This window comes from Oncorhynchus tshawytscha, linkage group LG25 (genome assembly GCF_018296145.1).
Source record: "Oncorhynchus tshawytscha isolate Ot180627B linkage group LG25, Otsh_v2.0, whole genome shotgun sequence".
Classification (NCBI taxonomy): domain Eukaryota; kingdom Metazoa; phylum Chordata; class Actinopteri; order Salmoniformes; family Salmonidae; genus Oncorhynchus; species Oncorhynchus tshawytscha.
This window is the reverse complement of record NC_056453.1, coordinates 28,461,645-28,533,733: the sequence shown is the minus strand read 5'-3', so window position 1 is coordinate 28,533,733 and position 72,089 is coordinate 28,461,645. Positions and strand designations below refer to the sequence as shown.

Below are 72,089 nucleotides of genomic sequence, written 5' to 3'. Positions count from 1 at the left end.
AAATATTCAGACCCTTTGCCAAAAGACTCGAAATTGAGTTCAGGTGCATCCTGTTTCCATTGATCATACTTGAAATGTTTCTACAACTTGATTGGAGTCCGCCTGTGGTACATTTAATTGATTGGACATGATTTGGAAAGGCACACACCTGTCTATATAAGGTCCCACAGTTGACAGTGCATGTCAGAGCAAAAACCAAGCCATGAGTGAGAAGGAATTGTCCGTAGAGCTCCGAGACAGGATTGTATCAAGGCACAGGTCTAGGGAAGGGTACCCAAACATTTCTGTAGCATTGAAGGTCCCCAAGAACACAATTTCCTTCATCATTCTTAAATGGAAAAAGTTTGGAACCACCAAGACTCGGCCAAACTGAGCAATTTGGGGAGAAGGGCCTTGATCGGGGAGGTGACCAAGAACCCGATGGTCACTCTGACAGAGCTCCAGAGTTCCTCTGTGGAGATGGGGGAACCTTCCAGAAGGACAACCATCTCTGCAGCACTCCACCAATCAGGCCTTTATGGTAGAGTGGCCAGACGGAAGCCACTACTCAGTAAAAGGCACATGACACCAAAAGGGACCTAAAGAACTCTCAGACCATGAGAAACAAGATTCTCTGATCTAATGAAACCAAGATTGAACCTGAATGCCAGGTTCAGTCTGGAGGAAACCTGGTACCATCCCCACAGTGAAGAATGGTGGTGGCAGCATCATGCTGTTGGGATGTTTTTCTGCAGCGGGGACTGGGAGACTAGTCAGGATCGAGGGAAATATTAACTGAGCAAAGTACAGAGATATCCTTGATGAAAATCTGCTCTAGAGCGCTCAGGACAACAACCCTAAGCGCACAGTCAAGACAACGCAAGAGTGGCTTCAGGACAAGTCTCTGAATGTCCTTGAGCCCAGCCAGAGCCCGGACCTGAACACGATCAAACATCTCTGGAGACCTAAAAATAGCTGTGCAGCGATGCTCCCGGTCCAACCTGAAGAAGCTTGAGAGGATCAGCAAAGAAGAATGGAAGAAACTCCCAATATAGCCACACTCCATGGCCGTCAACGGATTAAAGGCAACCTATTACCTGTAAACTCATTTAGAACATAGAGATTTTTACAATCATCACTGAAATCTTCACCAAAAGTTATTTGAAGGTGTTGCCTTTCATTTTTTTCTCTGACATATAGGAATTTGAGGATGTTACATGACCTATAGCTAGGCCTACCTATTTCTATAGTACAATTGAGACAGTGTTCTGATACTAAACTCACAAATGTTTGTTTATATGCATGTTGACAGACTCCAGTCACCAGAGTATACTAGCTAGATAACGTTAGGCACAAGACGGATGGAATTTCAACTGTTCAGTTTATTTTCAGTCGTTGTTCCTATAGTTATTGGACTATAAAGTCACACAGATGGGACTTCTGTTGATAAAGGAGAACATCCAATTATATTCAAGACAACTAAGGAATATTCTAATCCCCCAAAACTTCCAGGCTATATAAATATGTCCTTTTACATTGACTAAGAAACGCCAAAAGAATGATGATGATTATTATTATTAGAATGATTATTTTTTTTATTATTATTATTCATTATTATTATTATTATTGTTGTTATTATTGTTATTATTATTATTAGTAGTAGTAGTAGTTGTAGTAGAAGTAGTGGTAGTAGTAGTGATAATAGTAGTGGTAGTAGTAATAGAAGTAGTGGTGATAACAGTAGTTATAGTAGTAGGCGCAGTGATAGTAGAAGTAGTAGTAGTGATTGTAGTTGTAGTACTAGTGAAAGTAATAGTAGTAGTTGTGATAGTTGTGATAGTAGTAGTAGTAGTAGTAGAAGTGATAGTATTAGTAGCGATAGTAGTAGTAGTGATAATAGTAGTAGTAGTAGTAGTAGTTGTAATAGTGATAGTAGTAATAGTAATAGTAGTAGTAGTATTGATAGTAATAGTAGTAGTAGTAGTCATAGTAGTAGTAGTAGTAGTAGTTGTAGTAGTGATAGTAGTGATAGTAATAATAATAGTAGTAGTAGGAGTATTAGTGATAGTAGTAATAGTAGTGATAGTAGTAGTAGTGATAGTAGTAGTAGTGATAGTAGTGCTAGTCGTGGTAGTGATAGTAGCCATAGTATTGATAGTAGTGATAGTATTAGTAGTCGTAGTAGTGATAGTAGTCATAGTAGTGGTATTAGTGATAGTAATACTACTAGTAGTAGTAGTAGTATTAATGATAGTAGTAATAGTAGTAGTGATAGTAGAAGTAGTGATAGTGGTAGTAGTAGTAGTCAAAGTAGTGATAGTAGTCATAGTATTGATAGTAGTGATAGTAGTAGTAGTAGTGATAGTAGTCATAGTCATAGTAGTGATAGTAGTCATAGTATTGATAGTAGTGATAGTAATAGTAGTAGTAGTAGTGATAGTAGTCATAGTAGTGATAGCAATAGTAGTAGTAGTAGTAGTGATAGTAGTAGTAGTAGTAGTAGTAGTAGTGATAGTAGTAGTAGTAGTGATAGTAGCAGTAGTGATAGTAGTAGTAGTGATAGTAATAGTAATTGTAGTAGTAGATGTAGTGGTGATAGTAGTAGTGATAGTAATAGTAGTAGTAGTAGTAGTAGTGGTGATAGTAGTAGTAATAGTGATAGTAACAGTAGTTGTAGTAGTAGACTTAGTAGTGATAGTAGTAGTATTAGTAGTAGTAGTGATAGTAATAGTAGTGATAGTAGTAGTAGTTGTAGTAGGGATAGTAGTAGTAGTAGTAGTAGTAGTAGTAGTAGTAGTAGTAGTGATAGTAGTAGTAGTAGTGATAGTAGTAGTTGTGATAGTAGTCTTGGTAGTGATAGTAGTCATAGTAGTGATAGTAGTAGTAGTAGTAGTAGTAGTAGTAGTAGTAGTAGTAGTAGTAGTAGTAGTGATAGTAGTAGTAGTAGTGATAGTAGTAGAAGTAGTAGTAGTGATAGTAGTAGTAGTGATAGTAACAGTAGTTGTAGTCGTAGACGTAGTAGTGATTAGTAGTAGTAGTAGTAGTAGTAGTAGCAGTGTTAGTAGTAGTAGTGGTAGTAATAGTAGTAGTCATAGTAGTGATAGTAGTAGTAGTAGTAGTAGTAGTAGTTGAAGCGATAGTAGTAGTAGTGACAGTATTAGTAGTAGTAGTAGTGATAGTAGTAGTAGTAGTAGTAGTGATAGTAGTAGTGATAGTAATAGTAGTTGTAGTAGTAGACGTAGTAGTGATAGTAGTCTTGGTAGTGATAGTCGTAGTAGTAGTAGTGATAGTAGTAGTGATAGTAATAGTAGTTGTAGTAGTGATAGTAGTAGTAGTAGTAGTAGTAGTAGTAGTAGTAGTAGTAGTAGTGATAGTAGTAGTAGTAGTGATAGTAGTAGTAGTAGTAGTAGTAGTAGTAGTTGAAGTGATAGTAGTAGTAGTGACAGTATTAGTAGTAGTAGTAGTGATAGTAGTAGTAGTAGTAGTAGTGATAGTAGTAGTGATAGTAATAGTAGTTGTAGTAGTAGACGTAGTAGTGATAGTAGTCTTGGTAGTGATAGTAGTAGTAGTAGTAATAGTAGTAGAAGTGATAGTATTAGTAGTAGTGATAGTAGTAATTGTAGTGATAGTAGTAGTAGTAGTGATAGTAGTAGTAGTAGTAGTAGTAGTAGTGATAGTAGTAGTGATAGTAATAGTAGTTGTAGTAATAGACGTAGTAGTGATAGTAGTAGTAGTAGTCGTGATATTAGTAGTAGTAGTAGTAGTAGTAGTAGTAGTAGTAGTAGTAGTAGTAGTAGTGATAGTAATGATAGTAGTAGTAGTGATAGTAGTAGTAGTTGTAGTAGTAGTTGTAGTAGTGATAGTAGTAGTAGTAGTAGTAGTAGTAGTAGTAGTAGTGATAGTAGTAGTGATAGTAGTAGTAGTAGTAGTGATAGTAGTAATAGTAGTGATAGTAGTAGTAGTAGTGATAGTAGTAGTAGTAGTGATAGTAGTAGTAGTAGTAGTGATAGTAGTAGTAGTAGTAGTAGTAGTGATAGTAGTAGTAGTAGTAGTAGTAGTAGTGATAGTAGTAGTAGTAGTAGTAGTAGTAGTAGTAGTAGTAGTAGTAGTAGACGTAGTACTTATAGTAGTCTTGGTAGTGATTGTAGTCGTAGTAGTGATAGTAGTATTAGTAGTAGTAGTAGTGATAGTAGTAGTAGTGATAGTAGTAGTAGTAGTAATAGTAGTAGTAGTAGTAGTGATAGTAATAGTAGTTGTAGTAGTAGATGTAGTAGTGATAGTAGTCTTGGTAGTGATAGCAGTAGTAGTAGTAGTGATAGTAGTAGTAGTAGTAGTAGTAATTATAGTAGTAGTGATCGTAATAGTAGTTGTAGTAGTAGACATAGTAGTGATAGTAGTCTTGGTAGTGATAGTAGTAGTAGTAGTAGTAGTAGTAGTAGTAGTACTAGTGATAGTAGTAGTAGTAGTGATAGTAGTAGTAGTAGTGATAGTAGTAGTAGTAGTAGTAGTAGTAGTGATAGTAGTAGTAGTAGTGATAGTAGTAGTAGTAGTGGTAGTAGTAGTAGTGATAGTAGTAGTGATAGTAATAGTAGTTGTAGTAGTAGTGGTTGTAGTCTTGGTAGTGATAGTAGTAGTAGTAGTAGTAGTAGTTATAGTAGTAGTAGTGATAGTAGTAGTACTAGTGATAGTAGTAGTGATAGTAATAGTAGTTGTAGTAGTAGACCTTGTGATAGTAGTCTTGGTAGTGATAGTAGTAGTAGTAGTAGTAGTGATAGTAGTAGTAGTAGTAGTCGTAGTAGTAGTGATAGTAGTAGTAGTAGTAGTAGTAATAGTAGTTGTAGAAGTAGTGGTTGTAGTCTTGGTAGTGTGATAGTAGTAGTAGTAGTAGTAGTAGTGATAGTAGTAGTAGTAGTGATAGTAATAGTAGTTGTAGTAGTAGACGTAGTAGTGATAGTAGTCTTGGTAGTGATAGTAGTAGTAGTAGTTGTGATAGTAGTAGTAGTAGTAGTAGCAGTAGTAGTGATAGTAGTAGTAGTAGTAGTAGTGATAGTAGTAGTAGTAGTAGTATTAGTAGTGGTAGTAGTAGTAGTGATAGTAATAGTAGTTGTAGTAGTAGAGTAGTAGTGAGTAGTCTTGGTCGTGATTGTAGTCGTAGTAGTGAAGTAGTAGTAGTAGTAGTAGTGGTAGTAGTAGTAGTAGTAGTAGTGATAGTAATAGTAGTAGTAGTAGTAGTAGTAGTAGTGGTTGTAGTAGTAGTAGTGATAGTAGTTGTAGTAGTAGACGTAGTAGTGATGGTAGTCTTGGTAGTGATAGTAATAGTAGTAGTAGTAGTAGTAGTAGTGATAGTAGTAGTAGTAGTAGTAGTAGTTGTAGTAGTAGACGTAGTAGTGATAGTAGTATTGGTAGTGATAGTAGTAGTAGTAGTAGTAGTGATAGTAGTAGTAGTAGTAGTAGTAGTAGTAGTAGTGATAGTAGTAGTAGTAGTAGTAGTAATAGTAGTTGTAGAGTGGTTGTAGTCTTGGTAGTGATAGTAGTAGTAGTAGTAGTAGTAGTGATAGTAGTAGTAGTAGTAGTAGTAGTAGTGATAGTAGTAGTAGTAGTAGTAGTAGTAGTAGTAGTAGTAGTAGTGAGAGTAGTACTTATAGTAGTCTTGGTAGTGATTGTAGTCGTAGTAGTGATAGTAGTATTAGTAGTAGTAGTAGTGATAGTAGTAGTAGTGATAGTAGTAGTAGTAGTAATAGTAGTAGTAGTAGTAGTGATAGTAATAGTAGTTGTAGTAGTAGATGTAGTAGTGATAGTAGTCTTGGTAGTGATAGCAGTAGTAGTAGTAGTGATAGTAGTAGTAGTAGTAGTAGTAATTATAGTAGTAGTGATCGTAATAGTAGTTGTAGTAGTAGACATAGTAGTGATAGTAGTCTTGGTAGTGATAGTAGTAGTAGTAGTAGTAGTAGTAGTAGTACTAGTGATAGTAGTAGTAGTAGTGATAGTAGTAGTAGTAGTGATAGTAGTAGTAGTAGTAGTAGTAGTAGTAGTGATAGTAGTAGTAGTAGTGATAGTAGTAGTAGTAGTGGTAGTAGTAGTAGTGATAGTAGTAGTGATAGTAATAGTAGTTGTAGTAGTAGTGGTTGTAGTCTTGGTAGTGATAGTAGTAGTAGTAGTAGTAGTAGTTATAGTAGTAGTAGTGATAGTAGTAGTACTAGTGATAGTAGTAGTGATAGTAATAGTAGTTGTAGTAGTAGACGTAGTAGTGATAGTAGTCTTGGTAGTGATAGTAGTAGTAGTAGTAGTAGTGATAGTAGTAGTAGTAGTAGTCATAGTAGTAGTGATAGTAGTAGTAGTAGTAGTAGTAATAGTAGTTGTAGAAGTAGTGGTTGTAGTCTTGGTAGTGATAGTAGTAGTAGTAGTAGTAGTAGTGATAGTAGTAGTAGTAGTGATAGTAATAGTAGTTGTAGTAGTAGACGTAGTAGTGATAGTAGTCTTGGTAGTGATAGTAGTACTAGTAGTTGTGATAGTAGTAGTAGTAGTAGTAGCAGTAGTAGTGATAGTAGTAGTAGTAGTAGTAGTGATAGTAGTAGTAGTAGTAGTATTAGTAGTGGTAGTAGTAGTAGTGATAGTAATAGTAGTTGTAGTAGTAGACGTAGTAGTGAAAGTAGTCTTGGTCGTGATTGTAGTCGTAGTAGTGAAGGTAGTATTAGTAGTAGTAGTGGTAGTAGTAGTAGTAGTAGTAGTGATAGTAATAGTAGTAGTAGAAGTAGTAGTAGTTGTGGTTGTAGTAGTAGCAGTGATAGTAGTTGTAGTAGTAGACGTAGTAGTGATGGTAGTCTTGGTAGTGATAGTAATAGTAGTAGTAGTAGTAGTAGTAGTGATAGTAGTAGTGATAGTAATAGTAGTTGTAGTAGTAGACGTAGTAGTGATAGTAGTATTGGTAGTGATAGTAGTAGTAGTAGTAGTAGTGATAGTAGTAGTAGTAGTAGTAGTAATAGTAGTTGTAGAAGTAGTGGTTGTAGTCTTGGTAGTGATAGTAGTAGTAGTAGTAGTAGTGATAGTAGTAGTAGTAGTGATAGTAATAGTAGTTGTAGTAGTAGACGTAGTAGTGATAGTAGTCTTGGTAGTGATAGTAGTAGTAGTAGTAGTTGTGATAGTAGTAGTAGTAGTAGTAGTAGTAGTAGTGATAGTAGTAGTAGTAGTAGTAGTGATAGTAGTAGTAGTAGTAGTATTAGTAGTGGTAGTAGTAGTAGTAGTGATAGTAATAGTAGTTGTAGTAGTAGATGTAGTAGTGAAAGTAGTCTTGGTCGTGATTGTAGTCGTAGTAGTGATAGTAGTATTAGTAGTAGTAGTGGTAGTAGTAGTAGTAGTAGTAGTGATAGTAATAGTAGTAGTAGTAGTAGTAGTAGTAGTAGTAGTAGTAGTAGTAGTGGTTGTAGTAGTAGCAGTGATAGTAGCTGTAGTAGTAGACGTAGTAGTGATGGTAGTCTTGGTAGTGATAGTAATAGTAGTAGTAGTAGTAGTAGTAGTGATAGTAGTAGTGATAGTAATAGTAGTTGTAGTAGTAGACGTAGTGGTGATAGTAGTCTTGGTAGTGATAGTAGTAGTAGTAGTGATAGTAATAGTAGTAGTGATAGTAGTAGTAGTAGTAGTAGTAGTAGTAGTAGTAGTAGTAGTAGTGATAGTAGTAGTGATAGTAATAGTAGTTGTAGTAGTAGACATAGTACTGATAGTAGTCTTGGTAGTGATAGTAGTCGTAGTAGTAGTAGTAGTAGTAGTAGTAGTAGTAGTAGTAGTGATAGTAAAAGTTGTAGTGATAGTAGTAGTAGTAGTAGTGATTGTAGTAGTGATAGTAATAGTAGTTGTAGTAGTAGACGTAGTAGTGATAGTAGTCTTGGTAGTGATAGTAGTCGTAGTAGTGATAGTAGTAATATTTGTTTTAATAATACATTGTTTTTCTTGCTGTCATTATATATTTAGCAATAAGGACTGAGGGGTTGTGTTATATTGCCAATATACCACGGCTAAGGGCTGTTCATAGGCACAATGTGAAGCAGAGTGCCTGGATACAGCCCGTAGCTGCATATTGGCCATATACCACAAACCCCGGAGGTGCCTTATTGCTATTATCAACTTGTTACCAACATAATTAGAACAGTAAACAAGTCATGTGCTTCATACCTGTGGTATGTTGTCTGGTACCCCACGGTTTTCAGTCAGTCAGCATCCAGGACCCAAACTACCAGGTTTATAATATTAATTATACATTATTTTTTTAAATTGTCCTAGTCTACTAGTCATCAACATTCATTAATAACTATCCGTTACATAGGTGTGATGGAATGTTTTGTGCAGAGTTGAGAACCGTTCCATGGAGTGAGGTACAGAGGGTTGTGTATTGATGGACACATTGATTACAACATTTCTTGGCTTATAATGCAGTTTGAGTGTATCAGGTGCATCCCATAAAACAAATGAAACTGGTGGGGGGGAAATGGACGGTGTTGTGTTACGGTTAACAAAGAGCTCCCAAATGGGCAGGGGAGTAGGCTATAACCAGAGGCTAAGCATTAATGCACCGAACTCCCCTGTACCGGACGCATACAGTTACAGTACACCTCTGTTGCCTGTCACAGACACTGACCTTTGCTTGAGTAAAAGGTCACTGTTCAGGCCTACTCCTCCTGGGTCTTATTGCGACACAATGGAAACCCTGTCACCCTGTCACCCTGTCACCCTGTCACGAGTGGAGTGGAAGTTGAACTGGCTGTATGAAAAACTGGTTGTATGAAAAACTGGTTGTATGAAAAACTACTCCATCTCACGTAAATTGTAAATTTAGAAATTCAGATGTCGCTGGCCATGTTGATTCCATGAAGTTCAGCAGCAATAGTTTTTCCAGAGGTGTCATATGACACCCTACCATAAAATCATTCCACTCCAGAGAATAACTACACCATTCTTTGGAACACAATGGACAGGTTAAATCATTCACAGACCTTTAAGTATAGCACACAGTATTTTCTACATTGGAAAGTAAAAATATTTGAAACGGATTTAGCTGATGTTTTGATGTCATATATCAACTGGCAGCATAAACATGTTTTACATCTACACTCAGCAGCTAGGTCCAATTATTCTTCATAGGCCTATGTTAGGACTATCCTGAAATTACTGTCAGACCCAAAACATTTGAATGAACATTTTATAAACCTTTTTAGTTTAGGTTTAACGTTGAGTGTGTCAGTATTAGGTGTACCGTTCCAGTCTTTGTGGTCTAATCAGTCACTGTAATAGGGGCCCTTTTGATAACGTAAGGAAGGGTGCTAGTTACTCTGATTATACTTATTGCATTTATAGTGACAAAAAAACATTCAATCTATGGCATCATCAAACCGATGCTGCTTTCAAAATGTCATCCACAGTATCTTACTAAACTGTCGAAGATGCTGTTTGGTTTTTACAGCCTCTCTATAGATGGTTGTCATGGCTGGACAAAGGGATAATAATGGTAGGTTCTTGTGATATCACAACTCACATTTGAAATCAAATAGAAAATATCACAGTAGTCTGTGATAGACAGGATAGTCCAGAATGTTCTGTATATCATATGATTTATATTTTTACACTTCATAGAACATATAATTTGTATTCTATGTCACACAAAAAAGTGTCATAAGGGTGGGGATGATGATAGGTTCTTGTGATAGAACAAGTCACATGCCAAAGTGTGAGATCAGCTAGAATGTATGACTGTAGTCTGTGACACCATAGACCAGAATGTCTAATACTCATAATAGTGTTCCTATTGTTATGCATAATAGACAATAGGATTCTAAATCAATATAGAAGCCATTTCCCACCTCATTATGACATCACAACATCCCTTACAGCCTTGATACTACTAGACAAACAGGTGGAATAGCTACTATTCCATCACAGATCACTGAGCATTATAGTTTTTGTGTACAGTTGGCTCTTATTTGTTTCCAGCTAAACAGCCAAACAGGTATTACTAGGTAGACTGAGTAAGTCAAACCGATGCCCAGAACAACTGTGTTCCTCATCAAATGCACTGTCACTCAAAAACAATGTTGGTTGGCAGCATCAAGACAATACAGTTTTGGAAATAAAATATATATGAGTGTATTATGTTGATATACAGTGTACTTGGGTTTAGGTGCTTTAAAGGCAAGTTTTCAAAGATATAAATAGAGGATGACCATCTTTAACACCTGAAAGAGTGGTCTGTGCATTTGCGCAGAAAACTTTGTAATGCTAATAACATAAATATAAACGATCATTGAGGATGGATACGTGTCACTTAGGGCCTGTAGTGAATTTATGAAATGTATGAGTTGGCTCCATAAACGAGCGCTGGGTAATTATAAGGTAACCTAGTGAGATGCAGTTCATCTTCAACATTGGTAAATAATATGCTCTAGGTTTAGATACAGCTAGTCCCTCCCTACTCTGACAAGGAGGAAACTGTGGTAGCCTAAACAGGGTGACTGTGTAAGTGAACCAGGGTCAACCTAAGACGATGAGGAGGAGGATGCATGGGTGTCTGTCTTCCTGCTGCAATGGAAACCATAACAATTACACCTCAACACTGCAGACAAGTGTGGAATCCTTAATGAGCACACACTCACTCTAACTGGCTCTTTCTATCATTATCACACACACACACGCATACACGCACACACGCACGCACGCACACACACACACACACACACACACACACACGCACACACACACACACACAACACACACACACACAGTTTGTTGAGTAACAGCACCCTCTAGCCTAATGTTAACAAAATACCATATTTTATTCAAAGGTGAGTCGCTTGCAGCCATCCTGGCAGTGATGCATTGAACACTTGCACCCTCTAGAGGAAAGAAGCTTAACCAGCACCCATAATCCAATACATTACTTTACATCGCAATACAGTATCTGTTGATAGGGAGGTTTTGTTATGCACAAGACTTTACAGGATAAATTACTGAATCTATATGGTGCAAAGTCCAATATAAATATATATAGATACAATTGCCTTTTTCTTGTTCTCACATGGTCACTCATTTCCCTTACTTTTGAAGTGGTTAGAATCCATTTAAAAGCAGTCCTTTACCCTTTTCACACTACTGAACATAACATTATTACTATAACTACTGTTCCATGAAGGAGGGAAACGAGGTACAACTTACTATGGGGAGTCACACTCTTGCGACATAGGTTGAAGGATTAACAATCACGCCTGACAAGGCCAATGAAATCTGTGCCTTGCTGGAAGCCCCGCCTTCCCAAGGTGATAAGCATGAGGCCCGGATTCATTCCTTCAATTTAATACCGCTCTTCACCGAGCCCAGGAATGGGGGATGCGGGGCCAAATAGGTGTTGTACCTAATTTCCGTCCTTCAGGGAAGTGTAGTTATAGTCAAAATGTTATGTTCCCTTTCAGTCAGTCAACTTCGGTACAACCTACTTTGGAGAAATATAATTTCCCCAAGCCGACTCCAATGGATACTAGATGAAACGGCCCATGGCAAGACCACCCAGACCTGACCCCGCCAGATGCGACAGTCTGGGTGTTGCGCATACGGTTTGCCTAGTGCCTAGTGACGTTTTCCTGTCCCAGCCGTAAGCATACTGTGTGCTGCCTAGTGACGTTCCCCTGTCCCAGCCGTAAGCATACTGTGTGCTGCCTAGTGACGTTCTCCTGTCCCAGCCGTAAGCATACTGTGTGCTGCCTAGTGACGTTCTCCTGTCCCAGCCGTAAGCATACTGTGTGCTGCCTAGTGACATTCCCTGTCCCAGCCGCAAGCATACTGTGTGCTGCCTAGTGACGTTCTCCTGTCCCAGCCGTAAGCATACTGTGTGCTGCCTAGTGACGTTCTCCTGTCCCAGCCGTAAGCATACTGTGTGCTGCCTAGTGACGTTCCCCTGTCCCAGCCGTAAGCATACTGTGTGCTGCCTAGTGACGTTCTCCTGTCCCAGCCGTAAGCATACTGTGTGCTGCCTAGTGACGTTCTTCTGTCCCAGCCGTAAGCATACTGTGTGCTGCCTAGTGACGTTCCCCTGTCCCAGCCGTAAGCATACTGCTGTTGGTTCTGACCAGCACAAGCATGCCTGAGTGCCAGATACTTTGGGTAATTGACATGCAGTGCGCTCCGCTCCGGTGTCCATACCCCCTGAATCCCTTGGGGGGGATGCGTCTGTCGTGATCACCTTGCAGGATACAACTCAGCACATGGGAGACCCCTGACAATAGCAGACTGTGCCATGGCCCGTAGGTCTGACAGGGACACCTGAAGCGACCGACTTATTAGGCTGTGAGATGCATCCAGGTGAGTGGCTAGCACTCAGCACTGGAAGAGCCGTATCAACAATAGCCCCACAGGAACGGCTTTCATCATAGAAGACATCCTCCCCAGTAGGCATAGGCATAGGCACAGGCTAAAACACTCTGTGACCAAGCTGAAATTTGTCTAAGCAGAACTGGAACCCGGACACCCTCAGAGGGGATAGAAAACGTGCGATACGTGAGCGAGCATAGCTCGAGACCTAGAGACAGAATGCGCTGAGATGTAGGCAGATAGCTCTTTTTCTGATTTCTTATGACGCCTAGAGACTGAATATGGGACAGTAGCATGGATGTGTGTAACACTGCTTGCCCCCTGCTTCCAACATACGTTGTGAGACTGTATAGCGTGCATGAAGCCTGGCCCCTTTATGGGCACAGGGGGCTCTGGCGATGGCTGATTACTGTTGTCACAGTAATGTTTTTGCGGAGGGGTGCACTGGTCACTCAGACCTGTGCAAAGGCCCCTTGTTCAGGGAGTTACCCCAGCCAAGTGCTCGGGGGGCTGATTCTTCATCGGAGGTGCACACAAACATTGTTTCCTTCACTCCCTCCAACTCCAGAAACTGAAAATAGGAATGGGGTTACCATAACGCCGAGGGGAAAGATAGTAAGTTTCACTCTCCGGAAGTTAACTGAAAATAGGAATGGGGTTGCCATAACGCCGAGGGGAAAGATAGTAAGTTTCACTCTCCGGAAGTTAAGCATGTTAGCCGATGTTAGCCAGGAGGCTTTAGCCAGGAGATACCACAAACCCACACCCAGGCAGCCACCACATACCCCACATCCAGGCAGACACCACATACCCCATGCCCAGGAGACACCACATACCCCACTCCCAAGCAGCCACCACATACCCCACACCCAGGAGACACCACTACCCCACGCCCAGGAGACACCACACACCCCACTCCCAGGAGACACCACACACCCCACACTCAGGCAGACACCACATACCCCACGCTCAGGAGACACCACACACCCCACGCCCAGGAGACACCACACACCCCACACCCAGGCAGACACCACACACCCCACGCCCAGGAGACACCACACACCCCACGCCCAGGAGACACCACACACCCCACGCCCAGGCAGACACCACACACCCCACGCCCAGGAGACACCACACACCCCACGCCCAGGAGCCTCCACATACCCCACGCCCAGGCAGACACCACACACCCCACGCCCAGGAGACACCACACACCCCACGCCCAGGAGACACCACATACCCCACGCCCAGGAGACACCACACACCCCACTCCCAGGAGACACCACACACCCCACGGCCAGGCAGCCACCACATACCCCACGCCCAGGAGACACCACACACCCCACGCCCAGGCAGACACCACATACCCCACGTCCAGGAGACACCACACACCCCACACCCAGGCAGACACCACATACCCCACGCCCAGGAGACACCACACACCCAGGAGACACCACATACCCCACGCCCAGGAGACACCACACACCCCACACCCAGGAGACACCACATACCCCACGCCAAGTACATACTCCCCATAGTATGTACTGAAGTTGACTGACTGAAAGGGAACAGAGACAAATTGGTGGCTGGCAGCACAGCACAGTTTGGGTCATGTAATAGTGTGGAAAGGGTTCTAGTGTCATACACACATGCTTTTCTGAATGAACAACTGAACATCTCATTCACACTCTAGTACTCGTGGCTCAGCTGCTCTGCACAGTAGCTGCTGGCAAACCAGATTGCTCTTTCTTTCTCTTCCTCCCCTGTTTTATTTCCCTCTCACTATCCTTCCCCTCCCCCAATTTCACAGGCTCTGTTGTTTCTCTCCCTCCTTCCCTTCCGATAACTTACACCAGACTGGTTTCCAAGCTGAGGTCTTCTCAAATTTTACAGTGGCAGCCGTATGAAGTCTTTCTTGTTTTGTTGGCATTCAGTTGCTGCTTGATTTAGTTCTCCATTTAGCTTCTAGGCACCCGCAAGAATGGTGAACAATTGTGTAGTGACTGAGAGATGCTGAAAACATGCCATGGGTATAATTTTCCTCCACAGAACCGAGGATGGAAAGAGAAAGAGAGAGGGATAGTCAGAGTATTTGTCAGTGACCTTAAGCCATTGCACTGGTAATGCATAGTTCAGTTGACACATGGAAGGTTGCCTTTTGTGTGCCTGTACAGAATGGCTCAAGTTCAAATTTGGAAGGTGGAGGGTTCAAAATGAGGGTGGGATTGTTGAGTTGATAAAATGATGTAGGCCTATGAAGGTTTTTCATGAACAATTTAGCTGCTTGGTCTGATTTAATTCAGGATACAGTAGAGTACATAAATGTAGGATCACCTTTAACCATAACTATAATTATCAAATGGAATGGGAACAGAATGCTAGCTTAGTTTTTCTCCATTATAAATGTGTATTCAGACCTTGTGTTATAATACAGTAGTACAGTTCTTTCAAACATAAAAGTCCTGTCAAATTGCACATTTTTTTACACCCCCTATTGCTTAAACTCTGTCCTATGGTTATCATGTCCAAGGTTGACCTGATCAAAATGAATTTGGTACCGTCACAGGCCTATATACTGTATTTCATTTGATGTAACCTTTATTTGAACAGGAGACAATGAAGATGTGGATGAGGAAAAGGAAGATAACACTAGCAAGTATCAGGTGAAGGTTAATGTTTACACTTCATCATATTATTTCCACACTGATGGTTAATGAATTTAGGCTCATGTGTCATGAGTGGTTCCTTCCTATCATGCTTGATGGAAGGTTGCTGGATCGAATCACCGAGCTGACAAGGTCAAAATCTGTCGTTCTGCCCCTGAGCAAGGCAGTTAACCCACTGTTCCTCGGACACCGAAGATGTGGATGTTGATAATGGCAGACCCTTGCACCTCTCTGATTGGGGCGGCAGTGTAGCCTAGTGGTTAGAGCACTGGACTAGTAACCGAAAGGTTGCAAGTTCGAATCCCCGAGCTGACAAATCTGTCGTTCTGCCCCTGAACAGGCAGTTAACCCACTGTTCCTAGGCTGTCATTGAAAATAAGAATTTATTCTTAACTGACTTGCCTAGTAAAATATTTAAAAAATTCAGAGGGGTTGGGTTAAATGCGGAAGACACATTTCAGTTGAAGGCTTTCAGTTGTACAACTGACTAGGTATCCAATGCTTTCAATGACCCTTTCTTGATGACATGATACAAACTATAGATTTCAAATGGTCTGTCTGGAGAGAAGGGCAATGAGGAAATTACTTTTATTTGAGTATTGTAAGACAATCACTATAACCATCTGTAAAAAAGTAACCTGGAACTCTGGCATGTCCAGTAGATGGCACCATTAAACAATAAGTAGGTCTGACCAGATACTGGACTACTTCAGAGGATGTGCAATGGCTCTGTACTGTTACGTGAACAAATGTTAAAAAACACTTCTCACAGAATGATAGTCTATTCTAACAGAATTGTCTATCAACACTGTGGACCTCACTGGGAGATGTCAGAGGACGATATTGCACGAGCGTGACATTTGAGGTCATCTAGAAAGAAACGGTCGAACGGCTTAACTGGTTTAGAAACGGTCGAACCCTCTCTTTGGTTTAGAATGTCAATTGGCAACTTTTTTTGCTTTCCCAACTGTTATCCCCAGCACCAGTCACCCCTAGAAAAAACAATGAGTATATTTGTTCTGTACTTATGATATCAATTTCAGAGCACAGATTTCCCTTTGCCCTCCCTCAGACATTTCTCACACTGTATTTATGAAATGTGTGCTCATTGGATCCAGTAAACTGACTGATGAATGCAGAAACCTTTGAAAAGAGGGGGGGTTGTGATGAAGCACTTAAGGAATGACATGGCATCCTTTCGGCTCATAGCCCAGGTGCACCAGTTTATGTCTGGGGTTGAGATTACTGTTTCAGTGCCCTCTGTGACAGTTGTGGGCCCTTCATATAGAGATACATTTTGTTGTGTGTGTGTCCATGGTAGTTGTATGGTTGGCTATGTTTGTGACTGATTGATTTTATTTGACAATTTAAAAAATACATACACACACACAGTACATACATTTTCAAAACTTGACAGGGACAACACAATAAAATAAATGACGTATTTCCATTGTGGTCCCTTAAGGTGCATGGTACAATACACTGCATAGATACAGACATTGATACAGACAGAAAAATAGTTATATGGTTCAGTCATTAGCCAGAGTTTGACATTCTGAACGTATATGGTTCTTGACCATGGATGTTGTCATTCCATCCTAAGATATAGTGAGTGTGTGTTGCATCACTTTAATTAAGTTCATATAAATATTCACCATCCTGAAACTTTCAACCTTTATGCAGTTACTATTGTAGTGGCTATGACCATTTACTTAATAATGTCTTATGTGATTTTGAAATCCTGAGTGGTACTGATTTATGAAACTAAATATAAAAAATGTGTGAATAAACCATTATAAATGTGTAATTACACCATGTTCACAATGCAATCCCATAATGATCTCAATAAATCAACGGTTTCAAATTGGTCTTGAAAAAACAGAATTGTTGAATTGCTGCCTCGTAAAGCCAGTCCCACACGCACCAGTGTGTCACATTACAGTTGTATAATAACACTATATTCAGTGCGTGTGCATATATTCCCAGGAGTACTGCTGCATTTAGTCTAACTGACATCATCTGTATCTGGACCTGTAGTGGCGAGGTGGGATGAGGCGAGGCAGTGATAACACATCACATCAACTGCAGTCGGTCAGGACAGCAGAGCAGTCCCCACAGTAGAGTTGAATCTACTTCCCCTCTTCTCTGGTTGAAGCTCTGCTGCTGAACTCGGCTCGCAGAGAGAGCAAAGTGGATGGAACAGTGCACCCTTTAAAAATGCATGAGGAGGGGAACCTTGGGGCAGATGCCTTTTTACAGAGTTTGGTTTAAAAATCCAGTGAGTCACCTCATGTGAAAAACATAAAATAGTAGATGCAGTCCAGCGTTCAATTCCACCCAGGCTCCTCTGAATGAGGCCTGAAGAGCCCCACCTCAAGTGTTTGTGTGGATTAGTGGGTCGGTGGTGCTTCAGACACTTGGTGGATATTTTGTCCTCATGTCTGGATTTAGATTGTGTGATTTGTTGGGAGTCAAAGATAAATCACTGGGATGCTGTGGATTGGCCTGCTCAGGGAAAATAGAAAACATGAGGATGATCTTTTTTTATTGGGGTTTCTGCAAAGATATTTGGCCATTCCGAGGAACTATAGTATGTTTAGATGTGGTGTGCATGTTCACTACACTTATGCAGGCCTATTTGGTTAGCTAGCATATATCTTGTTTAAAAGGTAGTTGGCCTATCCTGTTTTAAAAACTAGTCTTCTAATCAGACAGTAATATACAGTTGAAGTCAGAAGTTTACATACACCTTAGATTTAAACTCAGTTTTTCACAATTCCTGACATTTAATCCAAGTAAAAATTCCCTGTTTTAGGTCAGTTAGGATCACAACTTTATTTTAAGAATGTGAAATGTCAGAATAATAGTCATAACATTCCCAGTGGGTCAGAAATGTACATACACTCAATTGGTATTTGGTAGCATTGTCTTTAAATTGTTTAACTTGAGTCAAACGTTTTGGTTAGCCTTCCACAAGCTTCCCACAATAAGTTGGGTGAATTTTGGCCCATTCCTCCTGACAGAACTGGTGTAACTGAGTCATGTTTGTAGGCCTCCTTGCTCGCACATGCTTTTTCAGTTCTGCCCACAAATTTTCTATAGGATTGAGGTCAGGGCTTTGTGATGGCCACTCCAATACCTTGACTTTGTTGTCCTTAAGCCATTTTGCACAACTTTGGAAGTATGCTTGAGGTCATTGTCCATTTGAAAGATCCATTTGCGACCAAGCTTTAACTTCCTGATTGATGTCTTGAGATGTTGCTTCAATATATCCACATAATTTTCCTGACACCTATTTTGTGAAGTGCACCAACCCCTCCTGCAGCAAAGCACCCCCCATCCCTGTGCTTCACGGTTGGGATGGTGTTCTTCTGCTTCTGCCTGCTCCCCCTTTTTCCTCCAAACATAACAATGGTCATTATGGCCAAACAGTTCTATTTTTGTTTCATCAGACCAGAGGACATTTCTCCAAAAAGTACGATCTTTGTCCCCATGTGCAATTGCAAACCATAGTCTGGCTTTTTTTATGGAGGTTTTGGAGCAGTGGCTTCTTCCTTGCTGAGCGGCCTTTCAGGTTATGTCAATATAGGACTCGTTTTACTGTGGTTATAGATCCTTTTGTACCTGTTTCCTCCAGCATCTTCACAAGGTGCTCTGGTGTTGTTCTGGGATTGATTTGCACTTTTCGCACAAAAGTATGTTCATCTCTAGAAGACAGAACGCGTCTCCTTCCTGAGCGGTATGACGGCTACGTGGTCCCATGGTGTTTATACTTACGTACTATTGTTTGTACAGATGAACGTGGTACCTTCAGGTGTTTGGAAATTGCTCCCAAGGATGAACCAGACTTGTGGAGGTCTACAATTTTTTTTCTGAGGTCTTGGCTGATTTCTTTTGATTTTCCCATGATGTCAAGCAAGAGGCACTGAGTTTGAAGGTAGGCCTTGAAATACATCCACAGGTGCACCTCCAATTGACTCAAATGATGTCAATTAGTCTATCAGAAGCTTCTAAAGCCATGACATCATTTTCTGGAATTTTCGAAGCTGTTTAAAGGCACAGTCAACTTAGTGTATGTAAACTTCTGACCCACTGGTGTTGTGATACAGTGAATTAGAAGTGAAATAATCTGTCTGTAAACAATTGTTGGAAATTATTTGTGTCATGCAAAAAGTAGATGACCTAACTGACTTGCCATATCTATAGTTTTTTAACAAGACATTTGTGGAGTGGTTGAAAAACTAGTTTTAATGACTCCAACCTAAGTGTATGTAAACTTCCGACTTCAACTGTACCATGATAGGCCTTTGTTTTACACACTGTGGAGAAATGTATAGGCTATAAGCTTGTATACATACATGGTCGGCCTATTTGTAGGCTATTTGTCAACATCCATCCCATGACGGAGATGTAGCCTATCTATTTCCGGCAGGCTTTACGCAAGAAAATAGGATCATAACTGTTTGAGTATAGTGACCATAAAGTGGAAATGTAAAAGTTGATACCGCAGTGCCGTCAAAGCTGCTTCCAGGACTGCGATTAATGGTTGTCCTGTAGCCATAAGCAGGGTTTTACTGTCCATTTACAGCGGCCCATCTCGGTCTCTTGCTCTTACCGGAGTTTAACTCTGAAAGGCAGCGCTCCAACGGAGCCCATTAGATTGTCTCATCGGAAGCTCGGAAACTCTGGGTATCAGTAGTGAAAAATTAACTAGGGAGCCGAGATTCCATTACACTCGCTGCCGACTGAATCCTTGATCTATCACAAATGGAAATCCAGTTCAGTGTTCCAACATCATTTGACTTTCATATGATAAAACATTAATGCGCGAGCTTGTTCGGCGGCTGTCCCCATGGTGCTGAGCATTAACTGAAGCACGAGAAGCTGCAGCGAAACGGGCCAGACGGTAGGCCTAAGCAATTCTACACATATTGCCATAGGGCAGAGAGAAAAATGTGCAGTTTTATAGATAATCTCATGCTATTTTACACATTTTGCCATGAGGCTGCGAGAAAATGATGCTGTTTTGAAGCCAATTTCCTGCAATTCTACACACATTGCCATAGGGCAGAGAGAAAAAAAAATCAGTTTTATAGCTAATCTCATGCTATTATACACATTTTGAATGAGGCTGAGTGAATTTTGCATTTGTAAAGCTGATTTCCAGCAATTCTACACACATTGCCATGGGGCAACTAGGAAAATATGCAGTTTTATAGCTCATCTCATGCCATTAAACACATTTTGCAATGAGGCTGAGAAAATGTTGTATTTTTAAAGCTACTCTGAACAAAAATATGAGCTGAAATAAAAGATCTCCCAAATTTTCCATACGCACAAAAAGCTTATTTCTCGCAAAGTTGGTGCACAAATTTGTTTACATCCCTGTTAGTGAGCATTTCTCCTTTCCCAAGATAATCCATCCACCTGACAGGTGTGGCATATCAAGAAGCTGATTAAACAGCATGATCATTATACTGGTGCACCTTGTACTTTAGTTTATTTAGTAAATATTTTCTTAACTCTTGTTTTTCTTAAAGCTGCATTGTTGTTTAAGGGCTTGCAAGTAAGCATTTCTACTACACCTGTTGTATTCGGCGCATGTGAATTTGATTAGATTTGCTGGTGACAATAAATCCCACAATGCCATAGATGTCTCAAGTTTTGAGGGAGCGTGCAATTGTCATGCTGACTGCAGGAATGTCGACCAGAGCTGTTGCCAGAGAATGAAATGTTAATTTCTTTACCAAAAGCTGCCTCCAACTTAATTTTAGAGAATTTGGCAACCTGCCTCCCAACCGCAGACCACGTGTATGGCGTCGTGTGGGCGAGCGGCTTGCTGATGTTAATGTTGTGAACAGAATGCCCCATGGTGGCGGTAGGGTTATGGTATAGGCAGGCATATGCTATGGACAATGAACGCATTTTATCAATGGCAATTTGAATGCACAAGGATACCGTGCTGAGATCCTGAGGCCCATTGTCGTGCCATTTGTCCACCGCCATCACCTCATGTTTCAGCATGATATGCAGCCCCATGTCGCAAGGATCTGTACACAGTTCCTGGAAGCTGAAAATGTCCCACTTCTTCCATGGCCTACATTCTCACCAGGCATGTCACCAATTGAGCATGTTTGGGATGTTCGGATCGACGTGTACGACAGCGTTTTCCAGTTCCTGACAATATTCAGCAACTTTAGAAAGCCATTGAAGAGGAGTGGGACAACATTCCACAGGCCACAATCAAGAGCCTGATCAACTCTAAGCGAAGGAGATGAATCGCGCTGCATGATCACACCAGATACTGACTGGTTTATGTCCACATCTACGTCTGCACCTTTTTCTTCACATTCTGTCACCAACAGATGCATATCTGTATTCCCAGTCATGTGGAATCCAAAGATTAGGGCCTAATAAATTTATTTCAATTGACTGATTTCCTTAAATAAACTGTAATTCAGTTAAATTGAGATTGAGATGAAGTTTATAATTGAAAGGTGGACTCGGCTAGATGAAGTTGCCAGAAGCAGCACTGCAGCATTCGGGCGAGTTTGAGTGGTAAGGCTAAAGCAACCGACTGTAGATAAAAGTGGAGAAGTGAAGTCAGGGAGGTGCATCTGCAACAGTCGAAAGTCGGACACTAATGTGTTTTTCCTACAGCAAGGCTCAGATCAACATGGCAGTATTGCCATTGTTTATAAAACATGTCTCTAACCCCAATATCACACACTCACAAACTGAAATCATAATATCATATAATGTGTGTACATTGTACAATCACTTAGTGATTGAACCTGTGAAAGAACCTAAAATATCACATTTATTTGTATATATCCACTGTAAAAAAATCCCCGCAAATTGGTTCCTGTTTCAGTCATGTCTTTGTTTAAGTTTGTGTGGGTCAAATAAAAACACCCTCATGATTGGTTGACAGTAGAGCCTCCCACAGTGGCTGCAGGAGGAAGTTGGTGAAGAGCAACTGCACAAACTTGCAGTTGACTGCAGTGAAAACTTCATGACCTTCGATCACATGATTTTGGTAAGTTCATGCAGTTGACATGTAGGCAGAAGTCTGACAATTTTTTTCCCCAGAATGCAACACACTTTCAAATGCGTTATCACCAACTTGACAAAGGTGATGCGCTTGAACACACCCACTGAGATGAGCATGATGCAAGACTTTGCTCTCACAGTCACACTGAGTATCAGCGCATGTGCACGGGTAAGCTTCACGCTGCTACAGCGTGGTAGCTATGGGACCAAAACCGAGTAGAAGTTTAACCTCAATTGACCCATTACTATGGTTTGCTTTTTTCATCTACATCATCTCGCTGAGTCTACCTTTTAACCTAACCTAACCTATGTGACCTGATCCATAACCTTATGCATTACTGCCCCACAGTGGCAAGAAGTGACATCCCCAAATACACAAAAACTATACAACACATAAATGGCTACTTTTTGTCCCTAACACTAAGGGCTGGTTTTCCGGACACAGTTTAAGTGTAGTGCTGGACTAAAAAGCTATTTCAATTGAGATTTTCCGTTGAGCATGGTTTTTATTCCAACACTAGGCTTAATCTGTGTCCAGGAAACCAGTCCTAAAACTAAAACGAGAAAATATAAATTCTAAATAGATTTTTTTTTTTTAATAAAACTTAAACAAAATAAAAACTAGTAAAGGGGATCTGAAAACTAAATGGAACTAATAGAAATAAAAAAACAATATAAAAACACAAAACTATAATAACCTTGGGACCAAGCAGGACAAGATGCCATGCCTTTCCATTTATTTAGATGTGCTATTGACCCTCACCCTCCGGAGTAAAGGCTATCATAAGCCTCACTGCCTGCTTGTTCACTGTAGTCTAAAATACAAAATGTAAACTCATAATCAACTAGATGTGTGCTGACCTCAAATCGGCTTATTCTTCAACGATGACGACATTTGGATAGCCCACGCAGTTATAAATATTTCGATGCCTGTTATCCATCTTGCAACCAACAGTGAGTCAGTATCTTGTAGGCCTATATCACATCTCTGTTATTTTTTACTTCAAGCAAATTCCGGTAGATGGCAGTAACAGCACGTGTAATGGTGGCAGGTTGAACTTGTGTCAATGCACATGGCTTTGTGCAGAAACGCTGTGCTCGGAATCGACACTGTCAGGGGTTGTTTGTGAGCCCGAGCTCAGATCCGTGGGTAATCCATTCTACTGGGCTAAACGGAGGTTAAATTGATAAGGGCAACCAGGCTCGAGTCAATCTCCAACCTTTTGTTAAATGCAGGCTGGGTTTATAGGCTGCTTATGACACTATAGGTGTGCTCCACATATTTACATAAACAAAAATGTATTTTGCTTTATTTGAATAATTCTCAAATGTGCCCTGACAGTCATATTTTAGTTGGAAGTCATTTGGGAAAGGGTGCTGGAGTGAGGATCAGGATTTTGCTTATGTATGGTCCCTTGTATAACAAAGTTATTTTTAGTAACATGAATCTCTCTAAAAACCTGTACTGATTCATTTCAAATTATGAAATCTTGCTGTCAGTCTTTATTTAGCTTCATCCCATTCAGATCATTTATAGGCAGTGATTCTTGGGGGTAATTCGTGTCCTACCTGTTGACCTAGGCTATTTGAACCAAAACACAAAATATTTCTAAATATAGCCTAACTGTAGTTGTATGTTATCAATGCCAACAAATATAATATGATTGGATGTGTTAGGTGAAAACAACAAATACAATGTACACTAATATGTCTATGATAGTCATAGTTGTAGACGAATAGTTCCCAAATGTGTTTGTTTAAAATAATTACAAGGTGTTTCATAAATGTTTTGTGAACGTTTATAAAATACATTTTGAACCATTTGGCCTAAAAAAAAAAAACGTTTTTTAATTTATCCGGGCATATTTATAATAAATAAAAATTGTTTTTTAGAAGCTATATGTAATTATGTTTTTTTAGCTGTTTTTACACGTGGACGTAGGCTACAGACTTGTTGCGTTGTTCCTTCCATTCATTACCATTTCTAAGCCAGTTCAGAAATGGTCAGTAGGTGTCAAATCCCGAGGATAGACGAAGAGAGGATGAAAAGGTGTTTACTGGCTTCAACTGGCGGCCAATCTGTCGCTCGTTATTCGTCCTCGGCTGAGCAGGTTTGGGTGTGTGGCCGAGTCCATCCGGTCCTTTCAATGCTACTGCTAGTGAAGGGACTCGTTTCGCCTAGAACTCTCCCTCTGGTCAAACAATAGAGCCGAACGTTCACTGACAGACCATGGAACAATCGCCAATTCATAAGGGAGATGTCACCAAATCGCCAAATTCCAGCTAACATGACATTCGCGTAAATAGTTTCTTGCTAATAAACCCCTCTCGAATGATGTCTTTGTTGGGAAGTCAAAGATTATTTACAAAATGAGTCAATTTCTAAACGGTTTCATGATTGTTGGGCAGAGTCGCCGTAGGAGGCGCGGGAGACTATTGGTGGCTCGGTGCTGACCTCTCCGGCGCAGCAGGGCTCGGCAAGCAGCGGCGCTAATTGAGCACGCGGAGCCAGAGGACGACTTCAGCTTCCTGTCAGGAGATATGAGATATGAGACCAAACTTCATCAATCTCTCTCTCTTTCTCTGCTCAGTGTACTTCTATATTTTTTACCAATTCACATCCTCCTGACAATATCTATATTAATGAAGTGGACATTTCTTGCTTCTGAAACTAGACTGGGCCTCGTTTCCCAGGTCCTTCGTAGCGATAAGATCATCGTTAAAACCATCTTATGATATAGGCCTATCTTTAGTAGCCGATCTGTTAGTAATCTATCCCAGAGCCTTTGTTAGTAATGTTGCTCTTAAAAACATTCAGCCAAAGTGCATCGTTAGATGTTTTTCGCCCTTCAGCGTCACTTTATTCACTGAAGATCTCCAATAAACATAGAATAAAGATGTTATGCTAGGTATCTGTCTGACCGCTGATAACTTCAGAACTAAGTTCACTACGCATAGGTACAAAGTTATTAAGTATTTGCATATGTTACAAACAAGTTAAAGACAAAACGGCTTCGAATGAAAACCGAGATGATTGCATTAAAAGATACATAGGCTACATGGGCCTAGAGGCCTATATTTAAATTCTATTGAAATCATATTAAGTTTTATTTTGCCACTAGGCTACTGTTTGTAATTTGTGCCTCAATATGTTTCATGATGTGTGACAAGATGTGCGCAATGATGTGCCCAATCTGTGATTTAGTGCATTATTATTGGGTTATCATAATAAACGGGACTCAATATGTGCAGCCATAGGTGGTAATATCTCTCTAGGAGCTGAAACGTCGTCAGTATTGTGGAAGAATTCTAATGTTAAATATTTAAGTGGAGCTTGCTTTTATTTCGATCCCATCTATCAATATCGACACACTAACGACGCACTTTCTCTCTACTTGCTTGTTTGGGAAACGCTCTTAAAAGTGTGCCTCGTAAATAACGATGCATCTGGTACGATCTTGCTAATGCTTAATTTTCATCGCAACTTATTTTACAGGACTACGCCACTATGTCAAAATAATTGGAAATATGGAGTAGTTTTGGGTAGCATTATATCCTTAATATCAATTGAAAGCGGTTATTTCGTTTCAAATAAAAAATGTCTTAAAACGTAGGCCAGATTATCTAAGATTGAATCTGAGGGACATTAAGCAAACTGCTATGAAATAATAATGTGTCTATTTTAAAAATGGTACTAATCAAGAGGCTAATAAGCAAGTCGATAGTAAATGCGGATGTGTAAATGTGTGCAAGATATTTTATCTTTTGGTAAAAGTTTATTCATGTGTTTAGTCATCTTGAAAAAATTGAAATTCTTTAAAGATCAAATAATGAATCATACTAAACTATGAAAATCGTATTGTGCACAGGTTTTCACAAACTAATGTTATAGTCCTATTTCTCTCCATGTGTTTGTGTTTTCTATTTATAGTGCATACAGCAATGCCCTTAGAAATAGAACCATATAAATAGAATGAACTATTTCATTTCTAATCCCATCTACCATGGCATGAGAATAGCTGTTGAAAACACAGGTGCTAGCGGTATTTAAGCTGCTCATGGGTCTGTCTGCCCAGTGTGCAGAAGGCGCGAGATCAGAGATATGCCCAGCACCCCACACCCTCCATTGAGTAGTAGAGAGGTGTGTTTCGGATGAACAAGCTAAAGTTGGGTTGCTTTCATGTTGTGCTTGTTTAAAAGGGGTTATGGAATGGTACTAATCGGCATTAAACCATTTTCCCCTGTGCTGACCAGTTTTAAAACGGTAAGCATCAGAGGAGCTATGATCCCATCTGCCTATGGTTCCAAATTAAAGTTCAAACGGTTGGCTTATACACCACTGATCCTGTATCATAGCTTCTCGTGACCCTTCAATTACTATTTAATAGAATTACAGTTTTAAATCCCAGTAGTTTTAGAGAGGGAAGAATGTTTATCACGGGCCCTGCATGCCATGGAGACTACATCAGACAGGTGCTTTGTGGCATTCTGAGAACAAGTCATAGACTGCTCCCTTTTTAGTTTTGAACTGCATGGAAATTCCCTTCTCTCTCTCTCTCTCTCTCTCTCTTACTAAACACACACGCACACACACATTTTTGTGCAAACCTATAGTCCGCCTTCCTACCTTTTCTCATATGATCCTTTGAAATCCAACATATGCCTGGAATTCCTCAAATAAAAAATGATATATCCACCTGTAGTTTCCAAATTGCAATTGAATAGACAGACCTACACCCTAAATTGTAAAAAGTCAATTAGTTACCACTCTAAAATGCTGTTAGTATGGTGCAGTAGGCCGGTAGCTTTCTCCACCAATAAGAATATAGTCTACTAACTGTTTGTCCGACGTCTTACCTTTTTCAAGGCCTGCTTTTTTAAAACCAAAAGACCCGGTCCTGACAAGAACGCCTGCACTGTGCACTGTGAGGCTGCGCCACTGCTGCACGCGCAGAATCCGGGTCAGAGGGAACTGCCGCTCTTTGAGAGCTGCATGAATACACACGAATAGAAAAGTTGTGTTCAGTTAACCGATGAAATCAGAGAAAAAACGGGGCAGTGCAAGCCTTTCTCACTGCGGACCATGGCCAAATAGTTGTGGGCTGCCTCGCTCGCAAGGTTATGGGAATAGGACAAATGATCCATTATTCTGTTTGTTTGACGCACGCACTATAGACCAGGCACAGATATGGAGTGAAGAAAAAAAACATGCCCGTCCATTGTTGCTGCGCTCGTCTCACATTCTCGTTTACTTTCTGTACGTATTTAGATGTGAGTATCAGAGACGGCGACTACTCCTGGCAAAGTTATTTTGTCTCATGATATATATTCGACTTGACAGATCACGAACAAAACGCTGCACCAGTAATGATCCCTGATGAAACAAAAGACCTCATCTACTTAATAGTTAGAGGTAATATATGTCCTATGTTATATATAGGCCTATAATCTGCAAAATGTCAACCACCTGCAAAATGTACATTTACATTTGTTTTAATACATAAGCTATTTGTTTAAAGTTATTCTTAGTTAAGCTACTACTACAAAGTTTTATTTGCTGATTACATTTAGAAAGAAAACATACAGTTTATTTAACTTCCGTTTAAATTATCTTTACAAATCGTATGGTCCGGCTCCGGCTTTAAGTATCGGAAAATATGCAAATCACTTTCATTGAGGCTCTATCCTAGGCCTACTATGATTGTTATAGCGGACATCTGCGTTATAGTTAATCCCCCATATCCTTTTTATTGATAAAAATGCTCTTCAGTTTCCGATTAATGTAATCTTAATCATGGCTGCGACTTGTCGTCGCCAATAAACTAATGTGGTCTGAGAGGGTCTGCTGCAGTGATACAGATCAGCTATGGTTTCCACTGCCCGGTGCGGGTGATAGGCCCTATCTTTCTCCTGCAGATGGATTTACCAGTTAAAACGGGCTTAAATGCAGATTTACCACAACCACAACTCCCAATGAGTGCACTCTAATCAGTTCATATTTGTTTTTCTGCACCTAGTTTGCATTAGGGCCAAGTTATTTTTTTTAATCGATATTGCACTAGGCTATGTTTAGTGTTTCTTTAGTGGTTGTTTTCCTATTCATCTCACGACGAGAAAAACTATATGAGTAGCCTAGGTTGCCTAGGTAGCCTCAGTGAAAACTGATGTAGCGACTCATGAATAAGACCGAATAAGACCTTGAGAACGTTACATTAAAGGGGTTAAGCCTATGCGTAAAATTCGAATTATGCTCGTTTCTCAATTTTATGAGACCTTGCATTCTTGCCCATCAAGTGGAGACAGCTTCTCAGTAACACACACACACACACAACCCACACACACACACATTTGCACACACTGTACATAGATTTTTCTATTGTTTTCTATTGTGTTATTGACTGTACGTTTGTTAATGTGTTTTGCTTTACCTTGGCCAGGTCGCAGTTGTTAATGAGAACTTGTTCTCAACTGTCCTGCCTGGTTAAATAAAGGTGAGAAGAAAAAAAACACACACAGTTGCCGAGTTAAGTAAGCGAGTAACATTGTTTTGCAAGTGGGTTGGTTATTGGTGAACTTTGCAGTTAGTTTAAGTTGTTGCCATGTGAAAATTCTGGGTTGGGATATTGTCGAAAAAAATACCCGTATTTTTGTCTACGGACATTCCGATGTCAAAGCAATGAGGATCTTGGCCGCGAGATGTATTCCTTTGTCAGCATGTTCGTTTATGCGTTTCACTTTAGGTCAATGTCCTTTAGCTCCTTTGGTTGGACTAAGGGTAATGATCAACACTTTCAAGATATGTTCAATAGATGTTTCCTAGACTTTGTTTTTGGATTGCAGCTCATTAAGATATCCCGAGTGTCAACGACATATGTCAATTCCAATGCCAATAGAATTGATACACTGCATGCATGTACACGCATTCTGTTGTGTGTCTTAAAAGTTAATGATGTTGAACTGTTGAATTGAGCAGTTAGTTATTATTCCACCAACATAGAGTAAAAAGTTGTAGCCTCCCTGAACCCAGAGTAAAACAGTTGTAGCCTCCCTGAACCCAGAGTAAAACAGTTGTAGCCTCCCTGAGCCCAGAGTAAAACAGTTGTAGCCTCCCTGAGCCCAGAGTAAAACATTTGTAGCCTCCGTGAGCACAGAATAAAACAGTTGTAGCCTCCCTGGCCTACTTTTTTCTCCTTTCAAAGGAGACGTCCTGTCCTCACAGTTACATTGAAACTATACCGTTTATTTTTCACAGCTACAAAACATGTTGGTAAGGTTTTAGAGAACGGGAACTCTGTCGAGGAACAATAATAATCTACCATAATAATTATTTTCAGTTCCCTTGTAAGTATAAGGGTTATTACGATTGGTTTTGATTTTAGGATAAATCGCCTGGGGAACGCTTTTCTGTAGGGAATGCTCATCCCTGGGTGAAGAAAGGCTCTTTCACCGAACCACAATGAGAGATTGAGGCAGGGGAGGAGTCCACCATGATTAGTCCATTTAATGGCGCGTTTACTTAATTTCTGTATTCACTGGCAACCATAAACAAAAGAGGAAACTGGACTCTCGTTTAAGAGACTATGACGTTGACATTTACAATAACACATGCATATATTTAGGGGCAAAATACTTTTTTTAACATCGTAGACTACAACCTATGTGTAGTTTCGTAAAAGGACCACAGCATGTGTATCAGAATCATTATGCTTGCATGAGCATAACATAACCACTTCTCAACATAGGCCTAGATGCTCATAAACGCTTGATGGTGGATAATGAACACTCACTTAAAAGAGAGACTTAATGCAGAATATATAAGAAAATGGAATACTGTATTTGATTTAGAAATGTACATTAACATAAACACGCAAGAAATGAACATTGAATAATAAGCGCTTTAGGTGATGCACGGGGAAGTATAGGACTTGAATTGTTGAAGAGTATTCCAATGTTTATATTATATACCTTTGCATAAATGTGACCGATAACACGTTTATATAGCGTCATTATCCCATGTTAGGTAGTCTATCAAAACAAACAAACAAAAGAAACGCCTAGAGCACTTTTTTTACGTTTTGACAAATATTTTATGTATAGGAACACCAAGTCAAGAACAGGGATAGAAAAGAGGATGGAGATGGGAGAGCAATATTATGTACAAGCATATCTACACATATAGGATATTACAGACCGCGGGAGAATGATGGCATTATTTGAGATATACATAATTCAATATAAAATCTTAAAATAAAAATAAAAATCTGATACAGTCATAACGATTGGGTTCCACATTTGACCATGTAGGCCTACCCCACACAGGCAGTGACAGAAGTGTATAGTAAAAAGGTGCTTACGACGTAAATGATTGTCTGATGAACATAAAGTAAAACAGGATTGCATCTTGGCTGAGCGGCATCATCACTTGGACTAAAACAGAGATGAAAAGGCGATAAACACCCTCTGGTAATTCCCTCTTCTCGATTATCCTTGTAGAAATATTGAACAGGGTATGTTCCCCAGATACCAAAAAACATCATGCAGGTAGTGGTGGGGGGTAGGGGAAGGCTTGGTGGGTCCATTGAAAGCGCTTAAAAAAGACGTGCTTTTATATTTTTTTAAATATTTAAATCAATTGGTCCTTTTTTCATCCCGATATTTCATAGTTTTTTTTTTCAGGTCCATATTTCCTGTAAATATTTCTCTTTTTTTATATCATACGTCACACTCGGAGTCACTGGAGGTTACTGAAAGAATGGACGTTCCAGTATCAACTCGCTCTGTCATACTGGAGATGCTGGTAGTAGGACTGGCCGCGGTCGACGGCGATTCCGCCGAGCTGCGTGGAGTGCACCCGGATTCTGAAAGGGACCGCATACCGTTCTGTCCTATTCCCTGGTGCTGAAGCCTGGAGAATGTAAAGAAAGGAAAAATAACATAGCAATTAAACACAGTGTTGCTCCGCAAAATAGCGTTCAGCCTGCTTGTCATTCATTCGCTGACAAGCCTTTAACAAATGCAGCTCTGTAGCCTACACATAATGGGAGTAAGAATTGGCTAAAGCAAAGCAGATACAAATACTAAATGTGGGAGAAATATAACAGTCTATGTTAAAGTAACAGGCGTGTTGTTAGCTACTTAAATCATGGCCAATGTAGTTTGAGAGCTGTATTTTATCGTAGATTTTGTCATACCCAGGCCTATCCAAATTAATGAAAGATTACATTTTTCTGATTTGTTTTGATTTACTAAATGAATTAATCCATGATGTACTCTTTTATCACTGAGAAAATGCAGATGAAGAAATATAGCTGTTTTCACCACCAACTGTTTTTATTCAGTTGGCTTGTTCAGTTCACCAATTTGTAATAAATTATTGCATTGCAAATAAATAATAGGCTACACACTGTGAATCGAAAACATGGCTGCAAAACAGGCCATAATTGTAGAATAATTATTTTGTATTTATGTTTATGTTGATTTATATCAAGAGTGTTATGCATCAATCATTTCCAAACGTCTATAGCCTAATGTATGCGTTTCTTATGTGTAAAAAGCACCACGAATAAAAATGTAAAATTGGTAACTGAACTCATATCAATATAGCAAAACTACCCCATCTTTTTGTCTGTTTTAACATTAGCATTTGGTTGTAGGCCTATCTTAGTCTACAGTGTCATTTTACAGGTGCAACCTTTGAATATATAGGCATATAATATTATTTTTATTAAACAAGTAACCAATAACCTACAGTATTTGATCGTAGGTGTTTTGTTTCCTGTTTGGAATCCATATCTATACCACCCCTGCAGTGTATGTGATGTTTCCAGACAAAACGTTCACTTGTTGAAGATAACAACACTCTCTTTGGGATACAAGATGATAATCGAAAACGTGCACTGTTGTAGTATCATCATAATATGCTGTATTCAATGTTTAACAGACTTCACCAATAATTATTTGCGTTATTGTCTGGAATATAGGACAAATTCAAATGTACATTGTTGATGATTTTCTTTGTGTGTATTTCCTGTTTTGTTATCTAACGCATACCTTGGTGTTTTCAGTTTGCTTATCAGGGATACTGGCATACCAGCGTAGCCTGAAGCCTACAAGCTTAGCTTTACGCACGAAAATGTTTTACGCAGTATACTATTTTGGGGATTATTTTGGAAAACAATAATAGTTATATTTTTCGGTAGGCAATGATTGCATAGGCCTATGAGATCAAAAAGTAAAATGTCGCCGTGCTCCCTCCCCACCCCTAACTATACACCCAACTTGCTCATTTGTAACCCCTCTATAACCTTGTGTATTACTACGATGAAGTTGAACATTTACATGGTATATTTGCATTTCGATTAAAGAAATTATTGTAGCCTATTTGGTGCTATGTAGCATATGCTATGACAAATGAACAGCGCACTGACCTGTTTTTTGCTGCGGCGGCTCTGTCTCGTTGCCTCCGGTTTTTAAACCAATTTCCGACCTGTGTAGGAGTGAGTCCAGTGGCTTGAGCCAGTTCCCTTTTCTTGCTGGGGTTTGGATATGGGTCCTGAAGATACCACTCCCTTAACAGACCACGCGTCCTCTCTTTGAAACAGTGCGTCTTCTGCTCGCCGTCCCAGATGGTCCTGGGCAGGGGGAACTTCTTCCGTACCCTGTACTTGTCAACCGGTCCTAAGGGGCGACCGCGCAGCTTTTCGGCCTCCTGGTAGTGTGCCTCCAGCCACATGGCCTGCAGTTTGCCGTGGGAATCCTTGGTAAACTTGTGGTTCTCCAAGATGTGGTACAGGTCTCGGAAATTCCCCGTGTGGAAAGCAACCACTGCGCGAGCTCGCAGGATCGACTCATGCTTGTTGATCTGTTCGCATGCTCCGGGTGCCACCGGCAGGGACCACAGGAATCGTCCCAGCCGTTCAATGTCTCCGGTTTCCTCCAGCGTCTCGCAGACGCTCGCCACTTGCTCCGGAGAGAAGTTGAGGGTCGGTAGCGCAAACATTGACAAGTCTTCTGGAGACCTGGTGCTGGGAGTGCTGCTCGCCAAGAGCACAGGGCGCTCAGCGAAGTTTGGCAGGAAGAAATGGGAGGGATAAAGCTCTAAAGGGGATCTGAAAACCATGGAATGACCTGAGAGAGAAAGAAAATTATCAAGAAAAAGAACGACGAGTAAAGATTGTATGATTCAATAGCTATCGCCTATAATGACACCAGCCTCATAATATCTCCCCCTAAATCCACCGTGAGTGTAGCATTGAAACATTTTGTTTCGCTTTTCTATTGGTCTTCTTGGTGTCGTTGTGAGGTTGTCATGGCAGCCCTGCCAATCACTGTCAAGCGTGCCAATCATTAGCCACTACGTAGACTAGGGCTTTCACCACTTCTGTTGCAAGCACAGGGGGTTATCACAAACTCCAATCTCAACACCACCCTCCCACTGCACGGCTCTCGTGAAGTAGAAGCCAACGCTCGCCTATTTGTTGAATGGAATGAGCAATTAGTGGGTGGAATATTATTGCGATCTTAACGAGGCTCGTTAAAGCTAAAGAAGATATGTAGGGTAGAGATGCTTGGTGGGGGGGGACACACACCGGAATACACCTTTGAAAAAATGTGCTTATAACAGAGTCAATTATTTTCGGGTAGGGTTTTCTCACAATAGGCTAGGCTATATTGCGCAACATATGAAAAAAAAAATATATATCTTAAACCAATGAAACATAGTATTGGCAATTTGTTACCGTTTGATGTGTCTGTCTGACTTTTACTTCCGGAGATGAATCGGGAAATGCTATATGTCAATATTTTCGTGACAGGGTCTGGGCACTAGCTTTGCTCAAGAGACCAGCAGACCGGGGCTGGTGTGGGTGTAATGAGCAGTGGCTCACCCTCTAGTCGAGTTTGGCCTCGGCTGGTATTACGCAGCGGTGCAACCCTGGCCCACTGCCCAGCGCGGGTGTTTCCAAACATTGTTTTCATGTCAAATGAATATCGATGGGGTGCATTGTAATAATTAAATGCTGATCAACCGGACCATTTCAATTAAGAACGTTTTTCCAATGTTATTTTCTTTGATGCAGCTCTTTCGCTATAGGCCTAGTAGTTTTGACGACCATGTATCAGTTTATATCATTATGGTGAGAATAATTAGTCTGCCACAATATAGCCTACAGAAAAGTAGGCATATAACCTGTTTTCATTTTCACAAACGATAAGCATGATCAATATCCACATTTGTCTCGGGATTCGGCTTAGAGCCCACATCAGCAGCCGTAGCGGTGTGGTTTTCAGGTTCATTACAAAAAACGACTGTACTGCCTCATATTTAGAAAGGGCTTAGTTGGTGTTAAAACTGTTTTGAGTTCGCAGTCGCGAACAGTGCTCACATTGTATAAGCGCATGTATAAAACGTAGTGAAACACAGCATATATACGTCGGCTAATCCACCCTCAATAAAACTGAGATAATTATCCTAAACCGCCTTTCTAAATCGTTAAGAAATTCAAAACTTTTCCTTCTCTTTCTCAGATTTTTGCATTTCCCCGCATCTTCCTACACGACCGGTTCCAGAATAACGCTAAGTAGCATGTACATTTGCGTATTCATTTTCATCTTATCATATTCACTTATGTTTACAATTAGTGTGAGTTTTGTTCCAGTGGCTGCATATGTAGATTTAGACAAATGTGTAGCTTTGCTTTGTTTTCGCGTGTGTGTGTGTGTGTGTAGTGTGTGTGGTGTGTGTGTACTATAGGGGTGGGGTGATGATCTTGTTGGAAGCGTTTGGGCAGGTTGTGTCTTTGGGATCAAACCTGTTTGCTCCCTTGTCATACGAAACTCAGGAGAAGTAATTCCAAGTGGCACTTGAATTGGTCCGGTTGGAAAGCTTCTTGGACTGGAAGTAACCTGCGATATTTCCATGCTGGCTATAGTCATGTTAAAACTAACCTCCCCCTTCTCGCTCGGCCAATATTAAGAGGGGGCTTAACTGGAAGTACTCGGAATATTCAAAGCTGCTTGTAGATCCAGGTATAGGCATGGGTTCCAGGTATTACGTGGAACTATGTTTTTAAGGAGATGGAGCCTAGTTGTAAGCAGCCCTCGCAGGCAATTCGGAAATCACTTAGGTGAAATGTAAGACCTGAATGGGTTTGCAAAGCCAGTGGTAAATCAATTTTTTTACATAGCTTTTGTCTACGTTAAGCACGTAATTAACACCCCCAAACAAGTTTATTCACCTGGCCTAATTGTCTGTTTATCCTCCAGCTTCTAATGCTCCTCTCTTAACGATAACCAGCGGGAGGCAAGTTACTCAATGCCGACTAAACATTAGCTCGATCTTTGTTTATTTGCCGCACAACCCCGACTTGACAATGCAAGCAGGAGTTAGAAATAACACTAAACTGACAGCAACAAATATTAATTAACCTTGACTCGGCGTGTTTAGTTAGCAGGGATTTATTTATTTGCGCCCATTGACTCTGAACTCAACATTTCGAAGTTGGGCTACATATTTTTTTCAATGTTCCAAGGGGGGAAATAAACAAAGGTCTTACGTCATATTGTGAGAGGGGAAACCGAGGAAAGACAGAGGCACTCTTTGAAAAGGTAAGAAAGCATTCGTTTTTATTTTCTTCTCTAGCCTCGGCTCCTCAAATGATGAACAGAAAAAGCCTGCTACACCCACCCTCGATCAACATGCGTGCGTAATATTGGGGGTATTTTCAGGATAATGACTGAAAATAATGCAGCGAGGGTGCGTTGACTTTCATATTTTGATTTATTTAGCTTCTGAGACTATACACACTTCAATAGACGATTTTGACACTGCATGGTCGAAATATGGATATATTTTATGACGGGTCTTGGTCACATGCTGATGTGGACAGCGACAAAGTTTCTTAAAATGTTATTGACTGAACTCGGAATAGAACGGATTAGAACTTTTAGGGTGACATTTTGCCATATTTACCACAAAACTACGTTATCCATCAGTCAGCCTAGTTGTTATTTTTTCCTCATCTGCTTCTTTCACCTGTTATTCTTCTTTTCGTCCTCCTTTCCCCTTCTTCATTCTCTCCTGTTTAAATCAGGTTTTAAACGGTGGATTGTCAACGATGAACTAAAGGGACGGGACTATCGTGTATGCATTATTTCTTGAAGGAATCCGTTTGTCCAAGTGCAGAGGGGAAATCCTTTCCGGATCCTGTAAGTTCGTTAGACACACACTGAGCTCTGCCTCTAAAGTTGACTATTAGAATAGCCCAGGATTTGCTCCAGACGCACGCTTTGGATAATAGTGACGAGCTCACCCAAATGTCTTAGGCTATAAAATGTCGATAAATGCATGAAAAACATTAGCATTTAAATTACAATGATTGATTAGGTATATTGCCATGTCATTTTAGTGTCAAATTATATGAAAGAATCTGATCAAATTTGGTCTGCTGCTTTTGCATCTGTCTTCATGGAGCAGCCACGAGCACCAGCCAGTCCTCCAAGCCCTGCACAGCAAAAGCTGCTGCAGCTGTGTGATGCTGTCGGGACGGGGCGCAAATACCCCTTTCTCTGTGTTTGCTTAGCACCGGCTTTCAGCCCTCGTTGCTTTGCTGGGAGTCCAAACGTGGTTTATAGCGCTGTACTGGAGCATTTCTTCTTATTGATGATTCTTATGATGATTATGAAATACACCATTTTAATCAGACGTGTCCTACCTTTATAGACTGAAAATATTAATTGGCTATTGTCAATACTACATTCTTTATTGGCTATTGATACAGCCGGGGTAGTATTGACTTGGCACATGGTCTTGGGAGGAATTAAGTGTTTGTCAAAGATAGCAAGAATGAGATCCAGAGGGGCAGAATAGAAAATGGGGATGAAGATTATACGAGATGATTAGGCCTACGCATGCAGGACCGGCGACTGTTTTTTTTGGACAAGAGTTTTCTGATGATTTGTTTTTGGTAAACGTCTAGAAATCTGCTTATTTTCAATTTTTTTTTTTTAAAGTTCCTGAATTTAAACCCAGTGCATACACATTTTTGTTTAGAACCATCCGAACAATCCAGTCCTATCTACCTACTACACTAACTCTTTCACCAAACCCTACATTATTCGACTGTAAAGAGTTTTTCCCAACTTCTTCTTTTATTTTTTGTGTGGTCTCATTAAGTGGGCATCCTGCTAAGTCTGCGGGGTTATACGGGAGCTGTCCAATCAGTGTATTTGCACGGCTTGTTAGCGACAGTTAATGAGGGCGCTCCGTGCACGGAGAGAATGGCGCCTCAATGTTAGATTTACCTTGTGTCAACTCGTTACTTCTAATGAAGCCATTGGAAGCTTCTCAGTGAATGGAGCCGGGTGGCTGGAACTGCAGGCCCTCTTTCTTCCGGTTCCTCTAAGGAGGGCTTTCGTTGGACTGAACTCCATGATGCATTTATCAGATGGTGGGGGTGCACTGAGTCATTTGGATTGAACAAGAGAAAAGGGAAGTGTGTGTGTGTGTGTGTGTGTGTGTGCCTGTGTGTGTGTCTGTGTGTGTGAAAGAAATCACCCCGTGTAATATCGCAAGCTGCTGTCGTGTAGCCTACTTGGTCAATCGGGTTTGACGTGTCAGTTTGCCTCTCCAAAAGTTCACTTAATCACCTCCACGCATGCATACGCTTTCTCTGCTTGCTTTTGGCCGGGCCCCTGTGTGATTTAAGTCGAATCAACAACACGTCACTGCCTCTCAATTCAGGTAAAACGGCGCAGTTTCGCAAATGCCTTTCCAAGTGTGCTTGTCCTTACTATTCCTGCTCACTGGGGCACCACTTAAAAATCAATTAGTCTTTCATTTCCTCGAGGGAGTTATTCGAAACAAATGTATGGACCCCAAGCAGGATAATAAAACAATTCTAATTATGTATTTGTTTATTTTAACCCTTTATTTATTTAGCATAGTATGCATTTATTTATCCATATAAACCAATTGTTTTCACCTCCTTAACACCTTAATTATGTAGCCTATTGTTATACATCGGTAGGCCTACAGCGAACACTATCAGTGAAATAAATATACAAGCCAATATCACATGTTCAGAGTCAAAGTTACTCGCTGGTTAGAGAAATAAGAATATGAAATTATGTAGTAATTATTAGCTAATAATATTAGAGCTTTTCATTACGGTAATAATTGCCATTTTAGAGATTAATAAATTAATAATGTAGCCATGTTAGTCTGAGTCACATGGGATCATATAGGCCTAATTGGCAGTAGCCTATATTGGATTTAAAAATACGCTAATTCAAATGAAATAATTCATCAGTTGAGCTTCAAGTACATGGCGATATAGGGTTAGATCAAATAAACACGAGTCACTTCATCAAACGTTTGTCAATGCTAGGCTTATGTGAAAGTATAGTTTTATAGAGGGGTCTTGGGGAAACAAACAACACCTAATTTGGCAGGCCTACAGTTGTGACCCTGTTTGCTAAAAAAAAGTTAATTGAAAGTAGCCTATTGAATATATACAGCATAATCACATGGCATTATAGACTCACTTGCCTACTACCTACATTTCACATTTGTGTGTGTTCTATTTAATCATTTCAGGCTATAGGTCACAGGTTCATGATTTTTAATTAACACACACTGATTTTCATTTTAAATCAGTATAACACACCTATAATCTTGACAACATGCAAGGTATGAAACATATGCTGTCGCCTTGTGCCCTTGCCAAAGAGCAGCAATACGACACACCAACGCTGGAGGTGTCGATGATCACTCTTCCAGGTATTTGGTTAGAGCGCTTTAATGCAGAAATAATATAATGGATGCATCGCTCACGCCCCTGGGTTTAACATATGATGTCCCAATAACACTCAATATTCCCTAGGCCTTGCTCTTCATGCCATTAGAAATTAGAGATTCTTTTTTCAAAACAGTTTAATGTCAAGGTTGTCACAGCAGCTGATATCTCAGAAGTACTTCTGAAATTCGTACCGTAATGACATGTAATGTTGTTCCTTGCTAGAGATTGTACACCCGACCTCCTCGCCATCCAGTTGATCAAGATCATTTGACCACATCATTTACCAGTAAATAGCATTGTAGGCCTAGTAGTAGTAGTAGCCTAATGACAAATGATGCTGATAATATGGCCCATCTTGTTACTAATATCCCATGTTAATGTAGTATAAGTAATATTGTCTACATTATGTGCTACTAATATGTATTTTTGTAACGGTAATACTATTTGCCATTTCACAATTATTAAATGTATTATGTCTATGATATAGGCTACAGTATATGTTCCTGAGTCAAACTCGATCAGGGCGCGTAACCCGTGATGCTGATGTGAATACTGGAATGTTTCCTATAATTACCCAAGACCGGTAGTGAGTCGACGCTGGAATATCGCAGTAAAACCCCTTAATCTGAGACCTCTATATCAGTACCATCATGTCGAAAGGCAAATCGTGTCCAATCTTATCTCACATGGAAGCCCATAAGCAACGTCAGACTCAATAGGAAGTTCACGTTGTGTACATAATTTATGCGTATAGGCTACCCATCTTCATTCATGAATTTAATTTAATTAATTCACGAATTCAATATGTATATATATCTTTTTATATCCTTCGTAATTTTCTCTGCGCGCCAGATGTGAATTCATAGGCTACTTTGATAGTAGGTGCTACTCAGGAGGCCTAGGCCTATTTCATGTTATAGCTGCTTGCCACATTCACTTGACCTCGCTGAGCACTGTCTGGCCATCTCTGCGCGTCACGGGTAAATGCTTTCATTAAAGCTTTATATCGTCATCGACCAGCGTGAGCGATCTATAGGCCTACAGATCCATAACACGGCAGCATGAGTTTGAGCCCTGAAGGTTAGGCTACTGTGTGTCACCTGCGATTCATTCACTGTCGCACACATTTGTTTGTTTCAGTGTTTGTGGCATGCAACGAGTACAATTCTAAATGCTGCAGCGTTTAGCCTCACTCCCTCTTGACTCCAGCTTTTGACATTACTCCACTCAATTGCCTGTTTACCCCCCAAGTCAAGCTTAAGTAACAATGAAGCGGTGAACTATATATAGTATCCAGCATGTAGTGACAGTTATCTCCAGCCACAACCTGGTCTCAGAGCATCTCGTATTATTCTGTACATAAATCAGATACCCCCATTTATGATATGTTACGTTTCATATGATACAGTAAGTATTCATTTGTGTATGTCCATCACCCATTTCATATGATATTTTATAAATTACAATTTATATGAAATGTAATGAATTAGCTAAATATACAATATTCTACGAATTTGTGAAATGTACAATATGTCGCTAATTTGCAAAAATGTATGATATGTTACGAATTATAACTAGGTGGCTAACGTTAGCTAGTGTTTAGGGTTAGGGTTAAGTTTAGTAGTTAGGTTAAAGGGTTAGGAGAAGGGTTAGCTAAAAAGGTTAAAGTTAGGGTTATGGGAAGGGTTAACATCCTAAGTAGTTGCAAAGTAGCTAAAAAGTAGTAAGTAGTTGACAAGTTGCTAATTAGCTAAAATGCTAAAGTTGTCTGTGATAAGATTCAAACTCGCAACCTTTGGGTTGCTAGACTAGGCGTTATACATTTTTACCTTAAGTCACCATCTGTCTTATGTAACCATATGAAACGTAACCTATCAATCTAAATGGAGTGTCTCAAATTGACACAGGATAATATGAAATGCTCTGAGACCAGGTTGGCTGCCAAATCATTCAAGATTGACCTCGAAATTGGAAGTCTACATCAGGAATTGCCTTCAAAACCAGCCTCTAGGGACAACAAGGAATGAATGCTACTACCATCAAGTTGGCTTTCGTTGTGGATGGGTGTGATGGATGGGCGTTTGTGGATGGTTGCTTGTGTTCAATACCAGTCATGGATACTGGTTCCCATGACTCTGGATCAGAAGGTTGGACACTGGTTCCCATGACTCTGGATCAGAAGGTTGGACACTGGTTCCCATGACTCTGGATCAGAAGGTTGGACACTGGTTCCCATGACTCTGGATCAGAAGGTTGGACACTGGTTCCCATGACTCTGGATCAGAAGATTGTGTGTTCAATCCCAATTGTGGCCACTGGTTCAAATATATACCTAATTTATTTTGCAAAAACAATTCTAAAGCTATTCTCATTTAAAAGTTTACTAAGTTTGTCCATTGACATAGCCTAGTTTCCCTGTTGCCATTAGCCTATATCTAACACTTTCTGTGGTCTACTGCTGCCTTTGAGTTGGCGGGAACGGGTCATAATCCATCACTGAAGGCCTAGAATTTGAAATTTAGAGAGCTATTGTAATACTCGATATTAGCTTAAGGGATAATAACGAGGGATGTAGCGTCCATGGAACTCGTTGTTCACGCGTGAGCAGCACCTGTCAAATGTGATTTATTTCAGTGTCTCCGTTTGGCGGGCAAGATCAATAGAGGACGTCTGGAGCACGCCAGGAAACGCAGCGAGCTGCATTGCTGTGACAGGTGCAAGCCCCGTGCGCGGCTCTGTGTCGTTGCTGGGGGAAAGGACCGCCTCCGCATGCAGAGGTAGAAATAATGATGTTTCATCAATGGACCGCACTCACATGTTGTTGAAATGCTCTCTAAACATAACTTTAATTATCACTTTTTCTACTAGTTTATAATTAAATGTATTATTGGGTTAACCCTATAGGCGCGATGCATACGGTGTTTGCCTTTCACGCCAGCGACCAGGGTTCACTTCTATGCCACGTCGTTTGTTATACTGTTATCAGACGTGGGTTGGCAGCGGTGAGGACATCGGAACGTACGGCTCGATGTGTGAGGGGTAGGTCGAAAGCATGTAGGCTTCCCGTTTGGAGGGGGCAGTGTAGTGATCTTTGCTATATTAACCACGTTATAATTCTCACCAGCTGGGTTGGAGCTATGTGGAGGGTGTTTGCCTTTCACGCCAGTGACCCGGTTCCCTTCCCGACCCTGCGGTTTCCTATAATACATTAAAGGGATAGATCACCCATACAAAATTACATATTGGGTTCCTTACCCTGTAAGCAGTCTATGGACAAGTTATGACAGCAATCCACAATTTAGCATTTGTGGCACAAATCAAATGAATGCCATACCTGTGTGCCTTCAGAAAGTATTCACACTATTTGACTTTTTCCACATTTGGTTTTGTTACAGCCTGATGTATTTGTCAATGGCCTACACACAATACCCCATAATGTCAAAGTGAATTTATGTTTTTACAAATTAATTAAAAATGAAAAGCTGAAATGTCTTAAGTCAATAAGTATTCACCCCGTTTGTTATGGCAAGCCTATATAAGTTCAGGAATAAAAATATGCTTAGTTAATAACAAGTCACATAATAAGTTGCATGGTGCAATAATAGTGTTTAACATGATTTTTGAATGACTACCTCATCTCTGTACCCCACAAATACAATTATACGTAAGGTCCCTCAGTCGAGCAGTGAATATCAAACACAGATTCAACCATAAAGACTAAGGGAAGTTTTCCAATGCCTGCCAAAGGGCACCTATTGGTAGATGGGTAAAAATAAAAAAGCAGACATTGAATATCCCTTTGAACTTTGTGAAGTTTTTACTTACACTTTGGATGGTGTATCAACACACCCAGTCAATACAAAGATACAGTCTAACTCAGTTGCCAGACAGGAAGGAAAGCACTCAGGGATTTCACCATGAGGCCAATGGTGACTTTTTAAAATGGTTGTACTTTTTACAATTGGTAGTTACAGTCTTGTCCCATCGCTGCAACTCCCTACGGACTCAGGAGAGGCAAAGGTCGAGAACCATGCGCCCCCCGAAACACGACCCTGCCAAGACACCCTGATTCTTGACACTTAACCCGGAAGCCAGCCGCACCAATGTGTCAAAGGAAACACTGTCCAGCTGGCAACCGAAGTCAGCTTACAGGCACCATGCCAACCACAACGAGTTTGGGGCAAGGAAATCACAGATGGCCAAACCCTCCTCTAACCCAGACGACACTGGGCCAATTGTGCGCCGCCTCATGGGTCTCCCGGTTGGCTGTGACACAGCCTGGGATTGAACCCGTGCCTGTAGTGATGCCTCAAGCACTGCAATACAGTGCTTTAGACTGCTGTGCCACTTGGGAGGACCAATTGTGACTTTTTAAAACAATTCCAGAGTTTAATGGCTGTGATAAGAGAAAACTGAGGATGGATCAACAACATTGTATTTACGTCCCAATGTTACAGAAGAAAAGTATTCCAAAACATGCATCCTGTTTGCAATAAGACACTCAAGTAAAACTGCAAAAAATGTGACAAAGAAACTATTAATTTAAAAAAGCACAACACATCATTGAGGACCACTCTTCATATTTTCAAGCACAATGGTAGCTGCATCATGTTATGGGTATGCTTGTCAGGGGCGATTTTAGAATGTAAATCTTGGTGGGGCAAAACAAAAATGTGGGATGCATGCCAGCAAAACCACTACACAACACAACACTAAACAATACATTGATTGCACTATAACTGTGACAAACGGTGCCCACAAACTGTTAGGGCCTACATAAAGCTGTTCCAACAGCAGAGTCCCAACAGCAGTCCCAACACCTTAACATTGCTACACCTGGCTATCAGAGGAGCCTAGTCTGGAAGTGAAACGGTTCATTCAGCCTCATTTACTGCCTTTAAAAAAAATCATAGCTGATATGGCTGAATTGCTTAAACAAATGTGGTTTCTACTGACAATTCAGATGTTCAAACTACGGTATAAGGGGATGACAAGAGTATAAGAGGCAATCCGTAATTTTGATTAAGACATTAATGAGCGAGTTAGGACGGATGTAGTAAATATATCTATTTGTTCATCACTTTTGAAATGTACAGTGAAATAATTCAGAACATGTGCCGTTCTTACAGTGTTCTCCCTGTACACCAAGTCAGAACCGTATGATAAATAAAGGGGACATATAAGCAGACAAGGAAAGCTCTTACAATAATCAATGATTACATTTCTCAAAAACAGGTTATAGGCTACATGGGCACCACCAAGTCAGAATAGTAGGTGAAATGAAGAGGTGAAAATAGACCAAATTATTAGGGTGAGGCACATGGGCTACTAACATCTTACTACACAACATACATGTAGTATTACATTCGTAGCTACAGTATACATATCTCCCTGGCATATTACATAATTTATGCAGCCGCATACAAGACATTTTTGGAATCACCTTCTTGTGCTGTGCTCACTTGAACTGGAAGGTGGCGAGGTGGTCCTTTGTGGGCAAATTTTGTCATCAAACTTTGTCATCAAAGTCTGGCATTCCACTGAATAGCAGAATAATGATAGCTCTGCAATGCTTGCAGTTAGCCACTGATTCCTTCCAAACCAGTCATTGTTGAATTTGCGATTTCTAACTTGTTTTGTAATGTTAATGTCCAATGGCTGATGAGCGCCGATACGTTTTATCTATAATTTCTCTTCATATGACAAGGATTAAAATGATGTAGTGTCCCCATAAGTGACAGAACACTACACATTTTCTGCTGGCTTGCCCCACCACCACAGAAAGCACTGAGCTAGACTGAAACACCTGCATTTTGGAGCTTGTTTGTATGCAGCTTTACTAACAACCCCCCCCCCCCCCACACACACACATTTAAATATATATATATATTTATACACTACCGGTCAAAAGTTTTAGAACACCTACTCATTCAAGGGTTTTTCTTTATTTGTACTATTTTCTGCATTGTAAAATAATACTGAAGACATCAAAACTTGGATTTAATCATGTAGTCTTCCATTCCTGTGGCGGTCCTCATGAGAGCCAGTTTCATCATAGCGCTTGATGGTTTTTGCGACTGCGCTTTAAGAAACTTTCAAAGTTCTTTAAATTTTCCGTATTGACTGACCTTCATGTCTTAAAGTAATGATGGACTGTCATTTCTCTTTGCTAGGGACTTGGTCTTTTACCAAATAGGGCTATCTTCTGTACACCACCCCTATCTTGTCGCAACTGATTGGCTCAAACGCATTAAGAAGGAAAGAAATTCCACAAATTAACTTTTAACAAGGCACACCTGTTAATTGAAATGCATTCCAGGTGACTACCTCATGAAGCTGGTTGAGAGAATGCCAAGAGTATGCAAAACTGTCATCAAGGCAAAGGGTGGCTATTTGAAGAATCTCAAATATATTTTGATTTGTTTAACACTTTTTTTGGTTACTACATGATTACATATGTGTTAATTAAATACATTTGAATCCCACTGTCTAACACAACAAAATGTGGGAAAAGTAAAGGGGTGTGAATACTTTCCGAAGTCACCTTATATTATAATTTTTCCCCCATCATGTCCAAATGATCTATAAGTGAATTTGTTGAGCTACACAATCAATTTGAGATACTTTAGGAGGATCTATTTAGTAAAACTAGGCAAATTTCCCACTGTTAAATCATTGTCTTACGCCAGATAGCGTGACCGCCGAACTTAAGCCTGGTTCACATCTAACATTCAAGATGAGATGAGACAGTTTTATGCAGTTTTAATATGAAGTTGACTTGATCTGAACTGTTTAGTTTTACAGCATCTCATGTCAGCTGCTGGAGTGTCCAAAATTCAACATGTCAACTCTTAGCTCAAGACTTCTGACGAGATGGATCCTTTTAGCCAATCAGAGAACAGTGCGCTAAAGCTCTTTGGTTAGCCAGGCAGCTAACTAGTCAAGCATACAGCTAGCTAGCTATTCTGCTAAAGTTAGCCAGCCTAGTTTTCAGATTTTTCTCTGACACGTCACAAAGTGTCCCAAAGTGCATGTATTTCATTGACACTCGTTTGCTACAACACCTTGCTACAACAAGTGACAACTTTGTTGTTTAGTAATGAAAATTGCAAACTTCTTTGACTACTATTAAGATACTTTTGAATAGCAAGTCACCCAACTTTTCAAATCCAAAATGCTGGAGTATAGCCAACTTAAAATGTTAGATTTACTGTCCAGATAGACCTACATATGGTGAGGACTGTACAAACGCCAACAACATTCACAAAATGTGCTTCTGTTGTGGAGATATCACGTATCCATATCCACCCAAAACCGGTTTGTAGCCTATATGAAGGTATATCAAAATGCTTAAAAGTGAGAAACAATTATAGACCATATATGGAGAAGGAGAGAGAAAGAAAGAGAGAGAGAACACGTAAGAAAGAAAGAAGCTGGTCTTTATACTGTGTCCGTGCCACCCATAGAATTGCATATTAGAACTAACTAATTGAATAAGATATCTGTGGTGCCACCCACCAGCCCCTACCTGACAGAACAGAATAGAACACTGCTGCCCAGTGGAACAGAAAAGGATCAATAGGTTATAATCAGACCGCTATTCTAGAACACATTCATTTCTATCCCGACTCTCATTATTTCCTTTGTAGGCATGGCTGCCACAGAGATCCTATTAAATCACTAGGTATTCTATTACATGGGCATCGTAGGGTTCTCGAAAGGGATTGTGTGTTAGAATGGCACCCCTGCAGAAAATGACTAGGCTACACTCTGGGAAAAAGAGAGCTTGCTCTGCGGGTTAGATTCAAGCAATTTAGCAATAAACTCTTCATATCAACATCTCTCTCCAATGGCAATGTATTTTCTTTACTATACCATCCACTCATCTCTCTCCCTCTCTCTCTCTAGTGTCTAGGGACTTGTAAATCCCTTTATCACAATGGCAGGGTGGATTAAAGTTAGCTTTACAGAGAAAGTTTTAAGTTGATCCGATGCTAGGTTCATGTTTTACAAAACCATTTCCTAGAAAACATAATGGATGTTACATTGCCTGTCCCAGTTACCGCCTGTCTTTACAAGACTCTAGCGCTCTTAAATAGAAATTAAGTCACTTCTAATTCAGTCTGTATTGCTGTATTAACATGTCAACTTCATAACAAACACTGGGGGGCAGCTGTGACTTGACGTGTAAGTCCGGTTTCTTCTGTTAAGGCCTTCAGAACTGTAGCATTGCATTACCGACAGTGGACATTTTGTAAGATGGCAGCCACAGCCCCCAGGGGCCAAATCTATGGTACCTACATCTATTCAGGGTACATGCAGTGCATTCAGAAAGTATTTAGACCCCTTCACTTTTTCCATGTTTTGTTACGTTACAGTCTTATTCTAAAATGGTTTAAATGAAAACTTTTCCTCATAAATCTACATACAACACGGCATAATGACAGGTTTTTAGAAATGTTTGCAAATGTATTAAACATTAAAAACAGAAATACTTTATATACATAAGTATTCAGACCCTTTGCTATGAGACTCAAAATTGAGCTCGGGTGCAACCTGTTTTGATTGAACATCCTTGAGATGTTTCTACAACTTGATTGGAGTCCACCTGTGGTAAATTGGTTGGACATGATTTGGAAAGGCATACATACACCTGTCTATATAAGGTCCCACAGTTGACAGTGCATGTCAGAGCAAAAACCAAGTCATGAGGTCGAAGGAATTGTCTGTAGAGCTCCGAGACAGGATTGTGTCAAGGCACAGATGTGGGGAGGGGTACCAAAACGTTTCTGTAGCATTGAAGGTCCCAAAGAACAAAGTGGCCTCCATTATTCTTAAATGGAAGAAGTTTGGAACCACCAAGACTCTTCCTAGAGCTGGCCGCCCAACCAAACTGAGCAATCGGGAGAGAAGGGCCTCTGTCAGGGAGGTGACCAAGAATCTGATGGTCACTCTGACAGAGCTCCAGAGTTCCTCTGTGGAGATGGGAAAACCTTCCAGAAGGACAACCATCTTGGCAGCATTCCACCAATCAGCATTCCACCAATCAGGCCTCCTCAGTAAAAGGCATGACAGCCCGCTTGGAGTTTGCCAAAAGGCACCTAAAGGACTCTCAGACCATGAGAAACAAGATGTTCTGGTCTGATGAAACCAAGATTGAACTCTTTGGCTTGAATGCCAAGTGTCATGTCTTGAAGAAACCTGGCACCATCCCTACAGTGAAGCATGGTGGTGACAGAATCATGCTGTGGGGATGTTTTTCAGTGGCAGGGACTGGTAGACTAGTCAGGATCGAGGGAAAGATTAACGGAGCAAAGTACTGAGAGATCTTTGATGAAAACCTGCTCCAGAGCGCTCAAGACCCTAAGCACACAGCCAAGACAATGCAGGAGTGGCTTCAGGATAAGTCTCGGACTTGAACCCCATCTAACATCTCTGGAGAGATGCAGCGACGCTCCCCATCCAACCTGACAGGGCTTGAGAGGATCGGCAGAGAAGAATGGTAGAAACTCCCCAAATACAAATGTACCAAGCTTATAGCGTCATAGCAAAGAAGACTCAAGGCTGTAATCACTGCCAAAGGTGCTTCGACAAAGTACTGAGTAAAGGGTCTGAATACTTATGTAAATGTGATATTTCCGTTTTTTTATTTTATTACATTTGTGTAAACAACAAAAAAATCTGTTTTTGCTTTGTCATTATGGGGTATTGTGTGTAGATTGATGCGGGAATAAACTATTTAATCTATTTTAGAATGAGGCTGTAAGGTAACAAAATATGGGAAAAGTCAAGGGATCTAAGTGTGCTGTAGAGCTATCTCTGTGACAAATTTAGTGCCTTCACCTCCAAACATTCCTTCTGAATTGTAAAATAACATTACTGCCTGCAGTCATTTTGTAAAATGTTTGCCATGCTCCCAGGGGCCAAATCTTGAGTGGCCCCACATCTAAATATTTTCATGGTACATAAATCTACGTCAGTGCCAAAGTTGGTGCTTTTGTCAAAAAGTGCAAGGTTGGGGTACATGCTGATCTATCCACACTGAAAATAGTTAGTAGTTAACTAGTTAAATTAGCCTCAATTCAAGCAATAACGACACACAAAGTTGAAACATTTTGTTGTCTTATAACCAGATTATAGCCAGTGGCTTGTATTCATGGATGCCAAGGGAAGCTGGGCTTCCGACAAAATGTTACCATTAAAAAAATACCAATTATAAAACAATTTCTCTTTGCTTTCTGTTTTCAAAATGTTCCTTAAATTCTCAATTGACAGTATCTATCTCACTGGAGCGAGTGAAACATCGCCCCTCTGTCTCATTATGTGTAGCCCATGTATCTGATGCTGTCTGGACAAAAAGAGTACGACATGTTGCCACATAGAATTTGATTGATTGATGCCAGTGAGTATTTGGCCTTCATTGATAAATTGTTTTTCCAATCAGGGTGGAGCTGAGCTCAACTGTGGGATTGTCCTGGTGCAGCAAAACGCCCCCCAAGGGAGGCCAGTTTGGATTTGGCATCACACTAATCAAATCACATCATTGGTTTCTGGTCTGCTTGTAATGTGTTGTTGTCCTGCAGTAGCTAGCTAGCTAAATTGGTAATTTCATAAGCCATGTATGGAGATAGGGATTTGGACTTTGTGTTTTTACCTAATTATTTGTACAGGCCAGTGATTCTGAACGAAGCATAATTGCATACATTGTGCCACTGTTCTGAAATGATTGCAGTTCAATATTTAGCCTAGATGTAGTAGGTGCCCATGAACTAACTTGCTAGGTAGCTAGCTAACTTAGCTGGTTCAATGTTGCCCATGGGAGGAAGCTATCAAGCATTTTAGCCAGGTAGCCTAGTCTAGGACATCAAAAACCAAAAGCCTGTACTTCTGTATAATACTCATAGACTGTTTTGCCAACAGGAAAGAGAGGAGGATCAATGGAGTTAATCTACTCTACAAGTAGGGTTAGTCAACAACATGTTTTTTCGAGACACACACACACACATACAAATCAGTGCAATGGACAGCCACATAATCTTTAGCAACATTGATTGGGCTTCATTGTTTTTGGTATCTTCCTTTTTTCAATGTATTAGACTAATCATAGCCTAGTTGATATGATGATGTTAAAATGTTTCAGTTGAAATGGTGCTGGAAGATCGGGAGGCAGTACTCCTGTTTTCTCAGTGGTTCTAAATTAGTAGTTGTTTAGTAAACTTCTGGAAATATTAACTTGCTTGACCATGTTGTAAGTCATGTAATTGTTTGTTACATGGAATATTTGCTTCATGGACTTCCAGACAGATGTTGCCCTCCGGTTTTGTCATAAAACAAACCTGTGTGGTCGAATTTAACAAAACAAACGTGTGCGGTAGAATTCATTCCGCCACTGTGTTACTTGTCTTTTTGTTGTATCTGCTTTATGGTATGTCACGGCATATGAACAAATGGGTTATACCGCAAACTGCAATAATCACAAAATAGGTTGTAATATGACTTTTCCTGGCTTGGCTTTCTGGCTGATTATAGATCCCATCAAAATGTTGTGATTAATATATTTCATGTCATAGTCACCAGTCAACTCCATTACATTCATAAAGTTACTTCAACTTCAACCTGTGAATGCTATCGGTGGTTAGCTATGCTAGCTATGCTACCAGTCTGTCTCAATGAGTGTTAGCACGCTAATAGCATACCCTACGTCCGAAAATATATATATATTTCTAAGGGGTATACAGTAGCTTGATAATGATATCAGCCAAATATTGTTGTACGAGACATTTAAAAAATGTTCACCTCTCAAAACGTGCTACTTAAAGTTAACCATGCTAATTAGCTACTGTAAATGCAGCTATGTCGTTTACGGAAATGGTGGAAAGCTGGTGGAAATGGAAACGCACCATCCTCATATATGGGCAGGGCGCCACTTGAAATAGACTTGCGCACGCTGGTCTCCACATTTTCAGTGCCACAGCCAACTTTCAAATAGGCTAGTGTAGCTTATCTTCTAGGCCTACTGTATTGTCTGCAATTTTCAAAACAGAAAAATGCTTTTCAAAACAGAAAAATGCTAAGGTAATGTTAATAAATCAATAACTAGCATAAGTAATTCTAACTTCATGAATTAAAAGGCAGGTATATCCTAAAGAAAGGAGGACCAAGGCACTCTTCATATAATTATTTAAAATGCCTTTATTTGTATGGCATTTTCAATGGAAACAAAGTTTGAAAACTCCGACGCGTTTCATACTCCCTGATGAAGGCCATGCCGTTTTTAAACTTTGTTTCCATTGAATATGCCATACAAATAAAGACATTTTAATTAATTATATGAAGAGTGCCTTGGTCCTCCTTTCTTTTTGATGACCAATTTACCCCTTTTACCAAAGAGCACCTCCTGTCTACCAAAATATACTATTGTGTACCTTAGCAGCGCTTCCCTTCCTCCGTTTTTTCTACAGGTCTATCTTAATTCTGGTATTAGGCAATGGGTTAAAAATATATATCTTTTTCCCTGGTTATTTCTACGTACTTTTTTGTGTTAATATGCTTCAGTTGCTCGACTGGTTTGGCTTAAAATTATTCATATTTCTTTTTTTTTTTAGGGATCAAGTGTTTTTAAAATAGACTGAAAAACACTAATATAGTGCCTGGTGAAGGGTTTCATATATGCCCTATATACTTTCAAAATAATAAATATTATTGAAAAGCTGTACATTATTCCAGACCAGTCTGTACTGGCCTGTCCTGGTCTGAATGGCGTTTCAAGCTTAAATGGTGTAAGAAAAATATTGTTCCAAATAATAATAAGTGTAAAAAACTGAAAAAAGTCAAAGATTGAGAATGTTACTGCTGCAGCAAGTCACACTAATAATAATAATAATACCACGTTTATTAATAGCCTATAATATTTGTGGTAATATTATTGTTGTTTTAAAAATACTGCTGATAATATATAACAAAATACTGCTGATAATATAAAACAAAATACTGCTGATTATGTATAACAAAATACTGCTGATTATATATATCAAAATATCGCTAAAATACTAATAATAGTATTGTATTAACTTCCATATGTTTTGTGACTTGGTTGGTTTAATCAATTATACATGGTTAACAACATTCCAAAATGTTATAAATATATTTTTTTAATACATATTTGTTACAAATGTGTGTTGGGATTTTGAAATGGATTGATTGGCATTGGTCAGAATTTCTATTATTATTAATTTGTGTTTGATAAACCCACTTTTGGTGAATTCTGCTTATGCATGTGTTTTCAAATATATATAAATATATATATATATGTATATATACTGCAGATTACCGTCAGGAAACACTAACAAAAGAGACGCCTCTCAAAAGTTCGTTTTTTGGGGCTTATGTTAACCAGAAAGTTTTGTAGCCTACAGTTGCGTGCTACTTTTTCACAAGAGGGGGCCACCAAAACTTCAGATTCGCGTTAAGGCGATTGAAAACAAATGGGAAAAAGTTAAATATATAATTTTTAAAATCAAAAGTAACATTATAATTGTCATTTCTACTAGTGAGCAAGAATGACAGCACATATGCTTATTTAATCCTGTTTTTGGACACATCAACAAACATCGAAGTAAAGTGGTGACCAAGATTTTGATTTATATAAAATATTGTTCATGTTCATCTGAAAAGGTTGCCTACTATATGCATATTTTTCTGCCTGTATTAATTTGATTTATTTTCTATGTGTCAAAGGCTGTCCACTTCAAATAATATATATTTCATCCACCCATTGAAATTAAAATAGTTACGGATAAATGAGTTGCATTGAACTGGCCTCTGAAAATGTAAGTTGAACATGTTTGCTAACTTTTCGATCCTTATAGACGCATTTCATTTACATAATGGCATGTAGACTTCAGTGGCTTCTTTCCAGAACATAATATTTTGTCTCCATTTTGATCACTGGATGGCGTCTTGCTAGGCCTACTGTTTACGTCATAGCTAGATTAACCGTGCACTCACCAGCTCACCGCTTTGTGCTATTGAGAAGACAGTGTTTTCATACGCATGTGACTTATACATTTCTGAAACCACCGAACCCAAACTGATGCTCATGACTATATTGCACCATGCATCTATTTTTTACATTTTTTGAAACTTACAATACTTTTGTATATCCTAGCCTAGGCTTATGTTTCTCCTATAATATTCCTAAAGTTCATTCATATTTGATGAACACTGTTTACGAAATTAATAGCGAACACTCGAGCAGATGTCAGAGCGTCTCGGAGATGTTTATGTGTCAGTGTATGTGCCTGGTTAGGGATGCATTATCCAATCACGATATCAAACATTTATGAATGGCAGCTGTATCTGCCGGCGGTTTCTGGATGTTTCATTAGCCAACAATGCTGTCAGACTGAGACGGACCACCAGCCATTTTCATCCTTGCCTTAATCAGAGGCTGATTTATAAGCTAGGCCTACTTACTTCTGGGAACAGGTGTATGGTCTCCCTGGGCGATGCATGACATTAACAGAGCAATTAAGTGAGAGGAAAAACCACAAATCATGACTTTGGAAACATTTGACTGGAAACACTTTTTTCTTCTTAATTGTGTCTCTTTCGATGTGAAATTAAATTAGGCTAGTCTACTGGAGAATAAGGCTGTTATTCACAATCGAAATATTTTGAACTTTTCACACAATTTCAACCAATTATTCGTAGTCGTTTTGATGTCCATATAGCCTGTTTTTTTCAGTGCACTTGGAACTTTTCCATCATTAACCATAGACTTGTGCACTCAATAGGTCCAGGACCATATCAGGGTTACATTTCGTGCAGAGGTAATGGGGAAGTTATTGGAAGGTAGTCCGACAAGGGTGTCCACAGGGTCTTTGGTTCACGGTGGGGTTAAAGAGACTGTTTATACATTTGTCTTGCTTTCTCCAGAAATCCGCTTCCTTCCTAAAAGAGGACGTGTCCTGCTTGCCAGTGCAGCTTTCACCCCGCTCAGTCACCAGTCTGTACCATGTTTGTTTTTCTACGTTTATTAAGTTCTCCCCCAACAGGAAAACAAATAATATCAAGACGTCATCGGCTGCAAGGTTTGTTCTCTTCTTTGTGCATGTTTTTATAGGCCCTGTCCTCGAACTCCTGAGAAAGTTTTGTGTTTGACTTTCAAAGTTACTTGGCTATTTTTGTCCTCGGTAGCCTACCCCAGACTCATTTCAGTAGCTTTGTCATTGAATTCAATGATAATATCAATAGTGTATGACTATGTAATTACATCAGTCATACGTGGAATGCACGTTAAAATAAATGGCGATTTCAATAATTGATTGCAGATATTTGTCCAGCACTTTCTATTATATGCATTTCTATGTGTTTCTTCTCTAGTTTATTGGTGAATATGTTAATCAAGAATTTGAGTCCCATATTCAAGTAAAATAAAAACATATTTAAAACAGTTCGTTTTGATGTTTTTTTCAAACTGGAAAATGCTGAACTGGTGACAAGTATATTGTTGTTATATTTGATAACATGCTGTTCAGAATGGAAAATCCACCATAGTGAATGACACACACACATGCACACGCACACGCACACGCACACACACACACACACACACACACACACACACACACACACACACACACACACACACACACACACACACACACACACACACACACATTGTCTACTCCTTTCGAGATGTGAAAAATAAATGTCCAGTCTGAAGTTAAGTAACTGCTCACTTCAGTTACAGACACTTCACAACTAAATGCTCCCTGACGTACCTCTGTAAACAGCTATATCCTTTGGAGAAATGTCTCTGAAGTTTTATGAACATGCCTCTGTTGTTTTTCCACACTTCTTTTATATCACATCAAATTTGAACAAACACTTTTGGCATACATTTGAATGAACCCACCTCTCCTAGGGAGAGGGTGTACAGGACAAGGAGATCTCCCACTCCTTTTAGCTTCACCAGCTGTCATCCCTCCATCCACCCTGGGACCAGAGCACTTCTCATCTCCACACATCAGGTCAAATGGAGGGAGGGAGAGAGAAAGAGAAAAGAGAGAAGAGAGTCCCATCTATGGTGTGTGGTGGGGATTTGTGTTGGTTGGCAGAGGTGAGCCAGCATCGTTTGGTTTTTCCTCCCTCCTGTTCATCAGGTTCAGCAGTGCCACTGCCTCAGTCTACAATAGATGAGTACACTCATCTGGTAAAGCAAGAGGGGAGAGATATGCTGGTCTGCTGCCTATCAGCTCACAGCCTTAGAGCACAGGGAGGACCTAGGAGGGAGGATCTGCTGGTACAGAGAGGAGAGTGTTGGCAGGGTGTCACAATAAAAACCTTCCCCCCTCCAGCCAATATCTCACGCCCACCCGTGCTAGTTTTTAGGGTTCCCCTCTTACTGTCACTCTGACTCTCACTGAGGCACAACCACATTTACATGCCCCAAAATGGTAACAGTGATCTGTCTTTTCTAAAGCAAAAACAGGGCAGTTAAAAAGAGACCGTGGCTGTGTCATTATGTTATGGTGGCCACATATTTAAATGTGGCCACCAGGGTAGCCTAGTGGTTAGAGCGTTGGACTAGTAACCGGAAGGTTGCAAGTTCAAACCCCCGAGCTGACAAGGTACAAATCTGTCGTTCTGCCCCTGAACAGGCAGTTAACCCACTGTTCCTAGGCCGTCATTGAAAATAAGAATTTGTTCTTAACTGACTTGCCTAGTTAAATAAAGATAAAATATATTTCCTACAATATGGCTTTGATGTTAATTTGTGTTCCTATGAAAGGTTGAAATGAGACCAATAGTAGTGAAGTTGTAAATTCTCAGTATGAAATGAATATGAAAAGCAAAAGGTCAGCTGTGGACAGTCTAGTGGGTTTCTCATTGACACAGCAGTGACCTTAGCCATGCCTGTCCATTAGTTCCAATGTTTGACAGCCATTATAGACAGACAGCAGCTCTGTCTGTCAATGGGCAAATGAGTGAGTTGTCTGTAGTGTGACAGGACCGTCCATTCAGTGACATGCTACATGCTGTGGATGTCATTGATCTATGGCACTGGCAGCATATTGTCCATATAGTCAATTCTACACATTATATGTCTAAACTTCAGCACAGCTTGAAAGGGTCAGATGATCAGAGGTGGTATTACTTGCCCTGTGTTCTTGTCCCAGTGTCAGGCTTGACCCTTGATAGGTTTTCTAATGAGTCTCTTTATAGTGAAACTTTCTATGTTATTGTTTTTGGTCCATAGACCTCTGGCATGGTTTTCATCCTCACATCCCAGATTTGTCTGATATTTTGGTTACCAAGATATTTAGTTTTAGGGCTTCTCCTGAGGACATTCCTGTTGTATCCCTCTCAATGATGACCCAGAGTTCAGTTCTTCTAGAACACTTCACCTTGGTGGCCACTTTGGCTATTTTGTTTGGGAGCATTCTGGTGTCTTTTATCCTGAATGGTTTTTGGTGTCCTGCCCGCTAAGATAATAAAAGATGAGAAATGACGGTCTGGTTTGACATTGGATGATTCACCCTCATAGGACAGTGTGAGTCCAGAGAGTCCAGGAATTAATCCAACCTTTCTCCCACCCACACCCACATGGGGGGGTGACTAAGAGGTGAGCACCCTTCCCATCAGGCTCTTTTGTTGTCTGGGGGCTTCTGATGATATCAGCACATTGTAGCAGTGACCCCAGTAGCCAGACAAGGAAGAATGGAGCGGCTGCACATCATTGTTCCCCATCGTCACCCCGCCATGTTTTGTCACGTTGTTTACCTTTTCTGACCAACCTTCCTATGAACTCCTTCCTCGTAAACTCTAACCCCCCCACCCCCACTCCTTCACTGTGTGAAAGGGTCAGCCGTGCCGCGGCAATTGTGCTATGTGTGTGTTTGTCATCGCGTAGCCATGTATGCGTGTTTATATGTGTGATCCTCAGATCAGTATATCAGTTGTTAGAGAGAGGAATAGAATACAACAGTAGCTTTTGTGCCAGTCACCAAACACAGCCACACAAAGGGCTCTCGAATCGATTGTTTATGTGATAATAGCACAGTCCTTAACAACTGCCACCTGGAAACACTAGCCGGCTAATTGTGTGCCCTTCCTCCAGGCAACCGCATTTGTACACTTGTTATGTTATTGACTGACAAAGAAGCAAAGGGATAAATGATTAAGTAAGAGGAGGGGGGAATTTGATCTGCAGGATTCTGTCTAACAAACAACTAAACTAAATGAACTTCTGGTTCTGTATAATACTCACTGTATCTGGTACAATAATAATCCTAAATGAAATATGAATTCCATTAAGGGATTAGTCCAGTGTCATAAAGGAACCACTTACCAACACCAAAGGTAATTTGTAACCCTAGCAACTACTGGAAAGGAGGATTATCATTGCAGTGTGGGTTGTCCTTGTGGACTTGACACCACGGCTTTGCCCCAGCTTCAAGCAAATGCATGACAAAAGTTAATAAAATATGGATACAGGCTCTATGAGAAGCAGGTATGGAGAGGAATTTGTTTTATTTGTCCATTTCTTATGTAAAGAAAGTGACATCTTGAGCAACAGGTCATTGGGTCCAAAGTACGCTACGATGTTGAATACTACCTAGATAAAAGGCTGGATTTGATACAGGGGTGCAACTTTGGTTTTAGAAGTGGGGGGGATATATTATATATATATATTTTTATCCAGTCAGATAAACACTCCAAACAGTCTACCCGACGGTTCTGAGGCGACTGCATAGTCCTAAAGCACACCGCTGCCTCGTTTTGTATCACATTCCAATGATAAAACTGGGGGGACGACAAAAATGTAATTTCAGAATGTGGGGGGGACATGTCCCCCCCGTCCCCAGTGAAATTTGCGCTCCTGTATATATATATATATATTTTATGAGGCTTTTTAACATGAACACCGTTTTCATATTCATTGATGATGTGCTGCTTTTAGTGTCTGTCCTTTGTTGTGTTTTTATTGTGTATTTATTGGTGTTGTATGTATTGGCTGGTGCAATCAAATTTCCCATTTGGGGCATTAATAAAGTACTATTTTATCTTATTTTGTACACATGGCTCCTAAAGTGTCTTGGTTATACATAATAATTGATATTTGTGTTGTAGTTGTCATGGCACAAAATCCTGTCTGGTGAGATTGACAGCATTCAACATTTTTAAATTGACGCATCGGAGAGCAGTTTTCAAGGGGCAATTGGTGAGTCAAGTGTGCTAGAAAGTCATCACATTTTACGCTGAATTGATGATGTCTTTTTTTAGCATGGAGGAGTTTGTATTTAGGTTTAAACAGCTTCCTCCATCAAGTTTAACCACTCTCTTACCGAGGCGTCTCAAATGGCTTATTGCTTAATCATGTGGAAGTGACAACAGCCCAACCCTGTTCTCTCTCTCTCTCTCTCTCTCTCTCTCTCTCTCTGTCTCTGTCTCTGTCTCTCTCTCTCTCTCTCTCTCTCTCTCTCTCTCTCTCTCTCTCTCTCTCTCTCTCTCTCTCTCTCTCTCTCTCTCTCTCTCTCTCTCTCTGTCTCTCTCTCTCTCTCTCTCGCTCTCTCTCTCTCTCGCTCACTCTCTCTCCATCTCTCACTTTCCTGTCTTCCTATTTTCATTTTTTTCTCTGTAAGTTTGGGGAAGCTATTAAAGCAACAGCAAATGGCTTCTCAAGTGACATTTGCTGACATTCAAGGAAGTGCATTTATCAGCGTAGTACAGTTCACCTCGGTGAATGAAATCCATTTGTGCTGGTGTGTCAGAGCTGCTGGCCCCGCTCTCTCTCCCACCTTTAAATTGATGCCCAGCGAATGGGAAATGGCAAGGTGGCGCACGGCTCTGCAGCTGCTCTCAAATGTCACGCTGGAAAATCTTTAATGGGCTAAGTGTAGCCTTTCCGGCCCCAACTTGTCAGGTAATCAGAAATCTCTGGAGCTCTTCTCTCCTCCCTTCCTCCCTCCCTCTCCCACATCTCCCTGGCTCCCCCCGAGGCCACGGCACACCACTAATTACCAGTTATACCAATCGGAGCAAGGGGGGCCGTGAAACAGGTAGACTGCTTTTAAAGGAGAGATATTGGAGCCGCCATCTCCATGGCTGCATATTAATAGCCTGGTTATGTATTTGTTTTATCCTGATAGCTGGTCCAGATCCTAGGGCTGTTGTAGGTGACTAATATTAAGGAGTGTTTTTTTTTCTCTGCCGTGGAACCTTGTGAACCTGTTGATCAGTGTCCCCTTTTCCCTGGGGAACTCTTATGTGGTCGAGCAGGAAGAGCTGATAGTGGCCTTGCTCACTAGACTCATTACAACTACATATTTGAAAAAATGTGAATCTCAAACTGACATTTTAGGGCCCACTTTTGGGGGAGGTAAGCTATAATATTAGAACCAATCACGCAATAGATTATTTAGTATCACAGACATACCCATGATGAGAGGACCCTCTATGGTTGACTCACTGTAGCTTCACACAAATGTGGATGAATTTGAATGACCCAACCTCAAAAATGAATGCTACTTTTTTTCTTGTCCTATATTTGCTGTCCTTGCTGTGCTTCAACCTGTATATACAGTACCTCATATTCTAATCACTGATTATACCTGTACGTTTATGAACCTGTGTCCTCCCATTGGTGGCCCATGCCTCAGCCTTAGAATTAGTGCAGCCGTAGCGCGTTGCATCACACACTGTAGATTGTGATTAAAATGCAAATGCAGTAGGAGGCGCCGCTCTTCAGAGTGCTTTGTGCTACCACAATGGCCAGGTCATGGAAGCGGGAGGAGAAGACACCAAGAGCCATTGTTGAGGAGGTGGAGGGAAGTGGTAGCCATAGCCTGGTCCGCAATCCCCCAGCCCCATTCAGGATGAGTTAATAATGTTATTATACGAGGGAGATGTACAGCAGTGAACAAGGCAACGATATCAGGGTGAGGATGAGGTAGAGTGCTTCAGGGGGGTGGGGCTGGGGGATGGAGAGGGTGAAGGGAACACAGCAGTACATACTAATGCACTCACTGACAGGACTCCCATGTGCCTGCAGCCACAGAGACTGATGGAACGTCGGATGATTCTGAACGCAGCTAATGAACTACAGTGAAATTGTACGGGGGTTTAGTATTCTGATTACTCTTTACAGATCCTGTGAGCTTACTCAATCCCACACATGTTTTACGTTTTCAGGTTGTTTTTACATTTTCACAATTCAGAACACTTGGTTGTACCCAGAGCATATGTTTTGTTTTACCAATCAATCAATCAAAACTAGAAATGGTTATGCTCTAATCATTGAACTTTCTCAATTGTACAGGGAGATGTATAATGAATAAAACTTTGAAGAACTACAATTAATTTAAAGTCCCAGTTAATAGGCAGGTCACTAAGTCATATGCAATGGTATGCACCTACATTAAACTGATATTCACACACACACACACACACACACACACACACACACACACACACACACACACACACACACACACACACACACACACACACACACACACACACACACACACACACACACACACACACACACACACACACACACACACACACACACACACACACACACACACACACACACACACAATTTGCAGGGTGTATCCCTGGTCTATGTTGTTTTCAGGTCTGGGTGAGGATGAGTGAGTTCAGTTTGCCATTTAGTCTGACAGTAGAAGCTGTGAGCACAGAGCCTTTAAAAGTCAGCCCTTTCTTCCAACCATGTGTCCTTTAATAGAGCTTGGCCCTTTATTGATAAGCAGGCCTCGTATTCATAGGAAGATGGACTTACATACAAAGTCTTCAGAATGGAGATGACCTTTTAGGTCAGACAGTATTTTCTTGTAATAATTCCATTTGCAGAGTATGCTGGCATGAAAGAAGATGTCCTTAACAGTACCCCCTCTAAAGTACTGTGGGAGTGGAAGGATGGTGGTGTTCTCTCTCTCCCTCTCCTCTTTCTCTCTCTCCCTCTTGGTGATGGAGTGTGTGGAATTTGGACAATAGGGATTTTTTTCGGTGACATGGACGCTGTCAGGGCCACATACACACAGCAGAGTAAAACCCCTCTCAAGAGGAGGAGATGAGGAAGAGCTATGTCCGGTCTATTAGAATATATGAGCAGGCCGTTCTTTGCACAGAAGATGTCCACACCTCTCCAAAGACAGCATGTCGTAAAAGTGCATTTCTCTGTAAAAGCCAGGAGGTGTGAGTGAGGATGTTTTTTCTGTATTTTCGTCCATGTGCCATGCAGACTCGATGGCTATGCTACTGCAGGGGAGCCAAAGTGAGCATGTCTTAGAATCTGTCTGCGTTATGATATGCCATGAAAATAAACTGCCTGGCCATCTTGTCTCCCTCTCACAAGTGTCACACGATTTAACATTCTGTTCATATGACAAGGAGCTGGGGTCTCCTCTTTCCTTCATTTGTGTGAACTCAGTCATTACCACTACACAGGCCTCTGAGAAGGATCACAAGCGTCCCTCTCTAATGAGAAAACATCATCTGTGAGATTTGCTAATAATTAATGGGGCACTAATATAGTCCTACCAAATGCTCAGACCTCTAAACAGGGTGAAAAGGGACCATGATAAGATTGTTTTGTTTAACTAATAGCATCAGTGGTTAATGCACTTCAAAACAAGTGGAGGGGTTGAACTGCTTTGAGGATGAGCAATGCAATAATAATAATTGTTTTTAGATCAAAAAGGGCGTAATTAATTCCTAGTCTTGAACTTTGAGGACGGGGAAAGCTTGGTGGTGGCGGGGAGAGAGGGAGGGGGGGCAGGGGGGGCGGACGATGTTTAGCGAAGGAAAACCCAGCAGCTCCGGGAAAGAAGTCCTGGTGTGCTGGAATTGAATACCGTTGCAAGGTCGACAGTTTCCATTTAATTTCTGTGGTGGTATTTAATGAAAGCACCGTCCTAAAGTCCGCCATTTAAAGAATCTCGGTGTGCAGAAAATGAGTGACTTAAAGTGTCGGTCCGCTTGCGGTCGGGGACCTGCGGTTAGTCCGCTGTCACTGGGAATTCGGTGACAGCAGGGTGCTGAATAATGTTCAGGGGCACAACTTTCCACGCGCCTGCTATGCAAAGAGGCAGCCTGGTAGCTTAGGGCTTAAATAGGAGTGCATGGAGAGAGAGAGCTGGAAGAGGAAGAGTCTCTTTATTAACCTGGGATAATGGTGTTCTCAGGTAATTAAAGTTCCAGGGTGGAGCGGGGAATTGTCTTGTTCTGCTAGCTAGAGAGACATCACACAGCGGAGGAAGGCCTTTGAGCAGCTCTCATTCTCAGAAAGTGGTTCTGTCCGAATAACCACATTTGTATCCTAAATAGTAGGCTGTTTGAATATGCGACAATATAAGGTTTAATAGTAGGTTTGCGAGTATAAATGCCCGGATGTCATACTCTTTTCGACTTTGACAACAGCTGATTACAATTACATATGGGGATGCGCTCCCGAAATCAAGGAATAATAACAGGAAACAATGCAATCGCACATGATGCATTCTCAGTATGCGATAACAGAGTAAGACTGCGAATTTTTGAAAATAGATTATGGTTTAAATGCCAGGATGTTATACTCATTTCGGCTCTTCATCTAATAGAATTCTAGAATTCAATGCACACTTTTCCACAATGCATAGGAAGAGATGGGCTGAGAGTAAAAGTCCCTATAGTTCTCTTCAAGGAGCCAAACAAAAACACTATACTCTTAGAAAAAAGGTATCCTTATAGAACCAGAAGGGGTTCTACTCCTTGCTTCATGTATGGAACACCTAAAAGTTATATATAGAACCCTTTTATAGGGTTCTTTGAGCAGAACCCTAGAGGTTCTTCTTCACTGAACCAAAATGGTTCCATATAGAACTCAGCATGGTGCCATTTGTGAATTATGGCTACTACTATTAAAAAGTATTTTTTTTAGCTAAGAATATAATTTAATAAACAATTTAATAATGGACAAAAGAATACCAGCATAGTTTTTAGAATTTATTGTCTTTATATGCAAAATGTGCACTGGTGGCAAGGGAGGCATCTCTTTCTTGGAATGATGGGCCAGGTCAACTCTGGCTGATGACTTTACAATATAATACAATACAACACAATATACTTTGTCTATTAGTTACAGTGAACAAAAATGTGTCTTCATCCACCCTGAATACAGTTTAGACAAGCACAGGTTCATGCTGCATGCAGTGCCCCTGGATGGAGAGAATTCTGTGGAGTTAAGGGCCTTGTCACGGATGGGCTATTGCAGCAGACGACCACACCGGGTTCCACTCCTATCAGCTAAAAGCAAAGAGGCAGCTACAGTGGGCATGCAATAAACAACACAGGACAAGTGAGGAGTGGATGAATCCTGGTTCCTGTTGTGTCATGTTGATGGCAGAGTCAGGTTCTGGCATAAGCAGCATGAGTCCATGGCCCCATCCTGCCTGGTGGCAGTGGTGCTATGGTGTGGGGAATGTTTTCCTGTCACACGTTAGGTCTCGATACCAATTGAGCAACGTTTCCATTCCCCAAAGAATTCAGACTGTTCTGGAGGCAAAGGGGGGTCCGACCTGTACTAGTTTGGTGTACCTAATAAACTGGTCACTGAGTGGATATATAACCTTTTTTGGTAAAAGGTTCTTTAATCTTGTCCAATGAACCAAAAGTGTCTATATACAACCCCAAAGAACCCTTTTGTTCTACGAGTGTAGGCTATTTTAATTGGGAAGATGCCGAATAGCAAAGCTTCTGTGGTGCTATTCAAATGTAGGCTAAGTAGTTTTTCATCTACTTAAAATGATCATAAGTATTGCATCGTAGGTAGCCTCGTAGAGAACCAGGCTTGAGGTGTGACAACAACGTGATTTTGGAGGTATGGTAACGCGAGACTACTTCGTAGGCTAAATCTTTGAAATAATAAGTATTTTTTTATTATGGTTGTGCCACCTTTAGCTGCAATGACTCCAACCAAACACTTCCTGTAGTTGTTGATCAGTCTCTCATATCGCTTTGGAGGAATTTTGGCCCACTCTTCTATACAGAACTGCTTTAACGTTTGTGGGTTTTCAAGCATGAACTGCTCGTTTGAAGTCCTGCCACAACATCTGAATTGGGATTTGGACTGGACTTTGACTAGGCCGTTCCTTTTTAGCTAATTTTCATGTCAAGTTTATTGTGTGTTTTGAATCATTGTCTTGCTGCATGACCCAGCTGCGCTTCAGTTTCAACTCACAGACGGATGGCCTGGCATGGTCCTGTAGAATTCTCTGATACAGAGCAGAATGATTGGTTCCTTCTATTAAGGCCTGTGTCATCCAAAAAGTTATACTTTTGACTCATATGTCCATAGAACATTCTTCACAGTTCAGTCTTGATGATCTTCCAGGTGCTTTTTGGCAAACTTGAGTCAACTTTTTGGATGAGATGGGTCCCATTATGCCTGGTGAAAACCAAACACTGCATTCCACTGTAAGAACATCATACCAACGGTCAAGCATGGTGGTGGTAGTGTGTTGGTTTGGGGATGCTTTGCTGCCTCAGGACCTGAACGACTTGCCTTAGTAGAAGGAACCATGAATTCTGCTCTGTATCAGAGAATTCTACAGGACCATGTCAGGCCATCCGTCTGTTTTTTTGGTTAGTTGTAAACTCAGGTTCCCTTTCTAATATTAGGTTTTGGTTGAAGGTCTGATAACATTCAGTATCAAAAATGTGAAAAAAAAATGAAAATCAGAAAGGGAGCAAATCCTTTTTCACAGCACTGTATGTTAGAGCACTTTAGTTTCAATAAAAAATATGTTGAAATGGAACCAAAGTATGTGTTTCTGTCTTCAGTTCTTTTTAAACAGGTTAGATGGGCTATATGGTATATGTTGAATGGAACTGTCTGTTTCTGTCTTCAGTTCTTTTTAAACAGGATAGATGGGCTATATGGTATATGTTGAATGGAACTGTTCTTTTTTTTCATCCCAATTTCGTGGTATACAATTGGTAGTTACAGTCTTGTCTCATCGCTGCAACTCCCGTACGGACTCGGGAGAGGTGAAGGTCGAGAGCCATGCGTCCTCCAAAAAACAACCCTGCCAAGCTACACTGCTCGCATAACCAGGAAGTCAGCCGCACCAATGTGACGGAGGAAACACCGTACACCTGGCGACCGTGTCAGTGTGCACTGCTCCCAGCCCGCCACAGGAGTCACTAGTGCACAATGAGACAAGGACATCCCTGCCGGCCAAACCCTCCCTAACCCGGACAACGCTGGGGTAATTGTGCGCCACCCCATGGGCCTCCCGGGCGCAGCCGGCTGCGACAGAGCCTGGAGTGGAACCCGGAATCTCTAGTGGCACAGCTAGCACTGCAATGCAGCACCTTAGACCTCTGCGCCACTCGGGAGGCCTTCAGTCCTTTTTAAACAGGATAGATGGGCTATACAGTATATGTTGAATGTGATACAGTAGTCTTCCTCTAACCAGTCAGAGTAGGCCTATAACTCCATTCCTATTCTATTCAGACTTTAGAGAAATCAAATGAATTGGAAATGAGCTATTATCAGGCAGGTTAATGCCATGCATGTCTGTTGACTCCGCCCACAGTCGGCCCAGCCCTACCTACTCAGCCAGTCAGGAGCCACTACTGCATTGCGGCCGTGGCATACTGTATACTCTTTACTAAATGGTATATGATAAATAGTATGCGAGCATCAGTACATAGTATGCAGTTTAAGTATGTAGTACACTAGTATGGGTATTCGGATACAGCCAGGGTCACTTACAGGAATAGTAGGAAGAGTCATATTTGTTCACTGACATCATTTCCTGTACCTAACCATTGACCTTCCATTATATTTTTTAAGGAAGACATAGTTGGGCCTGTTTGGATAGACAGAAACTATTCATAGTGGCTTAGGCCCTAACTTTAAAATACATTACTTGGGGAGTGATTATAAGAAAGAGAGTCTGATTTTTTGGTTCAGAGTTACAGTGGTGGTGATGGTGGTGACAATGATGATAATGGAGCCAGTTGATAATGACAGAGGAGCTGATGATGATGATGATGTTTTGGACACAGGCCTCCGGGACAAACAGGTGTGTATTTTTTCTCCCAGATAGGATTCCAGTGAACACAGAGGTCTGTTCCTAATCTGGGCTGGAATGTAAAGTGTGAGAGTTGATTACACTCTCCAACCGGGTATTTCTCAAGTGCATGTAATTACAGTAGGCACACCGCTTCCTAAGAGCCCTGTCAATCTGAATCACAAACAAACTCACAGCTCTTCTCCGAGCATGGGCGAGATGGATGTGTGTGTGTGTGCAAGTGCGCGTCTGTCTGTCAAAAATACCCCTAAAAGTGCATGTCTGTGCAGAGCCTGCACTCTGTGTTGCTTTCAGCACCCCTTGTTCCTCAATGACAGGGGATTGGATGTCATTTTGCTCCAGTTTACACAGGGAGCAATGATCAATCACAAAACAGGGGCAGGAGATTACCCTCTTAGTCCACAACCAATTCGGTGTACTGTGTGGATCTGGGCCTGAGGCCCAATGGTGTCAACCAGCCAATGATCCTGAGTGAGCTCATGAAGCAAAATGTGGCTGCCACAGATTGACTATAATCTTTAATAAACACATAACATGCCAAGATGTGTGAAAAAGGATGAGGTACATATTTAAATATGATTAATTGGGATATCAATTGTCTAGCCTCTTTGCAACATAAACCTGAGAAAATGTATTCTTCAACTCACCTGGGCACACAAACACTCATCAAATATGCATGTAACCCTTCCATCCATCTGTCCTTCAACGTACGGATGTGCTTGTGTCCCCTGACAAAAACATTAACATCTCTCACTCCTCCCTCTCTCTCTTTTTCTCTCTCTCTCTTTTTCTCTTTTTCTCTCTCTCTCTCTCTCTCTCTCTCTCTCTCTCTCTCTCTCTCTCTCTCTCTCTCTCTCTCTCTCTCTCTCTCTCTCTCTATAAATTAAACAGGGAGTTGTGGTAAATTACATTGCCAATTCAAATCCAGCCGCTAATGCATCTCATTCAGGCCGTGGCTCTGCTGTCCCCGGAGTTATCTGTGTCAGCCAGCCCAGCCTTGCATGCCATGTCAACGGTCTATTGAAAAGGAGCAAGAAGTTTAGCTAGCATACAGTGCCCTGAGCGAGGACAGAGAGGGGGAGTCGGAGAGGAGCGGTGGTGGTGGTGGGCTGGCATGAAACATTTATCAGTGTGGCGTCGGCGGCGAGTCACAGGGATGTTTTAATTCGCACAGGAAAGAGTCCGTGTCGGAGGCCGGGCGCAGTTCTAATTAAACTGATACAGCTCTCAGAATTGGCTGGTACCCCGTCGCAGTTGTCATCTGCCTGCCTCCCTCGTCTTCAAACTATTTGAAAATCAATTATCTCAACAAACCAGCTGTAAGGACTTTGTGCAAGCCACTTACTCCTGAAGTGAATAACTTATTTGAAATTCATTACTGCATGGAGCAAACGCTGGGGCCCTCCAAGATTTTGTTTTCTTTTTCTTTTTTTCCCATTAACCTTTTTTTTTTATAAACTGCTGTCTGGTCCGATTTTTATTCTCTTCCCCCCTCCTGGTTGTTGTCTCCTTCTCTTAACCTGAGCGATTGTCATGCAATTTTAACCAGCTCAGCGCCTCTGTCTCCCCACTGCAGGCTGCCAGGCTCCAGTGGAAGAGCTTGATTGGCTTCTTTCATTTATTTATCGCATGCAAATCACAGGACTCCCAGAGATGCTTCCCTTTGTGCATGAATATTGATGGATAAAGGATGGAGGGGGAGTGGATGAGTATTTGAAGTGGAGGGGGTGGTAGTGTGTGCGCGAGTGTGTGAGTGACTGTGTGTGTGGTTGTGTGTATATTTGGTACTGAGAGAGAGGGTTAAGTAGGATTGTTTTAAACATTATCCTTGCGCTGTCAGAGTGACCGAGCATTAGAGGCACTTCCACATTTTAATGATTAATTTTTTCTGTTTCCCTTCGGAGGGGTGGGTGGCAGGCAGTGGCTGAGTGCATTGGGGGGGATTGTGTGTGTGTATGTGTGTGTGTGTGTGTGTGTGATTCCAATGTACACACCAGTGTGTGTGGCGAGGCTGGTTGTGTGTCAAGGACATTAGCAGCATGGACGGCTGATAGACACAACAGTGGAGGGGAAGTGAAAGTGAGTTGATCCAATGTCACTCTTGCTCTGGTCTTAATCTCTCTCCCTCCGTCTCCTTCTCTCCCTCCTTCTCTCCCTCCCTCCCTTCCTGCCTATGTAAGCCTTTCACACAGGATCAGACAGACAGGAGAGAAGGAGAGGGGAGGAACGAGGGAGAGGAGAGGGAGAGAGCTTTATCAGCGAGTGGGCCTGACACGCCTGTCACCCGTGTCCCCGCTGAGGCCTGTGTACCGAGACAGGAGGTGTCACATCCTCACATCGCTGCCTTTGTGCCACCAGCTGCACTTCTGAGGACGCTCTCTCTCGCCACAAACAGGGCTGGAGCTGAAGCTGGAGCTGGGCCATCAACATGGGGGGCCATGGGCCGCTGACACTCACAGACAGATATAAACAGAGTCTGCTTGCACTAGGGAAGTCCACTGTTATTGTCCGGTGCGTTGTTGGTGCATTGACTCTACTATGTGTAGTATGAATTGAGGGGGGGAGGGTATCTTTCCTTATTAAAGGGGGTATCTTTCCTTATTACAGGGGGTATCTTTCCTTATTAAAGGGGGTATCTTTCCTTATTAAAGGGGTATCTTTCTTTATTAAAGGGGTATATTTTCTTATTAAAGGGGGTATCTTTCCTTATTAAAGGGGGTATATTTTCTTATTAAAGGGGGTATCTTTCCTTATTGAGGGGGGTATCTTTCCTTATTAAAGGGGGTATCTTTCCTTATTGAGGGGGTATCTTTCCTTATTACAGGGGGTATCTTTCCTTATTGAGGTGCTGGTATTAAATATGTCATTGGTGGTACAGTAATTGCTGGGTGGGAGTATTGTGTTTGCATTTCCTTTGCTAGATTTTCAGGTCATGATGCTCATTTCAATGGTGCCTCAGCTGTGTGTGAGCCTACTGTTAAACGTGTCCCCAGTCTCACCTTGCGCTCAGAGGTAGTTGATGTCATCACAGTGACATGGTTTCTCAGAGCCATCCATCAAGCCAATGGCCCGTGAAGTTCACCTCTGTGACAAAAGGCTGTGTTCTCTTGACTTCCAGGGTTGACATGTCACCGTTACCCATGGCAACTGTTTGATGGCCAGCCATTGTGCCTTTCCTGTTTGAGACAACGGTGTGTGTGTGTGATGGTTGGGGGTGGAGGTATAAGGTGTAGGTAGGTAGGTGTGATGGTTGGGGGTGGAGGTGTGGGGGTAGGTAGGTGGTGTGATGGTTGGGGGTGGAGGTGTAGAGGGTAGGTAGGGAGGTGTGATGGTTGGGGGTGGAGGTATAGGGTGTAGGTTGGGAGGTGTGAGGGTTGGAGGTATAGGGGCTAGGTAGGGAGGTGTGATGGTTGGGGGTGGAGGTATATGGGGTAGGTAGGTGTGATGGTTGAGGGTGGAGGTATAAGGGGTAGGTAGGGAGGTGTGATGGTTGGGGGTGGAGGTATATGGGGTAGGTAGGTGTGATGGTTGGGGGTGGAGGTATAGGGGTAGGTAGGGAGGTGTGATGGTTGGGGGTGGAGGAATATGGGGTAGGTAGGTGTGATGGTTGGCGGTGGAGGTATAGGGGTAGGTAGGGAGGTGTGATGGTTGGGGTTGGAGGTGTAGGGGGTAGGTAGGGAGGTGTGATGGTTGGGGGTGGAGGTATAAGGGGTAGGTAGGGAGGTGTGATGGTTGGGGGTGGAGGTATATGGGGTAGGTAGGTGTGATGGTTGGGGGTGGAGGTATAGGGGTAGGTAGGGAGGTGTGATGGTTGGGGGTGGAGGAATATGGGGTAGGTAGGTGTGATGTTTGGGGGTGGAGGTATAGGGGTAGGTAGGGAGGTGTGATGGTTGGGGATGGAGGTATAGGGGTAGGTAGGGAGGTGTGATGGTTGGGGGTGGAGGTGTAGGGGGTAGGTAATGAGGTGTGATGGTTGGGGGCGGAGGTATATGGGGTAGGTAGGTGTGATGGTTGGGGGTGGAGGTATAGGGGGTAGGTAGGGAGGTGTGATGGTTGGGGTTGGAGGTGTAGGGGGTAGGTAGGGAGGTGTGATGGTTGGGGGTGGAGGTATAAGGGGTAGGTAGGGGGTGTGATGGTTGGGGGTGGAGGTGTAGGGGGTAGGTAGGGAGGTGTGATGGTTGGGGGTGGAGATATAAGGGGTAGGTAGGGAGGTGTGATGGTTGGGGATGGAGGTGTAGGGGGTAGGTAATGAGGTGTGATGGTTGGGGTGGAGGTGTATGGGGTAGGTAGGTGTGATGGTTGGGGTGGAGGTATAGGGGTAGGTAGGTGTGATGGTTAGGGGTGAAGGCATAAGGGGTAGGTAGGGAGGTGTGATGGTTGGGGGTGGAGGCATAAGGGGTAGGTAGGGAGGTGTGATGGTTGGGGGTGGAGGTATAGGGGTAGGTAGGTGTGATGGATGGGGGTGGAGGTATAAGGTGTAGGTAATAAGGTGTGATGGTTGGGGGTGGAGGTATAGGGGGTAGGTAGGGAGGTGTGATGGTTGGGGGTGGATGTATAAGGGGTAGGTAGGGAGATATGATGGTTGGGGGTGGAGGTGTAGGGGGTAGGTAGGGAGGTGTGATGGTTGGGGGTGGAGGTATAAGGGGTAGGTAGGGAGATATGATGGTTGGGGGTGGAGGTGTAGGGGGTAGGTAGGGAGATGTGATGGTTGGGGGTGGATGTATAAGGGGTAGGTAGGGAGATATGATGGTTGGGGGTGGAGGTGTAGGGGGGTAGGTAGGGAGGTGTGATGGTTGGGGGTGGAGGTATAAGGGGTAGGTAGGGAGGTGTGATGGTTGGGGGTGGAGGTATATAGGGGTAGTTCGGGGGTAGGTTGGATGGTTGGGGGTGGAGGTATAAGGGGTAGGTAGGGAGGTGTGATGGTTGGGGGTGGAGGTATAGGGGGTATAGGGAGGGTGATGGGTGGGGGGGATGGTAGGGAGGTGGTTGGGGGTGGAGGTATAGGGGGTAGGTAGGGAGGTGTGATGGTTGGGGGTGGAGGTATAAGGGATAGGTAGGGAGATGTGATGGTTGGGGGTGGAGGTATAAGGGGTAGGTAGGGAGGTGTGATGGTTGGGGGTGGAGGTATAAGGGATAGGTAGGGAGGTGTGATGGTTGGGGGTGGAGGTATGAGGGGTAGGTAGGGAGGTGTGAAATAAAGGTACTATGTTGAAACTAAAATGGTTCTTCAGCTGTCCCTATAGGAGAACCCTTTGAAGAACCCTTTTTGGTTCCAGGTAGAACCCTTTTGGGTTCTATTTAGAACCCTTTACACAGAGGATTCTACATGGAACCCAACATAGTTCTACTTGTAACCAAAAAGGGTTCTCCTACAGGGACAGCCAAAGAACCATTTTGGAACCCTTTTCCTGAGAGTGTAAGGGGAAGGTAGGGAGGCATGGTGGTTGGGGTGGAGGTATAGGGGCAAGGTAGGGAGGCATGGTGGTTGGGGTGGAGGTATAGGGGCAAGGTAGGGAGGCATGGTGGTTGGGGTGGAGGTATAGGGGCAAGGTAGGGACGCATGGTGGTTGGGGTGGAGGTATAGGGGCAAGGTAGGGAGTCATGATTGTTGGGGGTGGGGGTATAGGGGGAAGGGTTGTTTTTGCTGGACAGTGTGATTGTCAGTGTCTATTGCTCATCTAGAGAGCCTCTGGAGTGTGAGACAGAGAGAGACTCTCCTCTGCTCCTCCCTCCCCTCTATCCTCTGCTCCTCTCACCTCTCCTCTGCTCCTCCCTCCCTCCCGGTCTCCTCTGCCTCAGGCCTCTCAGGAGCCCTACAGCAGAAGTACACAGGAAGGAAATTAAGCACAGGAGCCTTAGCTATAGGAAAATGGGGTCAAATTGCCTTTCAGTTGCCGTAATCTTCAAATTGTTTCTAAATTACAGCAGGAGTGAGTGCCCACAATTTGTTTCTATTCTGAGGAGTCGGATGAGAGGGCCACTTCAGTTACTTAATTATTTGATGAACACACAAACATGTGCCATGAGCCATTTCTTGTTTGTGCTGTTCACTCTATAGTCCTATGAAAAGGACTTGTTTGCATGCAGAGGGAAGATGGGAGAGATGATCAATAAGAAAGCCATTATGGAACATGCTTAAG

The 72,089-nt window shown here is 41.4% G+C and overlaps 2 protein-coding genes across 2 annotated transcripts in view; both read right to left on the bottom strand.

The window, feature by feature from the left end:
* Positions 1-29,519: 29,519 nt before the first annotated feature.
* LOC112224577 (homeobox protein SIX3) lies at positions 29,520-33,315 on the bottom strand. The gene is made up of 2 exons (XM_024388210.2): positions 32,471-33,315; positions 29,520-30,948 (listed from the first exon to the last, which is right to left on the bottom strand). The coding sequence occupies exons 1-2, from the start codon at positions 33,160-33,162 to the stop codon at positions 30,756-30,758; spliced, it is 885 nt and encodes a 294-aa protein (XP_024243978.1). The 5' UTR covers positions 33,163-33,315; the 3' UTR covers positions 29,520-30,755.
* Positions 33,316-69,338: 36,023 nt separating this feature from the next.
* Positions 69,339-72,089, bottom strand: part of LOC121840863 (proline-rich extensin-like protein EPR1) — a 5,886-nt gene continuing 3,135 nt past the window's right edge. The window contains exon 2 of the mRNA XM_042306313.1: positions 69,339-71,186. Coding sequence (XP_042162247.1) covers positions 69,339-71,186 — 1,848 coding nt within the window. The remainder of the gene's footprint in view (positions 71,187-72,089) is intronic.

Excerpts from the sequence above, each read along its gene's own strand:
- LOC112224577 (XM_024388210.2), bottom strand. The coding sequence starts at position 33,162 with ATGGTTTTCAGATCCCCTTTAGAGCTTTATCCCTCCCATTTCTTCCTG. Across the intron at positions 30,949-32,470 it reads GCCGCCGCAGCAAAAAACAG|GCTTCAGCACCAGGGAATAG; the intron begins GTCAGTGCGCTG and ends TACATTCTCCAG.